The 71534-nt window shown below is 42.4% G+C and overlaps 6 protein-coding genes across 6 annotated transcripts in view; 4 read left to right on the top strand and 2 right to left on the bottom strand.

Annotated features, from left to right (window-relative positions):
• Window positions 1-10790, top strand: part of pcdh7a (protocadherin 7a) — a 37775-nt gene extending 26985 nt beyond the window's left edge. The window contains exons 4-5 of the mRNA XM_054604150.1: window positions 7632-7833; window positions 9952-10790. Of these exons, the coding sequence (XP_054460125.1) occupies window positions 7632-7833; window positions 9952-10490 (741 nt within the window). The 3' untranslated portion in view covers window positions 10491-10790. The remainder of the gene's footprint in view (window positions 1-7631; window positions 7834-9951) is intronic.
• A 13680-nt stretch (window positions 10791-24470) lies between these two features.
• crmp1 (collapsin response mediator protein 1) lies at window positions 24471-33949 on the bottom strand. Its single transcript, XM_054604203.1, is given in 15 exon segments — window positions 24471-24502; window positions 24505-24561; window positions 24745-24910; window positions 26053-26232; window positions 27295-27465; window positions 27662-27803; window positions 29309-29465; window positions 29585-29705; window positions 30410-30478; window positions 31233-31313; window positions 31421-31482; window positions 31948-32112; window positions 32208-32392; window positions 32526-32614; window positions 33596-33949. Coding segments are annotated over 15 exon segments (2031 nt in total).
• A 2155-nt stretch (window positions 33950-36104) lies between these two features.
• On the top strand, window positions 36105-44624 carry wfs1a (Wolfram syndrome 1a (wolframin)). The gene is made up of 11 exons (XM_054604303.1): window positions 36105-36642; window positions 38807-38886; window positions 40136-40280; window positions 40365-40538; window positions 40801-40878; window positions 41004-41170; window positions 41255-41392; window positions 41530-41775; window positions 42116-42394; window positions 42611-42774; window positions 43439-44624. Exons 1-11 carry the CDS (start codon window positions 36105-36107, stop codon window positions 44622-44624), a joined length of 3195 nt encoding a protein of 1064 aa, XP_054460278.1.
• Window positions 44625-49199: 4575 nt separating this feature from the next.
• Window positions 49200-54901, bottom strand: ppp2r2ca (protein phosphatase 2, regulatory subunit B, gamma a). The gene is made up of 9 exons (XM_054604650.1): window positions 54838-54901; window positions 54032-54129; window positions 53727-53910; window positions 52863-52975; window positions 52511-52688; window positions 50963-51127; window positions 50676-50845; window positions 49775-49866; window positions 49200-49497 (listed from the first exon to the last, which is right to left on the bottom strand). The coding sequence occupies exons 1-9, from the start codon at window positions 54899-54901 to the stop codon at window positions 49200-49202; spliced, it is 1362 nt and encodes a 453-aa protein (XP_054460625.1).
• A 3629-nt stretch (window positions 54902-58530) lies between these two features.
• On the top strand, window positions 58531-68908 carry pde5aa (phosphodiesterase 5A, cGMP-specific, a). The gene is made up of 19 exons (XM_054605143.1): window positions 58531-59046; window positions 60609-60692; window positions 60819-60899; window positions 61042-61131; window positions 61524-61676; window positions 61778-61845; window positions 61939-62087; window positions 62196-62371; window positions 62471-62521; window positions 62908-63054; window positions 63828-63956; window positions 65542-65636; window positions 66588-66675; window positions 67323-67423; window positions 67527-67604; window positions 67692-67755; window positions 67849-67923; window positions 68468-68551; window positions 68735-68908. The coding sequence occupies exons 1-19, from the start codon at window positions 58531-58533 to the stop codon at window positions 68906-68908; spliced, it is 2403 nt and encodes an 800-aa protein (XP_054461118.1).
• A 1162-nt stretch (window positions 68909-70070) lies between these two features.
• LOC129096185 (histone PARylation factor 1) overlaps window positions 70071-71534 on the top strand; it is a 5658-nt gene continuing 4194 nt past the window's right edge. Inside the window, exon 1 of the mRNA XM_054604878.1 lies at window positions 70071-70166. Within this exon, the coding sequence (XP_054460853.1) occupies window positions 70128-70166 (39 nt within the window). The 5' untranslated portion in view covers window positions 70071-70127. The remainder of the gene's footprint in view (window positions 70167-71534) is intronic.

Raw genomic sequence — 71534 nt, 5'->3', positions numbered from 1 at the left:
ATTTAGACGAGTTCTATATTTAAATAACCGGTGTAAATATATCATCCTCCAAATGAATTGTTAACACATCTGTCCTGTTCGCACGGCCCCCGCGAGATGCTTCCTGTCAGGATATTTCACTGTCTCCCCCTCCCTCAACACACACACACACACACACACACACACTGTGTTGCCTTTGATGCATAACTTAACAGTCGACATCAAAAGGTTTCACAAGATTTCTCCCGGCAAACGCTTCAGAGATTTTCGAGCACATGTGACCAGAGAGCGGAGACTTTTGACCAGCCGACTCAATCGCTTTGTCAAAGTTTTTTGTTTTAATAGTTCGCCTCATTGGCACAGAAGAAGAGGGAGAGGAGAAAACCAAAGTGCTGGGGTGAGATTTTTATTATATAAAAAAAAAAAGATATTCATGTGATTTTTCACCACCAAAGTTCATACTTTCAGGTGATTGTGAAGAAAAAAAAAAAGGAAATTTGTTAAAATGATAATAGAACACATCCGGAGTGTATATGAAAATCTAAATGGTAACAGAAAACAATAATAAAGAGGTGGCAAGGAAGAACACGTTGAAACATGTCACCAGCAGAGCCAGGTTGCATATTTACTTTGAATTCACACATTAAACAGCAGTGTGTATCGATACATGCGGTTAGTGTCGCCAGAAAAAAAAACATCTTTACAGTTTGATCTGCAGCGTTCCTGCTTTAAAAAGCTTTCAAATAAAAAAGCTTTGAATAGAAAAAAAGAGTCAATTCATAACTCAATTCATAACATCTCAAAAATATATGAATTATAATAAACTTGCAGTCACTGAGTTCACTCACTTATACCGACACCCTGCTTTGCTCTCAGAGTTTGAACACACACACACACACACAGTCTCACACACACACACACACACACACACACGTTTGCTGGCTGCATTAGCGCACCACTCTAAACGGAGGCAAAACAAGAGAGCGGAGGCAAAGGTCATTTCCACTGATCAGCATTCCAGATATGATGTCTGAGGCCTATACCCATGTGGTGTCAACAGTCGCATATTAGTTTTCATTATGTGTCGTGGAAGCAGAGTGCAATATCACCTTACGTATTCTGTTCTAGCTGCCATGTGCAGAAGACTGACATTTTATCAGCTCAATTATTTTTAAGTAGTAAATAAGCGATCGCATTACGAGAGACCGGATGAGGTGGCATACTTTGATGACATGAAATAGACTATTGATCTTGTATTGAATGTCAGCTATGTGCCTGTCCAGTACAGACAGCTATATTACACATATTGAGCATTTATTCACGTATTTAATTGTGTTTTTGTAGAGTAATTATTTCATTGAACCTCCCCTAATTATTCAATTGGTCATCCTGCCCACTGGAGCTGCTAAGCCACTTAAAGAATTCCATAAATCTGGCCCTTTAATTGAGACTTTCGGTTTCCTACGAGGGTCACGCACAATCCTGTTTCTGGCATGAAAATAATCACATTCAGGAATATGGATACTTGGCATTAAATACCACGCGTCCGCAGGCTGAAATCACCAGTGACGGCCGGCTGGCGGGAATATTAGCACGCTGAGCTACACCCCTCCGTCAACGTTAGGAAAACTCAGCCGTCTGGAGGGAGTGATTACAAATTGGATGCCAGGTGTCCACTTGATTGACATTTGGATCATGAAACTGTCCGACTTCTGCCTCGTTTCAACACGAGAAAAAAACAAAAAAACAGCAAAACCTCTTTTCTACCTCCAGTCCCGGCCACAGTAACTCACGCTAACATGCAGCAACTTGGAGGCAAGCGGAAAAAAACAAAATCTATCACGACGGCCAACAGAACGGCTTTCGTAACTGATGAACATTAGTGAAATATGAGAAGATATCATCCCTCATTAAAACGTATGAATTCCCTCTGTCACAGTCTGATACATTTTTAATAAAGAAAAGCAAGCAGGCAAGAAAAAAAAACCACATACACGTAATTAGAATCAATCTTAGAGCTGTTTACTCCAAATGTAATTATTGAACAGCCCCCAACAACTCATTTCTCTACATCCACTCAAATATCAAATTTCAATTGAGGAGCAAAAAGCTATCATACACTGTCGGTGGATATCGATCCTGAATAAAAAATGTTGGGTTCAGCCTTAAATAAGTCATTTTGGTGCAGAAAGTGAATTATGAGTTCAGTGTGCTGGATGTTGACTGTAGAGCAAAGACTGTAGCTCTGGATTCTACATGACATCCTCGCTCTGCAACGTTACATGCAAAAATAATTGTTACACGCTAAAGAGGAACTAATGTATATGTAACAAACTTATACATAAAAAAAAAAAATGTCTCTACTCCATACATAGATGATGTGAAAAACAAATTGGGCCAAAAGGGAAACGGGGTTTAGTCCTACAACCATATTTGTAGTTTTGGTTTATGCATAAGCCGCATCCTGTCAATTCATTATGCAGACCAGAGCGTAGCAGGGCATAGAAGAACACAAACACACAAACACACACACACACACACACACACACACACACACGTCCCAACACGCTTGCACACACTCACAAACGAGTCCGACGTGCAGATGTCGCACATACGCTCGTGAAAAACGCACACGTGTTGAATACGCGGACACATGTAACGGGAAGAGAGGGAGACTGTTAATTAACCAGAGCTCGTTAATTCTCTTTGAACCGACAGCGAGGAGGTTTACACACTAATTACCTTGATGACTGAGCCAACCTGCGCACGCATATATGCACCACCTCACACTGCAACCACACACACACACACATGTACTCTCACAGGCTGACATAACACATCTTGCAGGCTTTGAAAGTCTCGCACCACCATAAAACACTAGGTGTGAAGTCTCACTCATAAGCATATGCACACACACACACACACACACACACACACACACACACACACACACACACACACATGTGTTTGCTGCAAACACACTCTGCCCCTGAAATGAAAGCTATATTAGGAGCTTTCTTTTTTTTTTTCACGGTTCCTTCAGAGCTGCAACATTCAGATAGTAAAGTTTGTTCTGAGTTCAGACCCATCATGCATCGGTTTGATTCATACCTTCCTGCCAGAAATAACTTCACAGGGACCCCATACTGTATGAGGAACGCTGATGCACATGTACAGTACAGCTGCGTTACGTGCGCGCACACATAAAGGCACTCAACACGCCCACTCAGACACGCTCCCCGCTCCGTGCAAATGAGTGAAGCTCCCATGTCAGTATTGAACTGTAATGGCCCGTGTCAGATTAAGAGGAAGGTTTTTTATGTCCTCCCGTCAAACTCAATTAATATTCCATCGGGCATGAATTCATAGGCAACGCTGGACCTCAGCCAATTCATCTGCATCCGTCTGTGTTCGAACGTGTGTGTGTGTGCTCACATGTGTGAATGTGTGTCAACGTTCAGATATTTAACTATCAGGTTTTATTCCGATAGCTCTCGATAAATAACAGAAAGCATGCACACACACACACACACACAAACATGCTTTGTGATTCAGGTTGGAAAAACATCAAGAGATGCTTTTTTTTTTTTTAAAGAAGAAATGAGCTGGTAAAGCAGACAGGAAATAAAAAGAGATCAGTTTAAGGTATGAGCAAAGAGGACAGAAGCTTTAAAAAGAGCTTATTGATAGGAAATGTTAAGATGGGGGGAGTAGTAGAGGTATAAGGAAAGACGGGAATAAATGTTCAGAAATGAAGAAAGAAGTAAGGACAACAATGGTGAGTGGCCAGAGGGAAGAGAAGAGACGTTTTGTCAATGAGCAGAAGACTATGAGATGGACGGAGGAAGAGAGAAAGGGAGGGGGAGAAAAAGGGGGTTAGGGAGTTATGGGTCAATAAAGCCTGCTGTGGGGAAGAGGAGAGGGACTCATAACGAGGTCAAGGACACATCATCGATCGCCACATCATAAAGCTGACGGGCAAGAGAAGGGAGGGTTGGGGCAGGGGGGAGGAAGTGAGAGGGAGGGACAGAGTAAAGAGGGAGAGTTACAGCCGTGAAAAGCAGAGTTGACTTCAGGATCGGCCGAAGGAAGGATGGGAAGGGAGAAAAAAGAAAATAGAATTATCAGGATGAAGGAATGAAAGGGGGCAGCTCTGGACAGAAAGAGGGTTAGAGGGAAATTGAATTAGATGAAATCATGGCTGAACAGATGAATTCTGCAATAGAACAACACACACACACACATATAACAACCAGCAGCAGGCCTCCAACAGGAGTCACTCGCCCCTTTTGTCTGTCAATCAGGTTCGCTCCTGTGGCGCATTTCTGCACAAATATAGTTAGGCATCCATTGTTAAATCAAATAAATACTCAGCGTTGTTTGAAAAATCCAGACAACATTTCAATCTGTTTGATACTAATACTAAGCCTTGGCTGTGCTTTGTACTAAGTGGAAAATGAGCTAACGTTAGCATGCTAACACGCTAACCTTGACAGTGAACATGGTAAACAATATACATGCTAAACACAGTGGCCTAAGAAGTACTCTGATTTTTTATTTCAGTAAAAAAATCAATACCACAGTTTAAAAATACTACCACTAATATTAGCAGTATAAGTATTAGCCACAAAATATACTTAAAGTAACCTAAGTAAAAGGACTATGTGTTATATTGAATTATATTATATTATTGATTATAATATTGATGCATAATGTGTTCATCATTTACAGTAATGTAATAATTTATCAGTTGATATATATTTTGTGTTAATAATTTAAATGAATTAGTAAAAATAACTAGTAACAGCAGTACTTGAGTTATTGTTCTGAATTACATTCCAGCCCTGGCTTAGCATCGCTAAATGCCTCGCCTGGAATTCAGAAGTTGGAGTAGAGATTGGCATCACATCCGAGTTGATTGTGTTCCTGTACAACAAGTAGGAAAACTGAAGGGAGTTTGCTTCTGCCAAGTTTAACCATTGTTAGCTATTGTTAGCAGTACAAGTTGGTAAGAAAACATGGCATACAAACACCGTAGCAACATGTCCACAGATAGAAGTTGGGCTGTAATAACTGCATTAATGAGACACAAATAATCCGTAAGTGCTAATACGTACGACAACCTTTTTACTGTTGATGCGCAGAGGATTTTGGGGTTGGGGTTGGTGAGTTTGTCGGACTTTCCCTGTCAGAAATCGGACACTATGAGGGGTTTCAAATTTAGGGCTTGGGGGGCTCAGAAATTCAGAATTCCAGGTTCAAATGGAACATCAGCATTGATCTTGTGTAACAACACCTATGACTGAACGTATTTTCAGAATACACATCAACCCAAAAAGTTTCTCAAAGATTGATGCATGGCTCTGTGACTCCACCATCTGGGGCTAATCCAAACTCTACAGTAATCTCATTTTCTTCCTGTTTCATATTGTTCCTCGGAACAGAAGGGCCGGAGAGGAATCATCTTTTTATTTCATTTTAAAGCATCGTTATCATGGAATAGTTATTCTGTCATCATAAAAAAAATAAAACATTCCGCCTGGTGATGTCACTAGTGGAAAAAAACAAAGCTTATTACAATGAGATCTTACAATGAACTTCTTTCTCATCGCAAGAAAACAAATGATGATCCTCACCCGTTCCCTCTCTAGCCCTCCCTTCTTGTTCGCCCACATTCTCTCTCTCCGTGCCATGGACCCTCGGTCTAAATGAGTGGAAAAGGAGGTTGGACTGCTTCATCTGAACTAATGCTCTAAAAATACATTGCTCTCTCTCCGCGGAGAGTTAAGATGAAGCCACTGAGATTCCAAGAACTGCTGCTTCTCCATTAGAAGCTAATAGCCCCTCCTCAGTCTTGCTTCGTGCTCACAATCTCTGCCGTGTCAGTCGTTTTTTTCTCAACCCCCTTTTTCACCAAAGCGAAATGGTGGAAGAAACGTGTGCTCCCTTGCTTAATTAATTCTGCTGTTCATTAGGTGAAACTTTCCATTTTACTTTGTGTGTTTGGAAGGGAAAAAAAGAATCGGTTCAGTTTGGGCTTTTTATGCCAGCCGTCCATCCGTTTCCCTCCAGATTATCCCGAGGCGACGTTCCCAGCTGAAGTTCTTTTTTTCTCCGCCCTAATCAACGTCTTCCCTCTGTTCTCCTCTCTTCGCTATACGCCGCATGTTTCAAAGCACATCTAAATTGAAAGGGGTTGTAATTTTGCGAGCAGATAAATGAGCATGAGAGGAGATAGGAGGGGTTGTTGTATAGAAATGAGCTTCCTGGTGCAGAGTGATCCCTCCAGGCCAGACAGAGTCATTTTACTCCTTCTGATATTCTCTCAGCATGGACCTATTACGCTCTTTTTTTTTCTTTCTCCTCCAATGTGAAAACAGGTCTGCTAACTAGACCGGGGTGATTTGTGTGTTGAAATCGCAGCAGGTTCGATGCTCAGTTTGAGAGAATGATGTGATTCGTTACTGAGTCGCCTCCACTTCCACCGGAGGAGTGGGTGATTTGTGTCCGTGGTGGTAGATTGCCTGTTGGTTTGTGTTCACAGTGATGGGTGCTGCCTGCTCTTCAAATCGTCTGGGTTACACCAAAGCTTTCACGAATAGAAATAAAAAAAATTAATAAATGTTACTATTCAGATCCCAATTAAGTTCAACATTGAGGGTGCTAAAGGGTTAACAAAAAAATGATTAACTGAAAACAGTCTAAAAATCAACACAGAACAAAGGATCATTGTGATGATGTTCTATATTTTGTTAACAAATCCAATGAAAAAATCTCTCAGTAGATTCCAACTTTCTTATCCAGTCTGTGGCACCCAGCCACAAAGCCCATTTGTTCCTTCTGAAGATGGAAATCTATAAAAAAAAAGGTCATAAAAACAATAATATAGTCATTGCATTTGAAACAAAGTTGAAATCATAAACCTAAAACAGATGGTCAATTCATTTTTTAGCACAATTAACTCCAACAGGAGTAACTATTTTCCGCTGCGGATGAATACACATTGGTTCACCTTGTGAATATTTATGAACACTAGCGCCCTGTACACACAGCAGGACGGTGCAGCTGGGATCAACTTCAAATAAACCACAGAGCCCGATGTCATTCGCTATAAAAGAACACGTCGCCTTTTGCAAAGGTGCGTTTGATTAAAAACAACGGAGCTACTTCAGGGTTCAGATTCACAGACAGGACGTGTTATTGAGATCAATGCATTGGAGGTGTGTTTTTGCTTTTCAACGGGATTTGTAGACAATCATAAAAATATCGAATCCAACATCCTTCACTTCATAGTGTTATTTGAGAGTGGGCTCTATATCACCCAGATGCTACTACTGGGCTCCAGTCCAGATGAACAATAAGTGTCTCCAGACCGGCCAGAGGTTTGTAAACATCCGCTATGTCCAGCTGCAATAATCTAAACCAACGGAAAACTTTGAAAGACCGACCCGATTGGTCGAAGGCTATTACCCTGCATTGTCACAGACTAAGCTCATAATCAAGGCGAACACGATTCAGATAATCTCAATATGTCTTTGGCGGACCCCCCTTACCCCCCACCACCCCCGCCTAATCCCCAGATTTAGAATCCCGGATTAGGAATCCACGATGATTAATCCCATATCCTGTGTGTTCTTCTCCCCCCCCCGCAGGGAACCCTTCGCCGGGTGACCTTCTCCGTAGTCAGCCAGCCCCAGGACGGCGGCTGCTACGACAGCGGCCTGGAGGACTCGGAGACGCCGAGCAGCAAGAGCTCGTCGGGGCCTCGGCTCGGAGCGCTGCCGCTGCCGGAGGAGGGCTACGAGAGGACCACACCGGAGGGCAGCGTGGGGGAGGAGGAGCATGTGGAGAACGGTCAGAACAAACGCACGCACACAAAAGAGTCGCACAGCAAACAGACAGAGGTTCATTCATCAAAGTCACTCCGAAAATTGGAGTCACGAGGCTACCAGATACTTTCATACGTTGTATTGTGTGAGAACGCACACAGACACAGTTTGAAACCTTGACACGCTGCCAAGGTCTCAGGAGCCTCTCCTCTCCTCACGTGAAGGGAATTAGTTTTATAGAATAAAGCAATTGTCCTGCTGCACATGTGCACACAAATGTTTTTGTGAGAAAGTGTGTTTGTGAAAAAAGCTTTTTTTTCCCCCGATAAGATGAATTTGCTCGTCGGTGGCCTTGCCTTCAGTCGGCAGCCCAAATGTTCCCTTTTCAATAACAGAATTGTGTTTTTACCTTTTTTCTCTACGGGGTCTTTGTCAAGGATGGAGATGAGCACAAAACAAGTTTTTTGGGGGGTTTTTTATTCCGTTTTTTTCCTCCTCTTTTCTCTGTGAACGCTCACGCCAGAGCTGGAACAAGTGAAGGAACACGCCAAGGTCACCGTGACCTTGTGCGACTGCGGGGTTAAATGCTGCTTTCTCACCGACGTGCGGCGTCTTGAGAATATTGTGGAGTTTTAATAACTTTCCTTCACGGTCAGACGGAGAGAGGGATTGAACAGAGAATTCATTGTGTTGGTTATAATTATACTGTATAATGATGTGCTTGTTTGGTTTCACACGGATTTACTGATGCCGCCGCTGCTGAGCGAAGGCAACAAACCTGGAATTAGTTTCCACAACACAACAGAAATATTTTATTTCTGGTGTTTGATTCTAACAAAGCAGAATTTAGAAAAACAAACAGTTTTGTTGTCCGTTGCTCGTTCGTTGCGATGGAATACATTACTCTACTTTTAACTATCTGTAACATGACGCCTGCTAAGCCACATACACCTCATCTATCATCATCATTACAAGTCCTGCAACATGATGTCAGTATTGATTCATAAATGACTGGTTTACATAGATAATAAGCATAACCTTTGACACACACAGGACATCAGCATCTAACCTTTTGAAAACCAAACCTCATGGGACGTGACAGGGCCGATATGTAACTTGATCTTTCCCTTTGCATGGAAGGAAATTCAGATTTGTCACTAAGATTGCTTATAATCTTCTATTTGGATTGTTTTGACCTTTGACCTTTTTATGTAATGCTGAGCACAGCTGGAATCGGAACATACTATTTAAGTCAGCAATTTCCATTTTGCTTTAACAGCATTTTCTTGACTCCTTTTTCATTTTTTCTTCCTCCTGTTCTCTTTCCGTCTGCTTTTTTAAATTTATTTAAAAGGGAAGACACCCCAGGTCAAGAGGATGAGTTTTATAAATAATAGATATCACCATGTAACTTCCCCAGTTGATTGCTTAAATTAAGGCAATTCTTTTTTGTATTACAAGTTTTCTCAAATTGTAAATTTAGATATGGTTTCAAAGTTTCAAATATGGGTTGATTTCCATACTTTTCACAGAACAGTAATCTGAACATTGGAAGATAAAGCCAGGTTTAGAACGATTGTTTCATTTTGTTGACATATTGGAGTCAAAGGTTTTGACAGAATATTGGATATCTCTTTGTATCACTCTATAAATCTGGAAATACTGTCAACAGCCATAAAAAAAAAATCAATTTTTCCATGTCTTTAGGAATAAAGTGTTCTATAAATCAGGCAGAATGATATATAAACAAACCCCTGGACAGAAACTGTGACAGTTTGGTGTACGTTAGTTAGAGGAGATTTCTGGCTCAGAGTCTGAGGAAAAAAACTAAAGATATGTTTTGTAAAATGGCGTACATTTTGAAGACACTACGGGTGAATAGTGTGAAAAACATGAACTAATGATAGTTTTCTGAAACGTCATGTTTAAATAGGCAAATTAAGAGAAATCTAAAGACACAAACAAGACAAAGTAGTAAAAGGAACACCTAAATGTGTATTTTGGATGTTTTCTTTCCATTAACCTGGAAGAAGAAGGTGTTTTTGTCGGGAGTGTCCTAGTGGCCTGGTGGTTTATACCGTTTGCTACCTTTGCTTCGTGTCATCCCTTCAATCCCTCTTTTTTGTGTCTTTCCTGTGTCCAGATGCCAGACAGCTGCCAGATGTCGCTCTGACAGGGAAGTGCACCAGGGAGTGTGACGAGTTCGGCCACTCAGACACCTGTTGGATGCCCGTCCGCCCTTCGCCTCGCCAGCGCCAGCGCCACGGCAGCGACCCCCCGCGGCTCTCCACCTTCGCCCCCGGGGACGACAACAACAACCTCCGCGGAAACGACCACGAAAGCGACAGCGAGAGCGCCGGCAGCGCGGGGAGCTCGGAGCCTGGGATGGGCGTGGGCGGAGAAGGTCAGAGGCTACCCTTGGCCAACGGCGATCCCCTCGGCACCCTGGGGGGCGGAGACCGCAACAGGAACATGGGCGACCACAACCGCAACCTCCTGAACCGCAAGATGACCTCGGCGTCCTACGACACGTTCAGCAGCGCGGGCTTCGGGAGGCGCCAGCAAGAGGAGGAAGGAGGAGAGGGCCAGAACCCGACCGAGGTCATACCGCTGACGCGCACGGGAGGCGACTACAAGACCACGTCCTGCCTCACGCTGTCCCGCCGAGAGGTCTACCTGTGACCGCCTTGCGATTGAAACAATCACTCCCTTTTCTGAAAATAAAATAAAAAAAGACAGGGAGGGTTTAGACTTTACTGTCATGAGTTTGGACGGCCTTTTTAACCCGCGAAGATGTGAAAATGTCGGAAAAAATATGTTTTTCCAAAAGGCTGTGTATCAAATTGGATTTTGGATTCTGACTACTATTTATAGGCACCTAAACTAAGGAAGCGTTGAATCAACTCTTCGGAGAGCTCTGACCAGGAGTACCTTCTAAAAAATATGTTTTAACTACTACTGAAAGTTGCCCAGAGGCGATGATCTTATTACATCCTTGTGGGGGAGGACGACTTCATCTCTTCTTCTTTTTACCTGAATCCAGTGCATGCCTGACCCTCTAACACAGAGGGGGTCCGTGTGAAGAAGAAAGAGACTGAGTGAATCCTGATGCTATAAATTCCTCAGTGCATGTGGAAAAACCTTCACCGAGGCTCCAGCAGGCAAGATTTGAACTCAACTGGCGAAAACCATCTTGCTGAAAAAAAACACAGAGGTCTTATCCAGTCCAAAATAGATAAAGGAGAAGTAACGGGTCTTTGTTTTTTGTTACATGGATCTAATTCCAACCAACTGAACGTTCTAATGCCTAAACACAACGCTGGGGATATTAACCAATCAAACTGCTGATCCCTGCGAGTACTGAGAATATTGTCACTGTACAGTTACACGGTAGAGGAAAAAAAAAGTGCTGATCTCTAAAATCAGGTATCTTTAAGAAAACATTCGAAACAAACTGCAACGACGTGAAAATACTTTTTTTCTTTTCTTTTTTGCAGTAATCAAATGTAACCACTGGAAAACACAAGGTGCTCATAGAGCGTCCGTAGTGCCACAGATTTCCGGCGTGTGTGAAAATACGTGTGTTATCATTTTTGCCTCCACACCCAGTCTGTATGTAAATATATATCGTACGTGTGTGATAAGACGGCAAGGTTTTTATTCTCTCTCTGCTGCTGTCCACCGTTTCCACGGGAGACGGAGGACGCCTGCAGCCTCCTAACAGTGTTCACTTATCACAAATGTTCTTTCAAACACACATGCACACACATATACACACAAGCTCACGCATGCACGCACTTACACACACACACGCGTACACCTGAGCATGTAAACACAAAATCGTACAGTTGCATTTACAGAATGTGAACATGCATTGGGGCCACAGTTTATGACATGATCCGGTGGCTGTGTATCATAAATTATATAATAACTTGCATTAACTTTCGTACATAAAACATTAGGCACACAAACACACACACACAAACACACACACGCAAACACACACACAGTATTAAAACATACGTAGAGACACAAACCCATTTTAAGATGTGCGCAGCTCATACGCACTATGTGTGTATGTTGTCTTAATCATACTTTTTTAACATATTGCCTCTCATTGAACTAGCTGTAGCATTTTGCCTGCTCCCCCCCTCACCCCCTCCCTCCTCCAGACAGTATTTAAACATGAAATGTATTTAAATAATTACTCATCTCTCTGACTGACGTGTGTGGCGACATTAAAAGGGAATTTCAGACATGTTATCTACTGTATGTAACGATAGACAATGCGTGAATATGAGATATTCTGCATACTGTAAGTAGGACTCATAGAAAAACCAAATTTCTGTAAGGAAAAAAAAAAAGGACTCTGCATGAACGAAAGAAAATGCTGACTTTGTTTCTCTCTTTTTTAAACCGCGCGCCTTTTTTGGATACCACGCCTATTTGGATACATCGGTATTACACGTGTGTGTGTGTGTGTGTGTGTGTGTGTGTGTGTGGGTGCTCGCTCACGTGGGGGGAAATGGAGATAATGATGGCGGCGAGGGAGTGAGCTTCAGTGGATTAAACTGTTCCCAGTCGATCCGCGGAGCCAGTTTTGGGGGGTAACCTTTCTCTCAGTTTTCATGGACAAAGAAATACCACAATGCAGCAGGAGCTTCAGAGATCCGCCGCACTCCCTTTTCACCACACAGTGCCGACCCGAACACGCCCACGCCGCTGAGCCTAAACTGCACAGATAACAGAACCTGTCCTTCCCAGCAGCTACCGCACGACTCCTGACACACACACACACACACACACACACACACACACACCCACCCACACACACTCTCTTTGCTTCGCCGGGACCGTGGATTGAGGCCGGCGCATCTTAATTCCCATCATCAGTGTGTGGTTCTGTGGTGCGATAGGGATAATAGGGTTAGGTCGTCCCTGTGGTCTTAATGAGTTCCCTTTCTCCTCTCCTCTCCTTTCCTTGATCGGCGCTGATCTCATTAACGTCTGGATCGGTGAATGTAACACCGCTGGAAATTGCCAGTAAAGTGTGTCTTCTTCGTTTTTTTTTCTGGTTTGTTTCGGAGCCGATGAGGCGAAGGAGAGGCGCTCGTTAAGGACGCGATGCGGTTAAAGCTCGTGGAATCCTTGTAGAGTGTGGAGTTAGTCAGACTGGAGAGCAACACTCAGGTAAGATGTGTCCCTACACTGTTCACTCAACGTGTGGAAAGTAGTGAGTCCTGTTCATTACTTTTACAGTCCTGAGAAATGGGTGTGCTCCACGTTGTACATGTGTATATACCTTCAACTTGACAACGACCGACTCCCTTTAGCTGGTTTCAGGCCACTGTTGTACTTACTCCCTAAGCCTTCATTACCCCCAAATCCCCGACACGGCTGTTTACTGAGCTCTGCTCTTGATGGACTGTGAGGATGTAACAAACTCAATGCACGGAGTTAATCTGTTCGTGGACGGTTCGCTTTGGAGAAAAAAAAAAGGGATTGGTGAAAACAATCATCCTCTGGGGGCTGCTACACTGAAAGAAGGAAGGACACATGCTCTTTCTCTGGGAGAGAGAGTTTGGACGAGTGTGTCAACTAAACGTCCAGTTTGTGAGTTTTGGAAAGAGACTCTTGACGCAGCCCTGCCTCGTCAAAGTGGCAGATATCTCTTCAAACTGCCTGTTTTATGGCAGTTCTATTACGGCACCTTTCAAACCCTCCCATCACAGGTTTGAGGGAACTTGAGCTGTACATGAATCGGTGTGGGTGTGTATCTTTCTTTTTATACTGCACGTTTAAACATGAATATCTTTCAGTCTACCGCAAAACAGAGAGGGGAGACGGACAGAAAAGAACGTGACGTCTGAGAACAATCACCCACTAATCGAGACATTTTTAAAAAACGGACACTTCAGCGCACATCATGTACCCGTCATCCCCCTCGTGCTGTTAACTCTTATAGCCATGTACAGATAAAACTACACTGTAGAACAGACAACTGGAAACCATAACAGACAATGGCATGCCTAAGGTCTTCAAATCTGCACTTGAGAAAAAAAACGAGACAAAAAAAACAACTGTTATTTTTATTTTCCTCTTCTTTGTTTTTCTTTTCTTATGGGACTGGCTCTGTTTTTTGCTGCTCCCTTCCTGTAATTACATAATGAACTAATTGCATTTGCTATGACGGGGAAGAGGAGGAGCTGTGGACGAATGGTTTGGTATGAAGATGAATCATGTAAAAGTTTGACTTTGACATTAAAAACTTCAAACACTCATGTTTGTTGACTTTTGTGAAATTGTTTCACACAGTAAGAACGAGATAAACAACAGATAAAGAAAAGTAACTAAGAGATCAACAATAGGAAGTACAGATAACAGCTCCAAACTGAATATTTCCTCAAGAATATCACTTTAAGATGACCAGCTGTTAGTAGCGACTCCACACAAATGGGGGAAAAAATTAATTGCTACCATTTTGTAATAAGATACCGTTTACAAAGGGTTTATAAGCTCTTGTAGATCCACTGTATTCATGTATGAAGATGTTGGTTTCCATAGTAGCCATTTCGTTGTAGTGACAATTTTTTTTTTAAACTGGACGCCACTGTATAAAATTACCTGATTGTGACCTTTAAGATAATCACAGTCTCATGAAACTTCACAATATTGACAAAACGGGGGTTTCTGAACAATTATCAAAACTGGCAATCCAATCGCCCAAAATGCAATTTTTGCAGATATCTTAAGACGTCAAAGGTTTTTGATACTAAATCACAGCATGGATTCCTCAAGGTCTTGGTGTCGTAAGTGGTATTTTGGATGGATTTTTTAATCAATTCTTGAGTTGTAAAAAAGAAATTAGCACCAAATCTGTGAAGCAAATGGTATCAACCCAAAAATTACTGCAACATCTAATGAGACATACATTTACTCAAATTAATCTTCAGGTTCCCAGCTTTAAAAAAAAAATACAAAAGGGTTAATGATTGACATTTAAAATTGCAAGTGACTGATGGATCATAAAAAAGTGAAAAACAATTTACCCTTTTTTCATGTCTTGTTAATATTTACAACCTAAATGTGGCCTTATAAAAGAAAATGGTACCAAACTGGTTGAAAAACAATCTCGACTCAATCTCTACTTGCTCGTATTTCCCAGAGACTTTTATTGCAGATGTTCAAACTCGAACTTCCATGAAAACTGAACAAATTTCATCTGCTAATGAAGACAATGCGATACAGTGGAAAGCTCCAGAACAAGCGACTTAGTGGACATTCTGTTGAGATTGTATCGACATCTTCTGTTGAGATTGTATCGACATCTTCTGTTTCCAAGGTCAAGAATGAACTGTGAAGTTCAATGTTTAAACAGTTTTCATGCTCAAAGAACAGAAGCAAAACCCTTCCATTTAACAGAATGATATCTCAATACTATTTTTATTTTAATGTGTAATGTCAATTTGCACCTGGCTGACACGCATGCTGACTACAATATATTTCTAGAATATCTCTATAATGGGGCACAATCCATCATCTTTATCTTTGAAAGGTGAATCCCGCTGCGGGGAAACTTTTAAAATGTAGAGGGCAATTTGGACTTATCAGAAAAATGCTTCAGAGGTGTTAACTGCTGCAAAGATTAGTGTGAAGGACTCAAAATGTCAAGAAAAAAATTCCTCTTGTCCAGTGTGCAACACTGACACCATGTGGTCACGGATCGGTACTACTGTAGTTTTCTGGCAGTGAACATGATCCTTCTCTAACATGTTATGAGCTGTTCTCCTTTTGTTTCCAAGTTAATTTTGGTCAAAGTGAAGGATAGAATAAGAAAAGCAGAAGGACAAGAAATCAGTTTCTAAATATACTTCATATCTTCAACCAGGACTGAAGAGCTATAAATACGTTTCATTGCATGTTCAGTCCAACTCCATTTGTTCTGAGCTGACAGCTGCCACTTTAATTTATAGCAATCTGGAAAATAATCATTGACAATTTGAAGGTTCTTTATGTTCTAAAATTACTGTCATATCAGATGGATGATACATTTGCTGAAGGTGTCATTTAGATGTGTTAATCTGAGAGAAAGTAAAGTCCAAGGACATTGTTTCCTCTGTCTGTCTGTTCAGATGGGTTGCAGGGGACTTGGGGGGGGGGGGGGGTCTTGCTGAGGTGTGGCACCTGCACTGAGTACCTGAGTTTAAAAGCCCCTCCTCCAGCAGCACACAGAGTATCCCCTCTCAGCTTTCTTTGTTCTTTGTTTTCTTGTGTTTATTGAATAATTCAAAGTTCGGTCGATTCAGTTTTGTTTTTTGTTGCTTCCCTTGAGCGAGTATTGAAGTCGAGACTGAACTGATTAATCATAACCAAGACCAGAGTGTCTCAAGACCGAGACCAGACCAAGACCTGATCTACATTCCCATAAAAAACCCACCGAAACAAATTAAGATTCCTCTGTATATATATATATATATATATATATATATATATATATATATATATATATACACACACATACAGAATGTATGTGTGAAAAATCTTTTGATAAAATAACAAAAAGACAGAGAGTTAATCTTATTTCTGGGAATTTTCCTTTTTTCAGTCTGTGTATCACTACTGTGATGATGTTAACAAAATTAAATGTGAATGCAGTTGACCTGTCTGGACAAAAAATCCAGAGTCGTCATACATAAAAACCAAACATATTTAAATGTTCAATTACCTATTATCTTCAACCAAATGTTTAATATTTGAACAGGCCAGGAGAGTCGGTCTGCACTTTGTTCTAGTCCACATAGTCATCACTTAATGCAGATCCACTGTTGCCCACTAATTAGATCTTTTAAACAATTCCAACTTAATATTACATCGCAGGTTGAATGAATTCTGTTGTTTGAGGAATGCTTGTGAATAGTGGGGGGGTTTTTTAGGCTGATGGGGTTTAGTTGATATGCCAATTCATGGCTTCCAAGGCCATATCATTTTGTCTCCTCATTATCTGCAATTAGTATAACCACTTGAATTAAAATGCCAGTATGTGTCACGTCCAATGAAAGTGTTTTCCACTAAAAGAATGATGAATTACTGACCACAGTTTTAGGTGTTCGGGAAAGAACAGGCCAGACATTACCATCCCCGAGGGGCCGACTGTTCTGCAGCCTGCAATAAAGTAACAAAAACACACATAAAAGACAAATCATTAAACCACACAATAAATGTTATTAGCAACCTTCGGAGGCATCAAAAGCATCAGGTATCATATCAATCAACCTCTAGTCGTAATTCATCTCTTATAAGTGCCGCCCGTAAAAAGGCTTTGTAAATAAATCACCCCGTTTCACCGGATAAATGGACAAGGAATTGTCTGCACTGCAAAAAAGGATGTCCGTTACTTTGAACTCTTAATTAAATCCCGGGGAAAGACCCAGTGGATGTGCATTTTATGGATTTCATAAAGATAGAGAGGAAAATGTTGCGAGGGAGGCGCCTGGAGAGGTAAACCGCAGAATGTCAACCTCCTCGCACTCTGTCCAGTATATCAAATGGTCTTTGGAGTTGTCAGATGCTTTCAGGGGCTTAAGCAAACTCCTTTTTCTGAGAGAAAGTGAGCTGAAGTGAATCACCTTTATGTGAAAAAAGAGAGAGAGAGAGAGAGAGAAAAAAAGGACTCATGGCTTCAAAGTGAAAAGATATAATCGTGTAATACGTTGAAATGTTTTCTGATGTCCAGTCAGTTAACATTTATAGCAGGGTGCTGCAAGCCTCTCAACACCAAAGAAACATCCAGCGTCAGTACGGCTGAGCGTAAAGCCTCGCGGATGTGATAAATTGTGTCGGCGCTGATGTTCCTCTGTTGAAGAAAGCCTCACAGCAGAGCTGGAGACCTTCTCCCTCCTGATACGCAGGGAGAGGCTGATTTGATTCTTCACCTGTTTCTCCGTAGGCTGTCCTTTATGTCTCTTCATCTTTTCATGGTCACATCAGCTCCAGCTCATCAAAGCTGGGCCATCAGTACTTTTGGTAAAATAGCAGGAGATGACTTATATACAGCATGGTGGTAAATGAAGACATGGGATGAGAGACGATGTGTGAATCAGCCGGCAACCAGAAACTGAGTTATCCACATATTGGTAAATCTTTATGAGGTGAGAAACGGTGCTCACTGTGAACAATTCTGTCTCAAAAATTAGCTTTTAGATTGCTTTTTTTCCACCATTAATTTCCAAATAAATAAAATATATTTATTTGGCTGCGGCCTGTTGGAGACTAAACAGGGAAACTTGATTTTACTGTGATGTATTAAATCTTTATGGGCCTTATTAAGGGTAGGTTATGCTGCTTCTCCTTTTTATTGGGTTTCAGCTGTTGGTTATGTTTATGCAGTTCTGCAAGAGCCAAGCTAATCAATGATGGCAACAGTGTAGTGTTGCAATGTGTTTATTGTTGTGGAGTAGAAAAGGTGGTAAAGATCTCAACATATACCGTACATTTGTTAAAAAATCTTCTTATTGTGGTTCTTACATTACATTCTCAGTCTACACATGTATAAGCTGTCTTTCTGAAGGAGTTTCAAAATAAAGAAATAATAGGAACAATCAATTGACTATAATTCTTAACATTTCAAGCAATAAATAATACCCATGTTCAATCTGAAATTTGGGGACATCTAAAAACTTGATGTTCACTAGAAGTAGCTTCCAAACTATTACATTTCCAGACACACAAAGTCTTACAAAGATGAGGGTGACAGGCCAGTTAAGTATAAAGGTGTCATCGTTCAATGTGAATTTAGAATGTTTACTTAATAAAAATGAGAAACTAGAATTCCAATTAGAAGGACTTTGTCTATTTGTCTTTTGTCTTTCCAGCTCTGTGTCATATATTTGTTTATTCAATTCATGTTGTTTTCTAGCTGTGGTGTCTCTGTCCTCATAGATAACCCTGATACATGGTCCCCTGAAAGTAATAAAGACCTGTATAGATGTGTGTGTGTGTGTGTGTGTGTGTGTGTGTGTGTGTGTGTGTGTGTGTGTGTGTGTGTGTGTGTGTGTGTGTGTGTGTGTGTGTGTGTGTGTGTGTGTGTGTGTGTGTGTGTGTGTGTGTGTAGCTGATTACCTGCAGGCTCTGATGTGTGATCTGCTGTTTCAAGTGATTGCAGAGGTTAGTCTCATCTGCTGATTGGCAGATAGTTGAAAGCGTCTGGCTTCTGAAAGACCAGAGAGTAATATCCCTCTGTGGCTCCGCTCGCTTGTTGTTTTTTCTCAATGACTGCGCAGCTACTCAGCTGTTGTCTGGTTACTAATTGAGGACGTTTCTGGCTTGTTTGTGTGGATAAGTGATTGCTTCATGCTGCAGTTGTGACAGTAGTGATTCGTGGGTAGGTATTAGGCAGCTCAAGGCTATAATTGTGTAACTTTTAACAATCATTTTAATTCAGGGGTGAGAACTGTTTATTTTCTGAAAGGGTGGGGTTTCTCTGGGATTTCTGTTACCATTATTCACCTCTGATGATAGAAAACTGCTCATTTTAAACCTTGATGAAAACACATCATCCCTGAGACGGTTTGGTCAGGTTCACCTACGTCGAAGCAGAGACGTCAGTAAATGTAGTAGACGTGTCATGCATCAACCAAAAAGCCTGCGTCATGAACAGGCTTGACCTTTCTACAAAGCTCAACGTGGACACCAGCTGGACTAAAAGGAGTGTTACAGCCTGGATATCATGCAGAGTGTGGTAGAGGTCCCCTAGCTGAAAAGTATTTGTTGCCTAAGCTATAAGAAATACTTTTAAATGTACCAGGGAAAGCGAGTTAATAAAGTATTTGAGTTGGGCAGTTCATCTATATAGAATGAAAGACATTTTGATAAAGAACCTAAACAACAGTACATGAATCCGCAGTGCAACACTTAGAAGATAATATAATATTAGTACTAACAGCACTATCATATATAAGAGCTAATTTTAACCAACATAAGTCTTGCCTTGTGTTTAAGATAGAATTATTATGCATTAAACATTGTTTTTCATCCCTAAAATGAACCAGAAATCTACTGTTGATGCTAAAAATGTAATGTAATGTTTCCTGATATCCTTATTCTTAGTTTCTTACTCACAATGTGGCTGTGTTCAGAAGAGAAAACTACCATTATTATTGTAAAGTAGCTGGATGCGACTCAGATATGTGCAGCAGTGACCCCGAGGGACCTTCAGTGGGAGAAGAACAGCACAGCTGGCTCGGTAATTTGCCGCCATGCAGTGGATCCTCTGTTATTTCCCAAACACCAACCTGTTCCTCTCGAGGGACGGAAGTCTCTGGACTGCTATGACACCTGCTCAGACTTCTGTACATCGTAAACACAAACATACTCATGCTGTTTTCCATTTCTTTGTGATTTTTACGACCCCACAACAGAAAAAAACGTGCAGAATTTCAGTCTCGCAAGCTCAATATTACTTCTCTTTGGTTTGCTCCCGGAGCAGATGGCAGCGACAGAATGTTGGTCTCTGTGAAGGTGATGCTGTCTGGAATCGGTTCATCTGGAGAAGAAGCCAGCTTTTCCACATATACAGTCTGCATGTCATGAATAGAAGCTGGTAAGCTTCAATGGGAAGATCACATAGCTGCAGAAATGTCAAGGTGCTGTGTGTACTCTTTAACATTTTTCCATGTTTGCAGAACTCCCTGCTGCACACGACACAGAAAATCTTTGTGATCTATGTATTATTTATGATCATGTAGAATGGGAGAGATGCTCCGCTCTTTGTAAAAGCAAGAGCCTTCACTGCATCTCAGGATGGCTGGGGACGATGTATAATGTATAAAGCATTACAGGTGGGATAGAAGTTACACATCTTATCATTCACACTGACATGAACATAACAAGTAAACAGTTTATGAAAGAGAGCGTTTGGGTGTAATACTTGTCATAATATTTATGCAACAGCCTCATGAGGAGTGTACATTTTAAAAGAAAAAAAACTATTTTGAACAAACTCGTCTACCGAGGAGTTCTCCTTTGAGAAAACACTTCAAAAACCAAGTGCTGCCAATCTCTGCCAGATGAAACGTGAAAATGAAGTGCAGTAAATTAGCCGTTATTTTCAGGGACCATAATAAAGCGAAACATTCCTCTGGGGCCACAGATGGGTGTGGATATACTACAGATGCAGCATAATTAATTGTACACAGTGTTGTGAGACATTGCAGCTGACATCCACAGTATATAAAAAATCTGTGATGTAATGTTGTTATAAAGGCTCCACTAATGATACTTAGAAACCATTTGCCCGTGGGATTTTTGATACAGTATGAGTGAAAGTTATGTTATAATTAAACACATCTTGTCTTGGACTAAACTTTTAAATAGCGAGCCTTGCTGTTCATATCTCCAGCAGGTGTTCACTCAACATGCAGCTGCTCTGCTATTATTCGCGTCTCTTAAGGGAGCTGCAATAACCTAAACTTCCAGTTCGGCTCTAACTTCTCATAATACTTTATATTAAACACAGAGTACACTATAGCCTACTAATAAGCATTGCTATGAACTAAAAAAAATAGTCTTAAACATATTTCCCCTCCTGTATGAGTAAAACAATCCTCTTATTTAGCCTTTAATTGCAGTACAATCTATCAACTGTGTGTAATCAAGTTAATGTGAAAAAGTGATTTGTCATTTTTTCCATTTCAACTTGGCCGATCAGCTTTATATCATAAAGCATAACAGCCTAATATTTCTACTAGCAGGTAGCAGTGACACTTCCTCTCCTGTCCTTGTGCTGTTCATTTATTTCCCCAACAACAGACACAAATGAATTCCGCTCAATTCATTTTCAATTCAATTTGTCAGAATGAATTTCTGAAACGAGGCTATAACGGGAAACAGAACAAAACTCATCACCACAAAGCTTTTATCATGTCATGACAGAGCTGATTATTTGAAGATCACTTAAGTTGTCAGAACATCAGTTTAATTACTCTGTTATTGCATTTATTCTATTTAACAATTTCTCTGTCCTCTCCTTTATTTTATCATTTTCCTTTCCCTCTCCCCTAAATTCCTTGCCACAAAGCTTTTATAATGTCATTAGCGTTGATATTCAATCCTGATCCATGAAAAATTGTAATTTCATATACAGTGTTATATTTGCTCCTGATAACATATTTCCTTTTGTTGTCATTTGTCTGCTCCTTCCCTCCATTTCAACTTTGAACTATCCCAGTTTTTTCTCATTTTAATATGTGTTTGGTGATATTTTCTTTGTTTTATTCCCATGTACATGTGTAAATCAAACCCACTCTGATATGAATTGACACCTTCAGGGAGCCTGCAACTGAACTGGAATCAAACGTGTATGGTTTTGATAAAAGAATCACTCTTTAATACTTGTTGTCATCACAAACTTTTCAATTCTTTAACACATTTTACCTTCCATGGGATTTATCAGACGCAATTCATGGTTGCCATTCATCCTGTTGTCCGTCATGATTCTGTTGGATTTTTCTGTTGCCGTTTTCAGTTCTGTTGGTCTGACTTTGTTGGAGACTTATGTTGTGTCTTGGTAGCATTTTGTTTTGTGGCTAAACACTCAGCTACACTGTTATGTCCCTCTGTTTTTATACTTATATATAATTTGACTTTCCTGTCCTTGCTCTGTGTGTTCCTCATGTGTTCCTGTAGCACGTCTTCCCTTATGTTCACCTCTTTAGTGTCTCCCCTTTTTGTCCTCCCAGTCCTTGTTTTCTTGTCATCCAATCACAGTGCTTCCCTCTCTCTTCCAGCTCCCTGCCCTCTCCAGCTGTGCCTCATTGGGTGATAAGCTCTTTGTGTTTTTAAACCTGTCTCATCTTTAAGTTCTTTGTCAGTCTGTTTATGGTCAGTCCGTCGGTGTTGAAGCTGACGCTTTGCTCCTTGTGTTCTGATTGTCGTAGTTTCCCTGTTTCTACATTGTATTCCTGGTTGGAAATTAGTTAATTCTTTGGTTCCTGCCTGTTGCTGTCTTTGCATTCGTGTCCACCTACCTGGTTCAAAAGTGACATGGTCACAATGACTCCCAAAAATCATTGAATACACTTCTACCATAATGAAGGGATTAATAAGAATAAATCCACACAATATTCATAAGCCTTAAGGTTTTCTTTTCAAGGCTGCAAAATGTCAACATTCCCTTTTTCTCTGACTATAAAATGAACACAAAATGAACATAACACATGCTCTTTATTGGAGTGGAATTACTTAAATTAATTTTAAACAGAGTATTATGTGATTGGGTCTCACTTGGACGTGTTTGTGTTGAACTCGTATCGTCCTACCTGAAAAGTTTGCAAACTCAACCTGACAGAAATGATTGGAGAAATTCATCAGACAAAGTCACTCATGTTCAGTCAGTATTAAACTCTCAGGAATGATTGTTTAACCATCACCTTGACAACAGTCAAGTCTTTATTGATCATTATTAGTGGTTCCATTGGAGACACCAGACAACAGCAAAGGAAACAGAGCGGCATAGAAACACTTAAACGTACCAAGAAAACATCCAGAATCAATCAAATATAAATGAAAAACAGCTCACAAAGATTGTCAGTAAAGTTTTAAAGCGCGCGGTGGGGGGGGGCTTAAGCCCTTTTACAGCAGTGAGTTGGACATGTCATTACAACGAAGATCTAGCTCTAGCATGAGTGATGAGCGGCAGAAAACTATCACACACATCGTATCGTCTTTACCTAGAAATGAATGTTGCAGTGCACAGATGTTTTCATATTTGTCTCAGCTGCTCAACTAGAGATTATTGACACATTTGCATAAAGTATCTGATGGTGGAGAGGAAGATGCATTCATTTATTGAAGTTCACAGTATTATTGTTAGAAAGAATGAACCCACTCGTAACAGCTGTCTAACTCCGCCCACAGTGAATGTCACTATGTGTTCAAAGCAAACCTTTACCAGGAGAGGAATATATCAAATGTGCCTCGAGTGATATTGCAAGCGTTCCACCGTCGCAACAACTAAACCACAAGTGGTGCGACATTTAAAGACGAGTCCATGCAACGTGTATGACGGAGCCGCGTGAGCCACATTGAGACAAATATTGCTAAGATGTTGAATAAAAACCTCTTCGGGAGAAATCTGTTATTTGTTCTTCAGCTGTGAAAAGGAGCACCGTGTGTGAGTGATCCCACGCAGTAGGACGTGGGATGCGAGGAAGAGTAAGGAGGAAGTCATGCTCACGGGGAAGGAGATAAACAACATGACATAACAATGGGTTCACGTTTGGGTGCTTGAAGAGGGGGTCCAACACCAGATCTGTGTGTGTGTGTGTGTGTTTGTGTGTGTGTACCCCGATCGAGAGTTACTCCTATTTTGGAATGACATAGTTGATTGTAAATCCTACTATTTGTTTATTGGAAGTATTAATGTGCTTCTCTGTGACCACGTCTCAAGGCAAACTGATAAAAATCATAAAGGTCTAAAAAAAAAGAGCACGTCACTGTTGTAGTAAAAAACCCAGAGGTGTTCACACACACACACACACACACACACACACACACACACACACACACACACACACACACACACACACACACACACACACACACACACACACACACAGAGAGAGAGAGATGAAACCCCTCAACCACTCTTAGTGCACAGTCGAGTGTTCAACCAAGGCTGGTGATGTTGGAGCGGCCACCGGGGGAGCTACGATACGGTGGCCAGAGCGACGAGGGATGGAGTCATCACTCTGTGCTCCTGGGAAATAAAGGCAAAATTAAAATGTATTTACTTAAAATATAATTAATTCAGAACCTTTGCAGTATACATAACATGCCCCATAATGCATCTGGATATTTATGCTCCATTTAACACATTAAAAGCCTCAAAGGAATTGGATTTAATTTGTATAACTGATGGGAGATACATTATTTCTGTTACCTGATAGGCTGAAGTTGGACTGGTGGAGATTGCGTATGGGTGGTGGTTGGTGAGAGGTGGGTGAGGTTCTGGCTGATGGAGAAGGAGTGATGTATTTGGGCATAGGAACGACATCATACACAGGGCCGTCATACAAGCCACGAGGAACGCCCTGCTTGCTCTTTGCCTAGATAGAAAACACACGCACACACACACACACACACACACACACACACACACACACACACACACACACACACACACACACACACACACACACACACACACACACACACACACACACACACACACACAAGTCATTCATCAGTCTGACCAGACCTAGAGCTACAATCTCGCCTCACTTTTCCAGTTTTCATGCACAAGTCTGTTGGCTTTTTGAAGATGTCATTTCTTTCTGGGTGTCTTTGATACTTTTTTACCTCGTTCATTTCCTGAAAAGAATTCTAGAAATGTTTATATGCTTCAGTTTTCTAATTTGTTGATTGTTAACTCTTTTTCAAATATTTGCTAAATGGCATACATTTTCAGAACAGTAATCTGAACGTTGGATGAGGCCAGGTTCGAAATGAATGTTTTATTTTATTGACATATTAAAGTCGAAGGTTTTGAGAGGGAATATTGGATAGCTCTTTTATATCACTTCATAAATCAGAAAATACTGTCAACAGCCATAAAAAAATCAATTTAGCCACTTTTAGTAATAAAATGCTCCATCAATCAGGCTGTGAATGACATAGTATGAACAAACCCTTTTGTGAAAACCTTCAGAATATAGATAGGAATGAAACTGGAAGGTTTGGTGTATGTTAGTGCTACTCAAGTGGAGATTTCTGAGTCTGAGAAAAAACTAATTTAGAGAAAAAGGCCTTTGAAGATATGTATTGTAAAATTACAGACAAGGTAAAAAAACTCATAGATATAATTGACTACTTACATTGATTTTCTGAAATGTGATGTTTAAATTTGAAAATGAGGCATTATCTGATGCTAACCTTTAGTGAATTTAAGAGAAATCTACAGACACAAAAAGACAAAGTAGAAAAATAAACACCTAAATGTGTCATTATGGAAGAGAGCATGACATTTTCTGTCTCTAGGGTCTCCTCTCAAACTGAGAATTATTTAGCAGCATTTTTTAATATATATATATATATTGTTTCAAGTATTTGTGTAGGCAGTAGAGCAATGGTACAACTATAGAGAACTGGATGTTATCGGCATATTTAATCCTTTAATGCAAAATATTTTCAACTGTCACATTTGTAATCCTGCTGTAGAAATGTCTTTAGAACAATTTGTTTACTGTACCTGGTTCCTGAATTTGACGCGCTGGTATGCGTAGTCAGGGAAGTGTTTGCGGGGGATAAAGCGACCGGCGCCCTGCTGGGCCTGCAGCTTCCCGTCCTCGTAAACCACGCGACCTTGACTCAACACCAGCGCCGGACCCCCACGACACTCCAGACCCTCAAAGATGTTGTATTCTGAAGTCTGTGTGGAGAGCGATAACGCATACAAGACCGAGAATGAGGGGGAAAAAAGGGGATTAAGCAGATGAACAAGCGAGAACTCTTTCACCATTCATACACTGTCTCAGCCCTCTGTGCTATTTCAGCAAGTATTGTATCAGAGGGCTTAATACATGCAGTAAAATGCAGCGGTTGAGAAAATGGGGGATGAATAAGTGAGAAGCTCCAGGCATATAGGAGGAGCGACAGTGTGAACACAGGGGGGAAGGGTGGGGAGGAGATGTTAGCACAGGATGGGTGAGGGGTGAGGGGGGATTATAACCTAAAGCCGGCACCAGTCTGGATTAAGGCCTTCCAGAGTGGCAGAGCAGACAGAATACATTAACCGCTGTCTAACATCGTCACTGTGCTGTGTCACATTATTCAAGGCACGTTTTCACCTCCGAGGCAAATCTGATGGATTTAAATATCTTCAAATTTAAAGAATAGGTTCATGTAAATTGCAGAAATAAAGAAAAAAAAATACTTCGGTTTATAAGTCTAGGTCGTGATGCCACCCCAATGCAAAGGGAGTAACTTGATTTTCCCTTTTCACAATTGAAACAGTGTCCCCATAAAACCACAGTCGTCACTGTGAAACGCTTTCACTGGAACTTCTTTTTATAACACAGATTTCAATGTCATTGTCAAAAACACAGCCAAAAACCATCCAATTAGATTTTTTTTTCTCGGTAATTGAAGCAAACCGACTCATTAAAGATAAATCCTTTATCTTACTTTCTTTAAACATGCTGTATATTTTTAATAACCCTTGGTTTTGTATCAAATGTGTTGCATGTATTGTATTATTATGATACTACCACCCCTATGCAATACGGCATCATATTGCTCACAGTGATGCCAGGCTTCATAGTGAATTTTAGGTTTTTCTTCAGCTCCTGTGATCTGCCTCTTGGTTTTTATCCTATTTCACACTCCACATATCTCCCATATGAACCCTTTTCTCCCGCCTCCTCAGTTTCACTACCCTATTTCTCCATTCATTCATATCAATCAATCTATTCTTCCTTTCTGTTGCTCTCACCGACTGCTGTTGTTTGGCAGTGATTGTTTTGCAGCTGTCGGGGTCCCAGATAACGACGTCCGCGTCCGAGCCCACCGCTATCCGGCCTTTGCGCGGGTACAGGTTGAAGATTTTTGCAGCATTAGTGGATGTGACCGCCACAAACTGGTTCTCATCCATTCTCCCCATGCCCTGCGGGGAAGAGAGGTGGATTTTTGGAGGGGGTTACACACCTCACAGTCACAGCTGATTTACACACACACACACACACACACACACACACACACACACACACACACACACACACACACACACACACACACACACACACACACACACACACACACACACACACACACACACACACACATATGTCCTCATTGCTCACCACGCCCTTGTCCCAGACGAATGCCATCCTCTCCTCCACTCCGTTGGTTCCCTCTGGGATCAGGGTGAAGTCTTCTCTACCGATTGCTTTCTGGGAAGTACTGTAGGCGCAGTGAGCGCTGCCCACCACCTGCAGGTCCCCGCTGAATAAAAGCAACAGAACTATATGAAATAATACACATAAACATCCAACATCCAACTCCAGCGATATCAACACGTCAAATGTTAGATTTTTCACTGCATACTGTTCAATCTTTGTGATTAGGTGGTCAGCTCAGGACAATATTTCCCATTCAAGTAATCGTGATGAACCTAAAGACTAACTTTCCTATTCCTACTTTTAGCCACCAGGCGTTCTCCTTGAGCACATAACCTAAAGTCATGTGGTGGCCTGGGGCAAAAAAATCAACCATCTGAACCAGTCTGAATGATATAACGCAGCTGCAGGACAAGTCATTAAAGCCTAACTACAAAAACATACACAGCATTACCAAATAGCCATCAATACATTTATATACAAGTTGCTGATTAACACCTATGATTAGCATTGTGTGTTATCTGACGATTTTCAGTAATTTGTTAATTACAGCGAATACTTCATCAAAGTGAGCTGTAGGATCATCGCCTCGATGCCACGAGAGTGCTTATTACGGAAACAACGGGCCTCGCTGAAATGTGAGGAAAACTATTATTTCTTTGTTCCTAAATTATGTTTTATAGCCTAAAAATACACCCTGTCTCTTCAGCAGAAGCTCAAAAGACAACAGCAGTATCCAGCACTGGTGTGACAGCACACACCCACTCGGAGAAGCTGGAGTTGCAGACAAAAAGGGGTGGAGAAGCAAAGAGGAGAAGTAAAGGGGAGGAGGATGAGGAGGCAGGCAGGCAGTTGGTAGCCAAGGCAACAGATGATGAAGGATTCTAGTTCCTGTGCTATTTATGGAATCGAGGACAGTCAAAAGTGTACAGCGGGATGCTCTGTGCATTTAGTGTGTGTGGAGTGAGAAGTGAAGTGGGTTTGGTCCTGTGCTCTTCATCCCTCTCTATGATAAACTGAACTTTGATGATGTTTGCCTTTTCGCATTGGTAATAGTATGCATTATGCTATTATACTGCCTACATAAATGTATGAATAAAGTTAACTGCAGATAAAGTGGCCTTCAAATAATTATGTCGTCCTTTATGCGTCCCTCCCACCACCTTCTCTGTGGCCCTCTTCTCCTCACCTTCTCTCCATCTGTTTCTCTTTTTCTCTGACGTTGTGCATTGACTACCAGCTGTTTGTGGCATGAATATCAAACTAATATCCAAGGGCAAAACAGCGAGAGTTAGATCCTTGCAGGTGTCCCCTTCGGTGTCATCCAGGCTACAGCTAAATGAAACAATTTGTCTGCCCTAACTCTGTATTAAAGGGACAGTTCACCCCAAAATCAAATACCACAGCATAGCATAAATAGCTTAAAACTTTTTTTTGGTTGGGTTGAGCCGTCCCTTTAGTTAGACATTTTTTCTTTACTTTTCCCAGTGTTGAAACATGAAATATAAGGTAGGCTACATACTTTTTCAGGCTTCTCAGAGAATTATCATTCCATTGTGTAAAAAAAAGGTGCTTTAGGTTAAAAGTTTGCCAAAGAGTTTTAAGACGTACCTCGCCAGCAGTGTGTTCAAGTGGTCTGAGGTTGTGGGGTCGGGACTCAAAGGTGGAGAAGTCACATAAGAAGCCGCTTTGGCCCAGTTCTTGCTCCAGTAGTGAGAGCCGTCAGTGACCAGGCTGGCAGTAATTGGCTCGCCAAAAACAACAGAACCTGGATGGGGGTAGGTAGCAGGACAGTGAAGGTCAGGATGTGAAAAGAGGACGTACAAAAACAATAGAAGAGTCGTTCAAATAGACACTTTTGGAGCGAGAAGATAAAAAGAAGCGAACCTTTCCTGCGGGCCTGGGCGATTGTGTCCGCTGCACTCTTGCTCATCACCTTGGTGATGTACACTGGACAGTTCACGCGGTTGCCAAGAGTGATGGCACGGAACACCGCCTCAGCCTCCAGCTGCAGGGACAGGAAGTAAAGAAAACATTAAATCCGTGGGATGGATGGATGGATGGATGGATGGATGGATGGATGGATGGATGGATGGATGGTTGGTTGGATGAAGGGAGGGTTGGATGGATGGATGGGTTGATGGACAGATTGGTTGGTTGGTTGGTTGGATGGATGGATGGATGGATGGATGGATGGATGGATGGATGGATGGATGGATGGATGGTTGGATGTTTGGATGGATGGATGGATGGATGGATGGATGGATGGATGGATGGATGGATGGATGGATGGATGGATGGATTAGTTGGATGGATGGAGGGAGGGATGGATGGATGCATGGGTTGATGGACAGATTGGTTGGTTGGTTGGTTGGTTGGTTGGTTGGTTGGTTGGTTGGTTGGTTGGTTGGTTGGTTGGTTGGTTGGATGGATGGATGGATTAGTTGGATGGATGGAGGGAGGGATGAAGGGATGGATGGATGGATGTAGGGAGGGATGGATGGATGAAGGGATGGATGGATGATAGATGATAGGTTGGATGGGTGGATGGATGGATGGATGGATGGATGGATGGGTTGATGGACAGATTGGTTGGATGGATGGATGGATGGATGGATGGATGGAGGGATGAAAGGATGGATGGATGGATGGATGGATGGATGGATGGATGGATGGATGGATGGATAGTGGGGTGTACAGAAATGTGATCACCTCTTCGGGACGACTCAGCGGATGGCCTTCAGGTCCGGTGATTCCCATCCCGAGGATTTTTTTCTGCTCCTGAAACATAGATGTTTATCTTTATACCCGTTACAAACACTGCCAGCATTAAACACAGCACTTGTGAAATCCTGTTTTCGCAACAAGACTCCCGTTTCAGTGCCTTTGCGGCATCTCATGGCTGAAAAATCAAAATGTTGTGGTCTGTCATTTTATCAAAGAAAAGTTGTAAATCCTAGAATGCCAACGCACTGTGTGGGAGGTTTTTGTCGGCTGCTCTTGTTGTGCATCTGACAGCGCTGTCTGGGGAGCAGAAAAATTGGGACGACACACAGACACCCACCCCCTTACTGTTTTCCTTTTCAAAAATATTCTTAGTTTTATTGTTTGCTCCCAAGAGGGTTGGTGCTTCTAGAGGATCCGTATCAACCACTTCCATAGTTAGGTGAACAAGTATGTCGTTATCATTCATCGGCACTCCCATTATCGTTCATTACCCTCATTCATCTCCACATGCGTCACGGTTTTTCACTTTAATTGTCCCCTTAATCAGGACCATCATCTCCATGACCATGACTCCCACTTTTCATCACCGCCGTCAGCGTTATCTGCACCTTCGCTCTCACCGTATTAATCACCATTACATCATCATCATTAGTGTAATAATGGTCAACTGCTATGGGGACCTATAAAGAACCTGTCATTCTCGGCAGCAGCTGCAGGATTAATCCTCCCTCTCTCCGTGAGAGCCGGGAAGAATGTCTCTCAACTGATGTAGTTAGTAAGAGGTAAAACTACAGGAGGTGGAGCTCACCTGAGCAATCAGGTCTCCGTTTTCAGCGTGAACTAACACCACGGCACCCAGCTGCTTCAGGAAGGAGAGAGCCTCGTAGAGCTGAAGGAGGGATGAGGCCGAATAACAAAGAGGGGATTAACAGTGAAAGGAAAGAGCAGTAAGTCATGGATTTACACGAGTGCGGTAGTAGTGATTGTGACACATACCTGAGAGTCTGACAGCTGGTACACGTCCTTGTAAGCCATGTAAACCTGGAAGGAGTTGATGCCTAACAACAGTGGGGACGATGACAAGGAGGTAACGCAGAAAAGACACATTGTGTGATGTAACCAACAAAAAAAAAAGTATCTTGAAATGCAGAAAATAAAGACGAGATGAACTTCATTACAACTCTCAAGTTTCTTTTTGAGGGAAATGGGACACACAGGCAGCTGCCTTGGCTCGGTTACTGCGTTAGTTTGTAGCTGCCCCAAAGGCAAAGTGATTTTTTACTTAAAACAGATTACAAGCGGAATTTGCACACGACCACCACGACAGCACCGTGGACAACAATGGCTTTGCTCTGTGCCTTCGCTGTAAGAGGATTCAACACTCGGCCAAATTGTTTCTAAATCTGTCCCTGTTGTTCTCGTGAAATGGCTTCCAAACAAGACTGAACGTGGAACTGAAACAAGAACCACAGCAGAGCCGTGAAACGCCGGGAGTGAAAAAAAAAAAAAAAAAATGGACGTACCTTTCTCCTGCACCAGCAGCTCCAACTCATCTTTGACCATGTCGTTCCACTGGGGGATGTCTACGTGCAGCGAGTAGTCGCAACACGCCTTCTTATCCGCGGCCTCCTGCCAGCACTCAAACGCCTCCAGCAGGCTCTGCCCAGGCTCGGGGGTCACATGGTCAACTAGAGAGGCGTTGGAGGGGGTCAAAGGTTAAGATGGAAAGAGTGCAACTGATATTTAATGGTTTGGATTATATAACGTGGCCTCCCACACTCACTGATCATGGTGGTGCCCCCGGCGAGCGCGGCCTTGGTGCCCTGGAGGAAATCATCAGCAGGCTGTGTGCCCAGGTAAGGCTTCATGAAGCAGGTGTTGACATCTATCCCCCCCGGTATCACCATGCGGCCGTTAGCCTCGATCACCTTGACGCCCCCCGGCACATCCAGATTCTCCCCCACCTGCCTGTGAGACACAAATGGATGGGGGAAAGGGAGGTGACATGCAGGTAGAGGAGGAGGGAATAAGGAAATGTAATCATTATCAACTGTAAAAGTACTTGCAATATATTGACATCATCGGCTCGTTCTATACGCACTTGATGAGGCCGTCCTCGATGTAGACATCTGCATAGAGGGACTGGTCATCGTTGACCACCCGCCCTCCTTTGATCAACAGCCTTTCACTCTGCGGGGAGAGGGAGAGAGGGAGAGGGGGAGAAAGGAAGGGACAGGAGAGGTTTAAGTCAATCCTGACATTTTTATATATTGCACAATCAGTTATGCAATCCTCGACCTCACAGCGGTATTATGTCACGGTGCAGCAGTGGACCAGGGTGGAAGGAGACACGTAGCCACACGAGTTCTGTGCCTGGGTGGGGTCTCGCAAAAGCTAATATTAGTACCTCCCTCTTTAATTTGCTTTAATTGCATATACGATCATTTAATAAATACAATCAAAGCACGGTGTTAAACAATTCATTTCTGCCATGCCTCCACACCCTAACCCTAACCCTGCCTGCATAGCAACATCTTTAAGAGGATGTTATGTAACCATGGTAACCATTGCTCATCTGCTTATAAAGGAAGAATGTGAAGGCAGCAGTGATGTGTTATTTATCTCCACCATGGGATGTAATGCTTGGACTCTGTAGTGATGAAGAGGAGGCTTTATGAGGATGCACAAACAGGCTCACACCTTTTGTGTTGTTTAATTGCATGACGCAGAGAAAGACGTTGTATAGCACACACACACACACACACACACACACACACACACACACACACACACACACACACACACACACACACACGCAAACTGAGAGAGTGTGACGCTGTGTGTCGCTGTCCGGTTCAGCACCACAGACACAGAGCAGCTTCATTGTTTCCGACGCGCATTTGCATCTTTTTGGAGATTTTTTTATTTTTTTATTTATTTATTTATTTTTATTAAAAGCTACGTTGACGCAAAAATAAAAATGGCCAAACTGCAATGCAGCACGAGAGTTCATCATTTATGCAGACTGAGGCTTTGGTCTCAGAATAACAACTCCTGAGGGGGACACTTGATACCTTTTGAATAAAAAAAAAATAAAAAAAAACATTTCATAATCATAAATCATATTAATCACATAATGCCACAATGATCAGCATTGACTAAAAATCCTACCTCTCCATTCGGGCTTTCCTTCCCAGATGAGAATCTAACAACCACACCGGGGCGGTCGCCCTCCGTCTCCCCGGGTGAGTCGGTCAGTGACCCCTCCCGGCCCTCGCTGGACGTCTTCCCGACGGGGTCCCCGGCGTCCAGCACCCTCTCTCGGCTCCCGCTTCTCGGGGTGCGGCTCCCCTTCCTCCCCACCGCGTAGTTATCGAAGTCTATGGTCTTGCTCTCGAACGCCCCCTCCACGGAGCTGAACATGCCGAAGGATTTCCTCTGGTTCGGCCCGGTGGTGGTGATCGGCCCCGCCAGGTACACCGGCAGCTCATCCTCCCGGTTCCATTGCCTCCTGCAGTCCGACATTGTGGCATCCGCAGCAGACGGAGACTCGCTTGGAGATGGAGACTGGAGGTGCGCTTGTTTTAACGGGGTCACCGACAGCCCCGCCCCTCAAACGCGCACCGATGCTGTGAAGTGTGAAAAGAAGCAGCAGCTCTCTCCTTAAGGATGCACATACGTATAGAAACAAGGGGGAGGATGCAGGGCTGCAGTTTAGGGAGTGGTGGAGTATGAACTAGTAGTTTGGATGTGAAGCATCAGCCCCTCTCTCTCTCTCTCTCTCTCTCTCTCTCTCTCATCTTGCTGTGGGGGGTCTGTGCGCGAGCAGGTCACATCATCATCATCATCATCATCATCAGCGGATTACAGCAGCATGTGTCATCCTTTATTTAACCCACATCTGGAGGCAGAGACACTTGTGTTAAAGGGACATGTGCTTTCAGAGTTACCTACATACGGGGACTTGAGCAGGGGGGGGGGGGCTTGAATGAGGCTCCCCGGTGCTTTTATCTCCACTGGGGGGTTTGTTCATGGGAGAAGAAACGACTGTCCTTCTCACGCGCCAGCCCCCCTGTGGATTCTGGGAAATGGGTGAAGAGAGAGCAAGAGAGAGAAACTGGGAGCTGTCTTCTTTTTCAGCACTCGCACAGGTGGACAGCTCCCAAAGGAACAATGCACCAGAACAGCTGAATGCATTACAGTCACTGTAGCACTACGTAGTATACATCTATACACCAACATATAGGGGAGCAGGCCTCATTATTATTGTGTAATACTTAACTAATGCATGATTAACAAGATTAAAATGCACGACTTAATATAGATTATTATTATTATTATTATTATTATTATTATTATTATTACATTACATTACAACAATAATAGTTAAAAAAGTTAAAATAGTTGGGGGGGTTTTCTGTCTGTAAATATAATATTTCAGTTATTGTTGTTTTTTCTACTGTATTTTTTTTTTTTATTGCTTATTTATAATACTTGTTTTATTTTATTTTATTTTCATTTTTTCATTTTTTATTTTTTATCTTGTCTTTCTTCTACTATGTGTCTTGTGTGCACTTTACTCTACGCTGTTGTAAGCCTGCAAATTTCCCCGCTGCGGGACTAATAAAGGATTATCTTATCTTATCTTATCTAATCTTATCTTATTACATTACAGTCATTTAGCAGACGCTTTTATCCAAAGCGACTCACAATAAGTGTATTCAACATAGGTATTCAAGTGTTTGGTTGTCTAGGAATGATTTATTATCAATGATTAGTCACTTATTGAAGCATCTAGCTATTTTAATCAAACAGTGTACCCCTGATTATAAAGGGTAACCACTGAATTCCTCCACATCGCAGTGTCTGTCCCTCTTGTTGTCGACTGGTGCCATATGGGAGAGAGTCAGCCTCGATTAAGAGCAGGCCTGAAAAAAATATAGCTTTTGACCTAGAACCCCCATAATCTACTTAAATACTGCAGTTGAATTAACACCCATCCCCCTTAAAAGCTACAATTAGAGACACGGTTGATAGAGCTGAGAGATCATCTAAAGAGACGGCCCTCACAAGTGCATGAGGCGAGAGAGCGCAGAATAGCCCTCACGTACGTTGGCCGGCCGGTCAGACGGGCGTTTAGTTCTCCCTATCACCAGCCAGGCTGTCCCTTGAGGGCGGGGCCTTGAAGTTGTGCTGTTGCTATAGAGCAGACACATGAGAGTCTGGCCTCGGTCAGTGTGCGCGTCTCCGGTGTCGCGGAGCTGTGCAGAGCGCACGGAGTTCAGCATGGACGACAGACACAGCTATTGAATTCGGGAGGACTATTTGCTTTGTATCCTGGAGACATCTGCTCATCTAGTTACCAAGTAAGAGTTCCTTCTTTTTTGTTTTAGTCAGAGCTGTCTTGGTTTAGCGTTTAGAGAATTTACTGATTTAATGTCTGTGTAGTTTCCTTTCAAAGTTCCAAAGTTTCAAACTTCTAACATGTGCCTCTCTTTGTTTTGTTTGTTTCCAAACTCTTTGTCCTTTCAAAGGGAAGGTGTCATATTGTAGGTGCAAAATATCCAGAGGATAAGGGTCCTCAAAGTCCTCTGACAGGGAGATCAGAGTTCACGATTATTTCTGATGCAGTGTTTGGTTGTCTAGGAATAATTTATGCTCTTTTATTATTCCAGAAACTATGGAGAAGGATTTCCCATCAACTCCAACTGCTGTCAACACCCAGGGGTCATGCCCTGTTGTGGATGGACCCTCTCTTCCCCCTCCCACACAGACTCCTCCTTCCTCCCCATCCCTAACAGAACCCGGAGAATCATCTTATTCCTCTGAAACATCCTCTAAACCGATGGATTGCCCTCCATCTGTAAAGGGGTCAAAGCCCTCAACCCCTGCTGTGCCATCTAAACCCGTTTCCACTCCGTCCTCTCCTCCTCTGGGCAAAACTCCACTTGTTTCTTCTCCCACCCTCCCAACCCCTCAAGTCCCCAAAATGTCAGGCGTCTCCAAGCTCACATCTGCCTCCTTTACGTCGGCTAGCCCGGCCTGTAACGCCCTGACAGATCCCCCTACTTCTTCTTCTTCCTCCATCTCTTCCACTGAGGCTCCTGCAGCTTCTTCCGTCGCCCCCGTGAAACGCACCTTTGCCTCCTTGGCCAAGAAGGTGATATTTCAAGAGAGACTTCGGAAAGCCGAGGACAATGCCAATGATGAAGAGGAAGGTAATGCATTTGTTTGTGAGTTGTAATTGTGCTGAGACCCGTTGCTTTCTTGTAGCAACGTGCTATCTTCCATTCAAGATCCAATAGTTTATTAACATTTTAATGAAACAACCACCCAAACACACATCAACAATACAAAACAGCATCATCAGCATAGACATTTCAAAAAATCTCAGTCGAGGCAAATAAAACAAAAGCATACACATGTTTAAATACTCCATCAGAGCAAAAGACACCAGCTAGAGGACACAGTTAAGTTTACTTCAAGGACTGAACTGATGGTAAGGAGTTAAAGGTGAGTCCTTTTCAGAAAGGAGTAGTTCTGCCCTCAATGCTACCCAACCTTTGACCTTCCATTTAAGAGAAGAAGAAATGGTGGTCTGCAGGTATTTGAAGCTTTCTACTATCTCAACAGCCTGGTCATGGATGACGAAGGGCTGAAGCTCATCTGTGTTTTCGCAGTAGTCCACATCCATCTCCTTGGTTTTGGAGATATTTAAGGTTAAGTTGATAAAAAAAATGGTTAAAATTAAATAATGGTATTCCTTTGAATTATCCAATGGTTTAATTTAATTCAACATACAACATTTTAATCCCTACGTAGAGCGCTGGTTGTGCTCAGTGCCTGTTTTATGTGTGAAGAAATCCTGCAGAGAAGAGGAGCAAGGTCTTTGCATATTCATTACCTTCTCCTCTTTACTGTCACTGGCAGCTAAAGGGTAGTGAACATGCAGACAAGTCATTTTGAAGAGACTTGCCTTTCCTTTTGCCACACATGCAACACATGCTTTGCAGAACCTTTTTTAGTCATGCAAGCTGCAAGACTATTTGGAATGCCCAGCCCAGTATCATGGCAGGTCGTGATATAGTAATGAAATAAAACCTATTGCTTTTGTGTTTTTTACATGTTGCTCATGGCGAAAACAATACCAAGCGAGTGTCCCAAAGTCTTATTGTGTTTTTGTTGCCTAAACCAAAGGCTCTTGACGGTTTATCTAAACCAAATTAATTTTGGTGCCTAAACCTAACTGTAGGAAGCTATTTAAGGCCCAACCATATTGTTTTTACTAAAACCTAAATTTAGTTTCGTAAGGTAATGTCGTCCCGAAAAAGAAGTCGTCAGAGTGAAAACCAATACATTGCATTCTGTGACTATTTCACAAACTGCCATGAGACTGTGTTGGAATGTCAATGGCAGCCTGATGGTTGGTCGATCACCACTCTGGTTTCAACTGAAATAAATCTCAATAACTAAAGTTAGATTTAATCCAATGCCATGAAATTATGTTCATGGTCCCCAGAGGATGAATTCTACCAACTTTGGTGATTGAATCCAGTATTTAGTCCAGTATTTTGGTTTAAGACTAAATACATGAATTAAGAATAACAGTCCCTTCAGTCGTAGCTGTTTGTATAGAGCTAACTAGCAAATGTTAGCATGGTACCATGCTAAACTAAGATGGTGAACATTGTAAACATTATACATGCTAAGAACAATGTTAGCCATTGTGCTGTAAAGGTGGGCATTTTAACATTTAAATTGCCCACATGCCCAAATGCCCACATGGGGGCATTAAGTGACCATTGATTTTATACGTTTTACAAATCCTGAAATAGCCATTGGTTTTATATGAAACTGATATTATTAAATACTCATTTAAAACGTTGTAATCTTTCACCATGATTATATTTCAGAGCTGCAGAAAGTGAAACCAACCAGCTGGTTGCACCAGTGATATATTTTGCGGAGAATAAGACACTTGACATTTAAAATAGGGCCACAGGCTGGGAAGCTGAACTCCTTTGCTTAAAGGACACTCGGGAGACAGTACGACGTGTGAAACTCAATGCAATCGACAAGTAATGATGTGACACAGTAGCTGCCTGGGCACGGTGTTGACAGAGCTTTCGGGGCTTGTCTCAAGCTATCTGCCAAGACAGACAGATGTACAGACTCTTACACCTACTCCACCTCTGACTTCTTGTTATTCTCATATCACAAGATATATGTCAGGTGTGATTTGTTCATGGCTGTATGTGTGGAAATCCCACTGCTCTTTCAATAACATTACAGCTATACACGTATAGGGGCGAGGGTATTATGTTATCCATTGATTCAGGGAGTGGTTTTTGATTGATCAAGATCTCCTACTGTTTCCCCCAGATGAAGAACCAGAAGAAGACTTGACCCTAGAGCAGATAGAGGAGAAGGCCCAAGCCGATGATGCCAGAGCCCAGACCCGGGTGAGTTAAAGTAGCAGTGTGTAGGATTCGGCGGCACCTAGTGGCGAGATTGCAGATTGCAACCAACTGAAACTTCTTCTGGTTGACTATTGTGTAGGAGAATAAAGGTGGCCGACTCAAAAAACGCGAATGTACTTATGTAGGTGGCCAGCTCTATGAAGAGGACCAGCTCCATACGTAAATATAAACGGCTCATTCTTAGCTAATGAAATCACAATGGTTTTTGGTTTCAGGTGATTGTACACTAAAGAAAACTTTTAATTTCTGCCTATAGATCCCAGCTAAATGCTACACACTGTTCCATTTACCCACATGCACACAGACTGGCACTTGACATTGTTTTCAGCCCTGCTGGTTGACTCTGTCTGGTTGTGAGCATGTGTCTATTTTTGGACACTGGGAAGATGATCCCAGGCTTTCGGTATGATACGCCGAAATAATGGCAGGCATACAAATCATTAGGAACACTATTACAGTGTGTTGCAGCACTGTGCTGAATTTGTAAGAATAATAATGAAATATTTACACTCTTTACACTCTTTGTTCTCTGATAATGAGTACAAATGTAAATAGAGGTGCTGGCAGAAGGAAAAAGGGGGGTGGGGGGGCAGAGTTGGAAGATGAGCCACCAGCTCTGAAAGGGTAAACTCCTTGTAAGTGGTGTGTAATGTGGCTCTAGCCGTCCCATGCTAATAAGTCATGTATTTGCGAATACCAAGTACCTAAATAACCACAGCGACTGTGTGTAAGAGAACATGTCGGAACATGGGACCGCACAGTGGTTGGATGTACATTCTTTGAGCAATGGATCAGAGGCTCCAATAATGTCTCATATGCTATGTGTTTATTGTATCTAACATAGACACAGACAGCAGCCACCTCGAATGAGGACACATCTAGTCTACACTACAAATAGACGCATTTAATGATAAATGTGAGAGACGAACGTTATGACATGACAGTTAAGATTAGAAAGCAGTTATTTGATATGCCACTGGGGCCTCTGCTGTGCCTGGTAGTCAGCCGGGACAGAGAAACTGATGGCCACAGGGACCGGGAATGATGGGAGTTGTAGTCATCTGTCGTCCATGTTGTTCCATGAACTTGGAGCTACTTTCTTGAAAGATATAGTCTCTATAAAACCAGTGTCTTGAGGATTTTTCAATCTAATGGGGGACATTGTCCAATTATATTTATTTTGACAACGCCCAAGCAAGCTGAATTAATCTCCCCTCTTCTTCTGTTTCAGCTGGGTCAGCACCATTTGAGTCTTGCTGAGGAGAAAGACACAGAGCTAAATAATCGTCTGGCTGTTAACTGGCTGATTAAAGCAGCTAAACAGGGAAGAAAAGGTGCAGCGATCGCACTGCAGCGCTGTTGGAACCAGAAAAAAGGTTAAAGTTACGGAATGCAGAACACTTTGTTTGCTTGTGTTGGTCGTTCCTTAACTGTTCCTCGCCTGTGCTCTCCTCCGCTAGGAATCACCCCAGAGAATGAGGCCGACGTGCGAAAGTTGTCAACAGAGAGCAGGTTTGAGCTGGCGGTGCGCAAAGCGGCCATGATGATGTACTGGAAACTCAACCCGGACAGGAAGAAGAAGGTGGCTGTGGCTGAGATGCTGGAGAATGTCAGCCAGTGCAGTCCAGTCCAAGGTAGGATGCAGGCACACAATCACAAGGACACATTTTTTTAATTGTGACAACTTTATTGCTGGATTGTACTACAAAAAAAACTGTACTACAGACTGCACAAAATGCTGTGGCATGTTGTTATAATGATGGCGGCTGTTAAATCATTCCCCTTTGTCATTCCAGTATTGGCAGCTGCCACAGTGGAGAATATCAGGTTGCATGCTGGAGGCCTGCAGGGAAATGTTTCTTACTCACTGATGTTATGGTCGTTCCTCGCCAACAGGTGGCACTGCAAGCCGGATTCCTGGTCCAACCTCAGGCCAGACCCAGAAAGTACTGGAGAGCATGGTCAGCAATGAGTGTGAGTATGCAGACAGAGAGAGAGAGAGAGAGAGAGAGAGAGAGAGAGAGAGAGAGAGAGAGAGAGAAAGAAAGAGACACAGACATGTGTCTTCCTCTATAACTGTGTTTTTTGTGTCCTCTCAGCCACACAGTTAGTAGACCTGGACGACTTTGTTGAGATGACTAAAAAGTATGCACAAGGTATTTCTCCACAAACTGGCAGCCAGGTCACAGCCAAGACTGAAAGTCCGACACAGGTAAAAGACCCAATCAGCAAAAATAGAAATAATCGGCATCAAAAGGACCCAGACGTCATTTATTTTTTTTCAATTGCAACTATTCACACAAGTGTGTGTGTGTATGTTTATGTGTGTTATCGCAATTGTGTTTTAAAGCACAAGGCTGAGCTTGTGCCGTCGGGATACAAGAATGCCTTCAAACGCTCTTGGAGTTTTGGCCGAAGTGGAATGATGCTGGACACGAAGCAGAACGGGGCCATGAAAAAAGCCATGGACATGAAGTCACGCTTAATGGTGACCAGATCCCTATCACCATCCATTCTATATTCCTTGGATTATCCTCAATTAATTATCTGTCAAATATTTGTACAGTTATTCAGCTCTCTGTTCATTTCTGCGGTCTCCCTTCATATCCATCTCTCTTTTCTCAGGTGCTGCAGTACCCGCTGCACGCCATCATCGAGATGAAGGAGCACCTGGTGGACTGGGCGTCGAGGGCCGGCGTCCAGTGGCTGAGCACGGTCATCCCCACGCAGCACGTCAACGCGCTCATTTTCTTCTTCATCATCAGCAACCTGACCGTCGACCTGTTTGCCTTCGTCATCCCCTTGCTCGTCTTCTACCTCTCCTTCGTCTCCATGATCATCTGCACGCTGCGTGTCCTCCAGAGCAGCAAGGTGATGGCGGTCGGCGATTGAGCCCAATTTTAGTTTTTGATGCAAAAGCTATGTTTACGACACATTTCTCTGATCTGTCAAGACAGTTGGAAGTTTTCCATTTATCTATCCCTTTTTTCCACAAATTAACTCATTTAGTCAAGTTACATAATCATAAGGCACAAACATTTTTACATGAAATCTCACCTGTAGGAATGCAGTGGAGAGGCCAGTGGAGGCGGACCTTAACAGTGCCAATGTCTCAAAATTGTCACTAAATGTTTTATGGATGTTTAAAATCTTATTTTTTAACTCCAAGCAATGTCCTTCTTCCTTTTTAACCTAACATCTTTCTTCACAGACTTGGGAGAACTTCAGCGCCCTGACATCTCTGCTGACCCGTTTTGAACCTGGCCTGGACCTGGAGCAGGCAGAGACCAACTTCGGGTGGAACAACCTGGAGCCGTACCTCTACTTCATCCTGTCCGTCTTCTTCGTCATATTTTCCTTCCCTGTAGCCGACAAGGGCTGGATCCCCTGTTCGGAGCTCTCCACCGTGGCCATCTTCTTCACTGCTGTCAGCTACAAGAGCCTCAGCCCCACCGCCATGACCTACGCACGCCGAGCCATGGCCATAGAGGTCGGGATCACAGTTTTGCATTCTGTTGCCTATTTAACTAACTACAAATCACACAGCACATTTAATATGGTTATCCCCATAATCTTACACAGCATTAAGCACGTTTAAAGAAATGTTTGGGAGAAATTTTATGTATTTGATGGGCTAAAACATGCATCTGAAAGACATGAATTAGCAAAAACAGTTTACATATGTCATTTCTTTTTTTGAATCCAGGTTGCATCATCTCTGTGTTGCCTGACCCAGTTCCTGCCAGAGAACATGATAGTGGTTCGTTGTCTGGGACGCACATTCGCCATGCTGCCACTGGGAGAGTCGGTGGTGTTGAAGCTCAGCCTCCCCTGCCTGCTCTATGTCTACCTGTTCTATCTGTTCTTCAGGTGAGCAGGAGCATTTAGGGCGACTGGATGTGTTTGTTAAACACCAGTTCAGACACCTGATTGTGTCAGTTCAATCAGGAGAGACCATTCAAATGAGGAAAAGATAATTGTTTATTATTAACAGATGATATGTGATGATAGAGTCTTGACGGAGTCGTTGGCGCTTGGACTCTACGGGGAGATTTGTTATCTAGGGGGGTCTGCCCTAAGCAGCAGCAAGATAAATCCCCCCCCGTGGAGTCCAGACACCGGTGGTGGTGGTGGTGGTGGTGGTGGTGATGAGGCTGATAGAATGAGTTGGTGAATCTGATGAAGATTGGGGCGGAGATGGGGAGGTGGAGGGGCGCGTAGCAGCAGCATTAACGTACAGTCGTATTTAAAGAGAGACAGCAGCAAGATGATAGGCTCACCATGTAATTGTGTCGCTGTGCTATTGGATAGAGGAGACCGGCTGATTTAAACAGCTGATATCATGATTGGCACCCCCGAACAATGACAGCGAGGAAATCATGAGTGAGCATGCGTGACAGATGTAGACTAAGCATACGATAGTATTGTCTTACGCTAGAGCTTCATTAAGCTTTAAAGTCCACCCCAGCTTTTAGTTGCAGAATTTATGTCCACTAAATAATTTATTTTCTCTCCCGTCTGTTTCCCCCTTCAGCATGGCCAGGATGCGTGGTTTCAAGGGGACTTACTGCTTCCTGATTCCATACCTGGTGTGCTTCATGTGGTGTGAGTTCTCCGTGGTGCTCCTCCAGTGCTCCTCGGCTGTGGGTCTTATGCGCACCTGCGTGGCCTACTTCCTCTTCCTGTTCGCCCTGCCCGTTCTGACTTTCGGCCTCGCCGCCATGCTCTTCATACAGCTCTTCAAGTGGTTCCTGGAGCTGGAGCTGACGAAGGTGATCGTGACCTTGGTAGTGTGTGCGATCCCCGTCACCCTGCGGCTGTGGACGCGGTTCAGCATGTCCATTCTGGATGTCTTCAGCTCGCTGACCCAACGCGGCCCGGTCAAACTCATCTTACTCTGCATCTCCATGGTGATCCTGTTCTTCTCTTTCTACGTGTACCACGCAGAGGGGCAGAAAGCGTACAACTCCACCATGACTTGGAGACAATACAGCCAGGCGTGCGGGCCCCCCGCCTGGGAAACCAAAGGCATGGCCCAGACACAGCTGTTCTGCAGCCACCTGCACGGACACAGAGTGACCTGGGTTGGCCGCTTCAAGCACATCCGTGTGGCCGAGACGGACAACGGGGCACAGTCGGTCATCAACATGTTGCCGGTGTTCATGGGAGACTGGCTGCGCTGTCTGTACGGAGAAACGTATCCCAAATGTGAGCCAAAAAACGCCACGGTTGCAAACCTTACAGCTGCCAATATGGCAGCAGGTTCGGCATCGGAGACCGTTACGCTGCCCATACTGCTCCGAATGCAAGAGGAGGAGGAGATGTGTGAGATAAAGGCTATGGCCAAACACTCCTGCCACATCAAGCGCTTTGACAGCCACCGCTTTGAGGTGACCGTGGGGATGTTCCGGGACGGAGGCGTGGAGGACCCAGCCGGGGATATAATCCTAATGGCCAGCCATGAGTTCAGGCAAGTGCTGCTGAACCTAAATCCTGGCGATATGGTGGAGTTCAGCACCACGCTGGATGGCCGTCTAGGAGCCAGAGCTCCGGCCTTCGAGTTGAATGCGATCCACTGCCTGGACTGTGCTTCCTCACTGCTGACTGGGGGCAGGCAGGTGAAGATTGAGAGGGACTGGAGACACACCACAATGAGAGCTCTGAAGTTTGCTTTTGATTTTTTCTTTTCTCCCTTCCTGTCAGCAAAAATCACGGCTTGAAACTGAAGCTGAAGCAATAATGACTCACTGGGATCTCTTCAGGAAGCCCTGGCTGCCTTTTTATTGTGATGTGTTCATGTAACTAATGTGACTTGATGATAATGTTTACAATTTGATCCAACATGGATCTAGTGCTAACATTTATGTATTGACCTTTCAAGTAGGTGACAGCGTCTAGGTGATGTTTTTTTTTTATATTTGAAGTGCTTCCTGTCAGTGCATGAGTTTACAAAGATTTTACCGTTTCAGTTCATGTACTTTAAAAGCAGTTCAAAAATTGGTCAGATACCAGCTTTGCCTTTGGAATCATTGTCACAATGACTTTGAGTTTATTTTTTTCTAGCTAAGAGACGTAAAATAATCTTCTATTTGTATCCGGGGTCGTACTTACATAAAGTTCAAGTTTTAATATCCAGTTTTGTTTTAAGAAGTGGACAGAAGCATGTTATTTGATGGTGCCAGATTATAAACAGGAAAACTAATGTTAAAAAATGAAATATTATCAAGTAAAAGTTATCTTGGATAGAGCAATTGCTGCTTTATTATAAGGAATTTCATGCATATATTGGGAGTATGTTTGCATGTACAGTTTGTGTTTACATTAGTGCATTTTTAAATATGCATCTACCTATTTATTTATTTATTTATAGAGGTTGTGTGACAGAATATATGTTTCTGGATCTGTTAGCCAAGATTTCTATAGCTTTGTGGTCTTAAAACACTCTGGTCTTAACCTTATTTGTGATTATTGATCCGATGGGTCCGGTGCCTTGAGCTACAATGCCCATAAAATGAGATTTAGCTAGCCAACATAAAACAGCAATCCAGTTTTGAACTGACAGTGAGGATGTTAATAAGCCCACAAGCCTGTCAAAGTGTTCAGCCCGTAGTCTCAATTTCATGGTTTGTATTACACACTCACACAATGAATTGCCCATGAAAAGATGGCCAATGATGCAGCAACTTCGTTTAATGTTTGCTTTGGTGGGCACGCTGAAGGGAAGGGAGGCACAGAAAACCAGAACCAGGACTGAGCGGAGCAGACTGTGAGACCTGCTGCAGTAAAATGAGAGGGACTCTGGTGCTCGGTAACACTACCACTTTTGTCCACAGTGACCCCCCCAAAAAAAAAATAATGATTAGTTTCTAATAATTTAATATACATTAACACGACTGAGGGGAAACAAACTGAAAACTGAATTAGTGTATTAATGCCTAGAGTAAATTTCTTGGTGTTATCTCCGACTGTAGATATACCAACAAAAGAGTGAACAGCATCCATTCCGTAGAAATAGAGTGCCAGCGGTGTGAACATTTGCAAAGATTTGTTTTGCTTCAGAATACAGAGTGCCTTCACATTGCCGTGATGCTGTGAGAATTTAGATTATAAAGACAAAACAAACCTCACAGTTTTTATCTTAGTTTTCAGTCACTGTATAGAAAATTTTCCACTTTTCCATTTTTTTAATGGATTAAGAATATTCTCCTACTTCTTGAGCAAATTATTAAATCAAATTATCTGAAAAAAGTTTTTTTCTTTAAGATACATAGTTATCACAGGGCAGAATATAACACTTTGCATACAAAGCCATATATGTGAACAGCATTCAACATTAACCTCTTTCCTTGGAATGAAATCATTGATGTTGAGCCTGTATACTGTGAATTTGAGTGCCTTCATTTTTTTGTGATGATGTTTATGAGAGCATGCATTGACTATTAAAGTACTTGTCTTTTAAACTAAACCCCATTTTTGACTCTTTTATTCTGATTTATAGTCTGAAAGTCATTCACTGATGAGAAATATAGACACACAGACATAAAGGATCCAACACATTTTTTTGTCAGATTATTTTATTAATGCACATTCCTTTCATTCAGCTCATTTGAGTTATGTTTTTTTTTTGTATCGTTAAATTTGTCTTTCTTTTTTTAAAGTAAGATAGATATACACGCTAGTAGCATTGAGTAATGGCAACATGCTGCTGCTGCTGTGCTCCTGAACACGAATCCTCTCGATGGTGGCATGTGGCGGTGGTTATGATGCGATTACAACTGACCTGCTCTAAACTACAGCTCGCCATTGGACGACATAACCCTGGCAACAAATACGATGCTTCAGGTGGCCTGTCACTATGGAAACCACTTTCTTGTGGCTTGTCAGTGTGGATTTAGTTGAGTTGTACACTTTGTTACACCAATCATGTCTGCATTTTACAACAATGGCAGATAGTGAAGACAAAAAAAAACAGACGCTAGCCCGCAGGCTGTAACGTAAATGACTGTAAACCGTGATGAAAAGTGAGAAGAGAGAGTGCAACACACACGTTAACAATTGTCTTCTTTTGTTCGGGATATAAAGGGACAGTTCACCCACAAAATTAATAATACATATTTTTCCTCTTACCTATAATGCTATATATCAATCTAGATTGTTTTGGTGTGAGTTGCGTAGTTTAGGAGATATAGTCTGTAGAGATGTCTACCTTCTCTTCGATGTAACGGGACATATGACACTCGGCTTGTGGTGCTCAAAGTTTCCAAAAAATACATTTGAAAATGTAACAGTAATGTCTCTTTTTAGAACTCATGACCCGGCTACTCAAGATAATGTACAGACCTTGTTATGACCAGTTTAATGTAGGAACAATTTTCTTTAAGCCATAGTTCCTTCACGAAAATGTTTTTCCAATAAGAGAAATTACTGTTGAGTGGACATTACTACGGCCGATATCTCCAACAACGCACACAAAAACAATGTAGATTGAAAAAAAAAAAAACACTAAAGGCTTTTTTTTATTTTGGGGTGATCTGTCCCTTTAAGGTTTACACAGTGAAACTTTTGTTGATCCATCAGACAAAATGCTTGCACAGATTCTTTTTTTTTTTTTTTTTTTTAAAGTGCAGCCTCCTCCTCTGCCCTGATTCTGTTACTCCACCTGCTCCGGTTTCACATCCAGACCACGTCTGATTATCCCATCAGGGCCAAGGTCACTTGAACACAAATCACTTCACTGTAAACAATCGAATCTCGACCAAGTCTCAGAATTCAGCCCAACACAGGCATCAACCTTACTGCTGCTGTACATCCTGGGCTTTTTAACTCCAGAGTAGCATGTGGCACTGTGAGGTATACGGTATGATGACATTACAAACCTGTGATATGATGAATCCACTTAACTATTGTTTCAATGTTAAATACATTTAAGCAATGTACATAATGAGCTATTGCACTGATGATAACCTCTGACCTTCAGATACACTGGACACACACTCACTCATCAACACTCTGATCGGCTGAACCAGGGGCCTCGTTTCATGTGCTTGGAATCCATCTTTTATCTTTTTCTTGATTGTAAGATAGTTCTTCAACATGTATTGCAGAATGAACACTGCTCATCTTCAATTAGCATAACACTTTACATAAATGAAACAATTCTCTGTATTAGATTTGATCACCAATCAGCCTCAATTTGAACGTATGAAAGAAGTTAACACGCTGTCGCTTTCATTTTCAATAATTTACTACGTAGGTATGTAGACTTCAGACAAGGTAATTACATCAATTAAAACCCAATAAGGGCCCAATATAAGCAACAAATCTGTAAGTGTTGGTTTGTGCACAACTCAGCCCTCGCTCGCCACAGCTAGCAATACCTATCTATGTCTTGCTACAAGAAAAAGACCCTACATCAAGTCCTCAACTGAAATAGAATGCAATCCGCAATATATCTGATCTGCAGTGTACTCTTCTTTTATTCTTTAGCTCTCTTAAAAAATAAGTAAAAGACATAACACATAATATTTTACAGCTAACGGTAAAAAGAGTGTATACCTGTAGAAGAAGAGCTCATGTTTTAAAGCAAGAATACTGCTGCACTCTGTTTTCATTAGTGTATTATTGCAAAGTGAACTGGGCAGAGAAAACGGGGCATTTATACGAGAAATCTCCAAGAGCACTGCTCTGAAGGAGAGGTTCAACCGCTGTTGGCGACCCGATAGAGAAAGGTTCTGGATGTTGTTGTGGAGAGCTGTACAATAACACCGCTCCTTTTCTGCAATAGTGAAAAACAATCTTATATTTAGGTGCACTGTCTGGCAAAGTCATTGGGACCTTTATGTTTTGTCTACCCAACGCCTATATTTCATTTTTGTGCCAAAAAGGTACCAGAGCGCACCAGTGAGGAGTGCAACATTATGTGGTCAAACAGCACTGAGTCATTGTGGATGCAGAGGTGTCCCTGCACCTCTTTTACCACCCCATAAGGTGGAGCAGTTACACAAACATCTTCAAAAAGTGGGAGTAGTGTGGGACCAAAAAACATGCCCTGATGAGTACAGGAGGCGTCAGTTCATCTCGGTGTTGAGCAAAAACATGATTACACACCCTCCGTAGGGGTTTGAATATATTAACAGTCTTGTGATTTTATCATTACTCCAATCTTTTATCAACACAAACGGTCAGTATGTGGTGAAACAGCTTGGTTCTTGACTAAATCTTCTCATAACGGCCGTCCAATCCGCGTGCCGTCTCTAAAACAATCAAATATATTTGTGTCGCTGTTCGTTTCTTCGTCACTGTAACTGCGTTTCCGGGTTGACGCGATCCTGGAAGATGTACAGGTTGTTGGTGGCCGCTATGGCAATGATATTCTCAGACGGGTGCCAAGCCATGTGCAGGATTTTCTTAGTGAAGTCCAGGCTGTCGACGCCCACGTCCCCACGCCGCCGCTTTCCGCCGTTGTACACGCGCCGGGTCCGCAGCACGGCCCGGGGCTTGCTGCTCTCCCGCCAGGCCTCCAGGGTTACGCCTCGGCCCGTCTCCCTGTCGAACATCCGGAAGAAGCTGTTGTACGCCCCTGTCATGATCACGCTGAGGAGAGGAGAGAGATTGACATGATGAGAAGTGTTGTATTGAACGCATGATGAAAGAGAAGAAAAGCTCGGTTCACAGAGGGGCGAGGGAGTGGATGGGAAGAAGACAAAACTGAAGGCAAAAGGGATTGATTAGACGTCGGCAAAGCTTGTCTCTGGGATTGATTTAGATGTCGGATAATGGCCGAGGACAGAGCATTCAGGGGATCACTCCCCCTGCGCTGCTTCCAAATGAAATGAAATATACTGTAGTCTGTCTATCCTTGTCTCCTTACCTGTCTGAGCTGTTCCAGACGCACTCAAACTTGTCAAAGATGCAGTCGTTTTCATAGAGGGAACACAGCTTACTCCTCAGGTATTCATGGACCTGTGGATCAAGCACACAGTCAACCTTAGAGTCTGGGGTGGATCACAGAATGTATATAAGAAATTGACTCAGTCATCGTGACGTCATCCATTGGTTTGTGGACCACAATTATGACATTTTGGCCATCGACATTTTGTTTTTTTAGAAACAAGATGTACAACCGTACGCTGACTAAGACATTTTTAGGTGACCCAAATGTTACAATAAAACTTTCCTCAAGTGGAAACACACTGTAAAAGGGTTCAAGATGTAAGACGGAAAAAAAGGACAACTCCCATACCAGACAACGCTGTGGTAACGACCTGTCAATCACAAGGTAGCCCCGCCCTAAAGCATACTCTGCTTTTTGGTCTATTTCACTCTAATTGGACCATCATTTACTAAATGAACATCATGCTGTATTGAAGAAGTATTGAAACTAATGATTGAGACCATAAACTCATGTTTACAATGTTTACTGAGTTAATAAATCTATTGAGAAGTAGTGTCACTTTCTCATAGACTTCTAGCTTCTTTTTGCAACCTGAGGAGTCGCCCCCTGATGGCCATTAGTAAGAATGCAAGTTTGAGGCACTTCGGGGATATCGAGAATTATACCCAGGGTTCTAATTGATACACCATATCCAAAGTGCAACATCTACGACAGACTGCATGTTTTTCTAATTCTGGCTAGATGTCTTATTCATCATTAACACTACAATCACAGGTTACAAGAGCTTAAATAACCTCCATTCAATCAGCAGAGGTCATACAGATTGTAACAGAGGCATGGAAGGGACACAGATCAGGGAATAGATGTGCTAGCTTACCTGGTACGTCTCCACGGGGCCCTTGTCCATGTTCAGGTCCCACACCTTGGCGGTGAGGTAGTCTCTGGTCAGCAGGTAACGCCCACTGTGGCTGAACTTGACGTCGGACACAGAGGAAATGATCTCTGAGAAGAAGGACCGGCTCCCTGGATCCTCAGGTTCCTCAAACACTGACCAACGACAGAGTGATTGATTATTCACAAATATGACATTTTGTATCGCGAGAGCAACATGCCTTTGCAAAATGTCACGAACAAGCTCTCTCTTTCTTCCACAGCGTTACTCACGTTTGGTGTGTCGGTCACAGAGCGCCGAGGCTCTCATGTCACAGAGGCGCAGGGTGCCCTTGCTGCTGCTGTACACAAACAGGTGGCAGTGGTGAGGGTGGAACTCCGCCGCTGTTATCACCTCCGTCAGATCCTCCATGTTGGCTGGTTTGATGTCCACGATGTCTGAGAAAAAGGGCCTGTTAGGGATTAAACACCACTGAGGTGGCAGCAAATCCTTGGGAGATGCAAAGGCATTCCAGGATAGATAAAGTATGCAGTATACAGTATGATATATGTTGTAATATATTTTGGGCAGGGAAGAGTGATGAGGCATAGATTGAGGCAAATCAGGACATTCACTCAACATCCTATTCAGTTGCTTTTCAGTTTTTTACAAACGTTTAATTTTTCGGTTCCAACTTGTCTGCTCTCCCCTCAATACATGATCAAGAACCGAAAAACGCTCCACAACCAACCCCCAAATATGCATGCTCACTCTGCTCCCCTCTCTGTTCTATTTGTGGCTGTCCTGTGTGGTTCAGAAGAAAGTGTACTGCCGAGTGAATTATTTAAACTCTTCTTCCATAGATGCCTCTAGGATTTTCTAGGTCAGCTTCCATTTGAATGTGCTGAAATCCCCCCCCCCCCTCTCCTGTCCAACACGCTACAGCCTGAGCATGTGTACAGATTGTAAAGCCCTCTGAGGCAAATTTGTAATTTGTGATTCTGGGCTATACAAAATAAACTGAATTGAATTGAATTGAGCTGAATACACATACACAGCGCTTTAATGAAATACATGAATCCAAACATAGATAACGTTTGCATGAAAAATAGATTCCAGATGAATTGCGATGAGAATGTAAAGTACAGTTCAACTGAATGTATATTTCAAGAGGCGGAATTGTGTGTGTGAGCATCAGAGGGCAAGTATATTCGTTTTTGCATGTGGTGCATATCAGCACTATTAATTCATGTGATGGAGTCAAACACGCTAACATACATAGGATTCACTGTGCTCTTGTTCTAACAGTATACTTTAATATATCGATTCAATGACACATTTTTATTTTGCTCCAATCAAAATGTGATTAAACATCCTTAAAAATGTATAAGCATTAATTTAAGGTGTGGAAAGCTATCAAAATGAATGTCGACCCAAAATGTTACTTAATTTTATGACATTGTTTTAACTTCATCTGTAGCAAAGGGCTCAATCTCTTCCACTTTTCTTAATTTGTTCCTTACGCCTATTACAGAAATAGATTTTTGCTTTAAAATCATTCCATTATAATTTCACACTGCTGCTGCAGAATTGATAATGATGACACGCACTAATGATTTTAGAACAGTACTTCCATTCTGGGAATTTCATACCCTGTGAAATCTGAGTCACCTCCTCTGGTTAAAGATCCTCTTACACATTTAAAAAAAAAAAAAAATCTGCTCTATAGCGAGCTACAGAGTTATTAAAAGCGAAGAGTCATGAGCAGGAACACAGTGGAATTAAATAAATAAATAACTGTGCACGACATAGACTAAATGAATCGCTGTTAGGAAGGATACTGAAGCTGCGGTCCGTGATGCCCAGGTGCCACATGTTGATGCGGAGGTCGTCAGCAGACAGGTAGGTCTCCCCGTCGCTGTTGACTGAGATGGAGTTAACGTGGTAGGTGTGCCCGTTGGAGAACACTCTCCTGGGACGAACCTCCACCATCAGATCTGTGGGTTTCAGCACCGGCACCTTGGATACAGAGATAGAGAGGCGAGGACGGACAAGAGGGACGGGGTCAGAGGACATGAGAGTCAGGGGTCATATGAGGGCACGTCAACCTGATACGTGACTGACCGACATAAAGGTGAGTGTAAGCAGGCTTGCGTATTTTGTGTGTGTGTGTGTGTGTGTGTGTGTGTGTACCTGCAGAGAGGTGATGGTAGAGGTGTCCTTGATCCGCCCCTCCTCATCTTTCAGGTTGTATCCCTCTGGTCTCTTGTCTCTCTCACTCACCTTCCACAATTTAATGGTCTTATCTGTGACGGGCAGAGAGATTTAAACGTCACAGGAAGTTGAGAGAAAAGCTGACGATAAATGCCTCAGTCAGTGGAGAGGAGATCTGATAATGATTTCTTCTTCATGTGGCCAGATTCTCGAGATATCCAGATTAGAGATGCACCAATACGGGTATAGGATTATCGGTCCGATACTGGCTCAAATAGATGGATCGGGTATTCGTGACAATGGGTCGATCTGGTGTCGGGAATTCAGTACATTTATGTCTATGTATTTGTTAATTTTTAAGAAGTTAGGAAAAGCAACGTTTAAATCAAGCCTGATGTTGCCTTGCACATAAAAGATCCAAGTCTCCTTCACATAATGAGACATTCAGTTGATTAAAAAAACACCAGAATCAGATCGATACTCGGTATTGGCCGATAACCAAAGCCCAAATAATGCTATCAGGACTGAGAAAGTCTGATATGCGCATCTCTAATCCAGATGAGTTTTTCCAAGCATATTAAATCTCAAAACAGGAATATTATACACAGATTAGATTCTGTGTTTTCATACTGGAAGGTCGGTGCCACTAATGTTCACAAATGTGACTCCAATGACTGGCTTGATGTTATATTATCTCACCTATGTAATGGAAGATGAAGCCAGTCATGTCATTGCTAATATCAGTCAAGTTTCATTGATAATCATGGGTGATATCTCACAGTACACAGGGCAACAAGCTTCATCCTAACTGGGACGTAGAGATGGTGTCACTGGTTTACTCACCATTGGTGGAGAGGAGGAAATGTGCCGCGTTCTGCTGTGGCAGCCATCTGATCTTGTTGATCTTCTCTTCGATCTCCAGACTCTTCAGGTAGTCAAAGTCCGGTTCGTGGCTCTGGAAAGTGCTGTAGACATTGTACTCCCCCGAGTCCCCCGTCTCCCCCACCTCCTCTGACTCCCCTTTGGACTGTCCAGGGGCAAATAAGGAGGAAAACACAGCTTTGAAATAACATTTATGTGTAAAGAAATGAGTTGGAGTAACTATTCATTCATGCATATCCTGGGTATAAATTGCATGTCAAACCGACCTCAGTCTCTCTCTGGAAGATGACCACGCGGCCACCTTTATCCCCCGTGGCCAGCAGGTCCCCTGTCTGGTTAAACTCCACCGTAGAGATGACATCAGCTGCAGGATCACAAGAAAATATGAGGCGATTAAGCAGAATAATGGTTAGAATAAAAGAGGTAGGAGTGAAGGAGAGATGCGCCGAAAGATGGGTGGCTGAAAACTCACCTCTTCAAGAAGTACTACCTTGAGCTTTCCACTTAGCACTTATTGTATTCCTATTAGTTTGTTGCACTTATTGTATTCGTATTAGTTTGTCTCTGCACTGTGCTTTTGCTCTGGTTTATGCTCTTAGATGCTTGTTTAAGAAAGGAGATGCTTGAATACCTATGTTGAATACATTTATTGTAAGTCGCTTTGGATAAAAGCGTCTGCTAAATGACTGTACTGTAATGTACTGTAGTGTAAAGAAAGGAAATTAAAAAGATACTGGATCAATACAAAGTATCCTAATCAATAAAGCCAGAATAACTCTTATTCATGATGCTTGGGCCGGATGTGGATTCATTCTCAACGTGACAAGAAAGGAGCACTGAATGTTATTTCTGCTACCAAACCCTTAATATCTAATCTTCAATGACAAAATTGTATCTAAAATTACTTTAACTGGACCAAAAAATGAAGTGAGTCATGGAGTGATTACTGTCAACATCCATTCGCTCTCAGCGCAGGGACGATGCACCCATTAAGCTTAAAATGAATCCACTCAATCAGGCCCGCGTGCTATCTGACACCACAGAGACGGCAGAGGCAAGCCGTCTGTTCTACCTTCAGTGACGTAGTCTCGCAGGAAGGTGTGGTTGATTTTGGGGCTCTCAGCGTCCTCGCCCATCTGAAGCCGAGGGAGGGTGACCCGCCGGCGCGCCCGTCCTGAGGGGAAGGGTCCGATCCGTGCTCTCTCTCCCCACCCAGGCTGCGCCCATGCTGCTGGGGCCTAGCGGAGCGGCCTGGAGCAAGGCATCCTGGGGGAGAAAACCAGCCAGCCGGAAGGAGAAGAGAGGCGTGAAGATGGAGACAGTGATTGTAGAGAGGGAGGAGAAAGAGAGAGGGGGGGGGGTTTAATGGAGAAGGAAAAGGGGGTGAGGGGGAAAAGAAGATGCGGGGAGGACAGAAAGGAGGAGAGTGGTGGAGGTGGGTGATGTGAAAGGCTGGTGATGATGTTGGGAAAGAAAAGAGGAGGGCTGTCGTTAGGCTGGTGCTCACGATACACACACACACACACACACACACACACACACACACACACACACACACACACACACACACACACACACACACACACACAGCACGCCAAACGGTGTGACCTTTGTGAGACGTCCGACACACTCATTAGCAAAAACACACGTGTGCAGACGCATAAGGCCTCGTCGACCGAATCCCGCCGCTGTGGAGTGGAGGAAAGACAACAGACAGCTCCAGCAGAGAGAGAGAGAGAGAGAGAGAGAGAACACAAACCCCTCTGTATGCACACACAGAAACCACAAAATAAAGGTAATGGTAATATCTACATTCAGCCAACGTAGCGCCGGCAGTCCTAGTAAATGCTCACAGGGTGTGGTGGTCCTCTCTATGCCTACTTAAAAGACACACACACACACACACACACACACACACACACACACACACACACACACACACACACCTCTCAAATAGATAGTCCTTGACGGAGATCAGAGGAGAACGCGATGTCTTCCCTGTGCTGCAGGAAGGGGGACAGGCCTCAGCACACCTACCAGTGTGCTGCTGCTGCTGCTGCTGCTGCTGCTGCTGCTGCTGTGCTGTGCTATTCCCCCACTGGAGTGTGTGTGCGTCCTCTGCTGCAGACAGCCCCGAACAGGCCTCGATCCGGTTCCGTGTTACTGTCCGGGGGAAGAGGAGAAGGGGAGAGAGAAGAGAGAGAGAGAGAGCAAGGGTGGCGGTGAGAGGAGGAGAGGCAAAGGAGGAGAAAAGAGAGAGAGAGAGAGGGAGAACGAGAAGGATGGAGGATGGAGGGGTCGCTGCCTGCTGATGCTGTGGAACTGATTCCCGTGCAGCATCCACCTTGTCATGGCAGCCTCCTCCTGGAGCGGCCAATCACGACGCGGCTGTCGCCCCGGGGATCCACCCACTGCAGTGGGTGAAGGAGGGAGGAGCGGCCAGCAGAGGGAGCCGTTTGAATGAAATATGCAATGCAATGCTTTCTCCCCAGAGACCAGTGGTACCAGTGAGAGGCTGTCTTCTTCACTAACAGACCTTTATGAATAATAAGCCATCTCCATGTCACAGCACTGTTTGGCATTCCTTCAACAATAAGCACTGCTCTGACTCTTTCTTTCATGTTCCTTATCATGTTGCTCTTAAGAGACGACCAGCAAGACTGCCACTCAAAAATCAAACATCATTCGTAATCTCTTTTTAGAAACTTTACATAACAGTCATTACGGTGTTCTATTCTTTTAACACTGCTCATATTTTGTGTGCATGTTTGGATCACTTTAAAGGGGGCAGTTCACCCCAAGAATAAAAAATACATATTGTTCCTCTAACCTGTAGCACTATTTCTCAACGTGACTGTGTTGGTGTGAGTTGCCTTCTCTCTAATATAATAGGACTCTATGGCTTGTGATGCTCTTTGCCAAAAGAATACATTTGGGAAAAACTAAACAGCAATGTCTCTTTGCAGAAATCATGAACCTGTTACTCAAGATTAATCCACAGTCCGGAACTATGGTTGAAAGAAAACAGTTCCTACATGGAACTTGTCACAATAAGGTCTGTATATCATTGAGAAGGCCAATCTCTACGGCTGATATCTCCAAAACTATAGGCAACTCACACCAAAACAATCTGGATTCATAAATAGCACTACAGGTTAGAGGAAAAATATGTATTTTGAATATTCGGGTGAACTGTCTCTTTTAAAAATATATATTTAAAATGCAGGGAAGGCCTTAAATGTATTTCTAGATCATTGATGCAGAGTGCAATACACATTACACAGCACTTTGCAAAAGACAATTCATTCATAACTCTACCTACACTTTCATATATAACTTATATAGGCTATGTATTTTCTTAAGACACACATAATAACATTGTAGTGAACTAGAAAGACTTTTAAAACCAAAAAATACTTTTTCTTTTTCTTTAAAAGGTCTGATAGGAAATTCTAATTGCTAAATTGCACTTGGCAAACTATTAGGGAATAACTTTTGAGCTGTGATTCATGAAGGAGAAAAGCGCGCGTGGTTTGGCCCGATCCATTGATTCTTTAATGGAGTTTAAATCAGTCTCCTTTAATGAATAAACCTGTGGCACCAGATCAGCTAAGTAGTAAAGGTCATGGGGATTAACTTGACGCAATCGTCACGGGATCTCCCGGAGTCATCCCTGCGCTCTCCTCCTCCTCCTCCTCCTCCTCTCCTCCTCCTCCTCCTCTCTGGCAGGTAGCCTCAGTCCGCCTCACCAGACTGCTTTTTCAGGTGCTTTCTCCTAGATGATTAATCCACACGAGAGATAAACTGAATCTAAACGATCTTTTTTCGCTCTACTTGAGCGAAGGCATGCCCTGCCAAACCTCCGAAACACCGAAGTCCCTGGAGCCCGACGGAGCGACGCCCGGGGCGGCGACATCTCCTCCTGCTGCCGCCGGGGTGGAGAGGTCCCACCGCGGGGAAACGGTGCCCGAGCCGCCGGCGGTGAAGGGAATGGGCTGGTTCTACACCCCGCAGTGGAGCCCTCGCTCCAGGACGCGCGGCAGGACGTTTGGAGACGGACTGAAAGGCGAGCAGGTGGAGGCATGGCTGGACGATCACTCCGACTTCACCAGGGCCTACTTTTTACGCAGAGCTTCCGCGTAAGATATAATACTTTTTTTTTTTTTTTTTTTTTTTTTTTTTTTTTTAAATAACTCTTCCAACTGAGCTTAGCTGCATCTCTTCATATATTTATTTATTTATTTATTCTTCATGATTGCAATAAAACAGTTTTGACACAACTCTGGGCTAAACTGCGTGTTGATGTAAATAAAGCAGAAGTAATTGCTTTAGAAACCGTATTGCAGTAAGACAATGTTTTCAACTTTCCTTTATTTTTTGGTGTTTTTCTAGCCAATCAAGTTCGTTACACATACAAGGAATTTTGCTTGGTGATTGGTGCTTGACAATAAACAAAGTGCGACAGTAAAAAAAACATATTTTAAATATAGAAAATATGAAAATGTACAATAAAATATAAGTATAACCAAACAAAAATCAAACAAACAAATAAAAAGTATGTCCAAAACAACATGTGATTAACGTGTCAAGTGTGGTAGAGTTGACGCTGATCCGTCTTGTCTGTGACTTCAGGGTCAGTGGTCAACAGTCCCCTCTGCCCAGGTTTCCCAGGAGCAGCTTGGACCACGGCGAGCTGCTCCGGGTGGCTCCTCATCGCAGATCTTCCTCTCCACTGCCCAGCTCACACTTGAACATGTCATCCCTGATGGACAGGCTCAAACCCCTGGCCTCCAACCCCGAGTGGGTGGATCGCTTCATTCCAGATTTGCTGGGCGGTCACTCCCCTTGCTCTCACCTCTCTCAACGTTCTTCTCGCTTCTCTTTCTCCCCCTGCCGTCCCCTTTCTCCCGTTTTCTCCCCTGACTTGCCCCATTCCCCTCACCCGCTGGGTCCCGCTGCGGCATGTGGCCACGGGGACTGTTGCCCGTGGTCGACGGAGCTCCTGAGAGGAGGCCTCAGTTGGATGGGCTCCGTCGCAGAGCTCTGCCAGGGGGCTGCCCTGCATGCCGGGGAGCTGCTGACAGCCGAGTGTTGCTCCGTCTCCCTGGTAAAGAAAGACCGTGGTGGAGGGAGCACCTTGGAGGAGGTGGTAGCTCCGACGTCGCCGGGTCACTTGAGCGAGGTCAACCTCTGCAGCCATGCACACCTGGGGCTGGTGAAGGGTACCATGGGATGTGTGCTGGCTACGGGGTTACCAGTGAACCTGAGGGACGCATCAGAGGTAAACCCTTCAAGCTGACAAGTTAGTTGTCATGACTCTGCATTTTGGAGTAAGATCTGCTTAAAAACAGACAAGTTTATAAAAAATGACCAAGTTTGTTCAAGAGCACAGGTATCTTATAATCTTATAATGAGGACTTAATGAGTTACCCATTGCCTGATAACCGTTTTTTAGACGATGACGTGGTTATTTCGTGGAGTGTTGGCGGGGTGTGTGAGGGAATCCCAGATGACGCACCAGCTCTTAATCCTTTTAGAGCAGGGGTGTCAAACTCAAATACACAGTGGGCCGAAATAAAGAAATTGAGTCAAGGGCCAGATGGGTTCAACGTTTATTGAAAACTTATTGAAAGAACCTTAGTGCACATATTGAACCTGGAACTAACAAGGCCTATAGAGTATTGCCTATAAAACAACATTAATTATGAAATAAATGAAATAAAAATTATAAATAATACATAAATAAATAAAAATAAAAGTAATAAAATCAGTTTCATTAATTGCTTATGGCTCTATCTGCAGTTTTTCCAGAGTAATTTCAAGTGAAAACATTTTCTACAGGCAAACAGCCAAAAATAATTTACTTCAAAGAAAAATCAAATGTCCTGTAGTAGCAAGAGAAAAAAAATGCAAAAATGAAACTACATTAAAAACTGAAAATGTCTGTTCTTATGTTGTATTCTTTCATTACAGCCACACTGTCTCCGCACAGAAGACACACAGCTTTGGCCTTTACATCCGCGAACATATACTGTGCCTCCCGCCTGTCTTGAAAACTCCTGTTTTCAAATTCCACCTTTCGTTTAGCCATTTTTTGGGGAGAGGGATAGTTGAAAGTTGACACAAGTGGTATGTAATACAGACTGTGAGGCCCGCGATTGACGTGCCGACACACGGACAGTGCATTGTGGGATTTGTAGTATTTTGGTGGTGCGTGCGATATACCGGCGGGCCAGCTCTAATAGTAAATAGATTTTATCATGCGGGCCAAAGATAATTCATTCACGGGCCGGATGTGGCCCGCGGGCCTTGAGTTTGACACGTGTTTTAGAGGCTCCTTCCACCGACTTAACTCTGATTAGTGAGACTGTGTTGTTCGGTATTACGCTATGCTGTCACTTGCACACACCCACACACATACACACACCCACACTAAGACGGCACAGCTCACTTAAGGGCTTACAGGTGATGCCACCCGCCAGCACTCCTTGTCCTCTCATCAATGTGATTAGCAGCCGGTGCCAACGCATCGCAGAGTTGGCAGGTGGCGTAGGTGTGCGTGGTTAGTTCCTAATAACCCGTAGGTCAGCAAGGTTACTGGGAAACATGGATATTCCTGGCCTGATCTGTCTAAAGACGATAACTAATATTGACCAGGTAGTTTTAGGATGCTGGAGTATGGATAGAGTAAAGTCTGGATAGGTGTTAAAGTCCTTTGCTGCCAAATTACATAAACATCCTAATGCACACAATGATGCCATATCATGTTTTACACGCAAAAATGTGTTGCAATAAAGTCTGTAGTGTTATGTATTTATGTGTGTCCATTGTTCATGTCTTCAGGACCCCAGATTCATGTTAGATGATGGTGAAACGTCACAAATCAGGACAGTTTTGAGTGTTCCCATCAAGAACCACGGTGGAGAGGTAACATTTGTAACAATTTTTTTTTCTTTTGCACATGCCTTAATGCTTCATCAGTGCAATGTATTATAGAGGTTATAACGCAGATTATGTAACAATTGATCATGCCTTCTTTTTGTGTGTGGACAGGTGGTAGGTGTAGTTGTAATGATTAACAAGAGAAATGACGGCGATGGATCAGTTCCTGTTTTTACCGACATGGATGAAAAGGTGAGGCACGAGAGGTTTGGGCCTGTTATTACAGAGCAGCACATGTTAGAGCTGTTGTCTATGTATGTATGTTACTTGCTACATTTTGTTTAGAAGTGACTATCTGTCTTGAGTTAAGTTTGAATTGAATTTTACTGGCCAGGTGCTGTCAAATCATATGGATGTGTTGGGGATGCTCCTGGATAATGTCCAGCTGTATGAAAGCTCAAGACAGGAGGCCAAACGAAGTCAGGTAAGCAGAGAACCATGTGTAATCTAAATCTATCTATTTCTACGTATGTATGTATGTATGTATGTATGTATGTATGTATGTATGTATGTATGTATGTATGTATGTATGTATGTATGTATGTATGTATGTATGTATGTGTGTGTGTATGTATGTATGTATGTATATATGTATGTATGTATGTATGTGTGTGTGTATGTATGTATCTACAATGTAGAAAAAAAGAATACCATTGAATGAGAAGGTATGTATGTATGTATGTATGTATGTATGTATGTATGTATGTATGTATGTATGTATGTATGTATTTTTGTATGTATGTATGTATGTTTGTTTGTATGTATGTTTGTTTATTTGTTTGTATATATTTCTATATAAACACACTGTGTTTGTAGGCCTTGATAGAGATGGCACAGGTATTGTCAAAGGAGCACCATTCCTTTGAAGTTCTGCTGACTAAGATGGCTGCCACCATCATGCCCTTCACGTGCGCTCAGTTCTGCACCATCTTCATCCCCAGCAAGAAAACATCAGTTGCTGAAGATCAGGTGCCATATCCTGTTTGAGTCCTTTTTGTTTGTTTAGATAATCAAGTCCTATCTTCCCTAATGCAAGTTTTCTTCTCTTCCTCTGGTGTTTTTTCCCTCAGGGTTCATTCTCTAGGGTGATCCACATGGAGTGCGAGGAGCTCGGATCAAGCTGCCAGATCTACAGAAGGTTCTGCCTGCTGCATGATTCATTAGGACAGAGAATGTATTGCCTGCTTATCATCGTCAGACATAGTGGAACTTGTTCCGTGTCATTTTTCAGGGAGCGTGACCTAAGCAACATAGACCCAACACATGCCTTCCGAACTCTGGTTTCCATGGAAACACTCAATATGTCGGAGAGTTCTGAGGAATCAACGCAGAGTGTGATCTGCTGCCCTGTCAGAAATGAGAGGTCTGAAAACGTCATTGGTGAGTCTCTTGCAAGAATGGCGAAGGTCATGATGCATTTCAGATGTACAAAGTAATTCACACAACTTTGTTCTTACACTGTCCTCTATCCCCTCCCCCGTAACGTAGCGGTGTGCCAGCTGACGAACAAGAGGAGCAGAGACTCGGACGAGGTGGAAGCCTTTAACAGATATGATGAGCGCCTGCTAGAGGACCTGGCGGTGTACTGCGGCCTGGCCCTGCAGTATGTTCAGGCTGTGCAGATCACCGAGGAGCGGAGGGCCAGTATAGAGGTCACACAGGAGGTGGGTCACCCAGTTAATCCAAATCACAGCTTTAGCTCGCAGCCAAGTGAACCTATCGCAACTTAAAATGATATGCGTGTTCTCTCTTCTTTCCCAAAGGTTCTTGCCTACCACATCACGGCGGCAGAGCAGGAGATCCAAGCCCTGCAGGTGATCCTTAACGTTATTTTGGTAGAAACGAATACTTTCAGTTTGGTCTTGCCTCGCTTGCCCCTCTGCACTTCACCATTGTAATATCATACATGTAAATAATATTGACAAGAAAGAGGACAATTTCACCTATCTTATTACCTTTTCTATACATACAACATTCCTCTAAGCCTCCTTTTTTCACCATCTTTCCTGATTCAATTTCCCTATTTTTAAGTAGTCCTGGAATCAACTGGTCAGTTAACTGAAGGTCAGATTTTGACAACTAATGCTGGATGATTAGTGTATATGATGGCTCACCCATGTTAAACATAAAACATGATTTTACCTGCACAATGTAATAAAAAAAAAAGAGATCTTTTTTATGTTATGTTGTATGTTTTCAGGAGACCACGATTCCTCCTGTTGAATCACTGCAACTCCTAGACTTCCATTTCTCTGATTTTGGTCTGCCTGAAGACCTGACCTCCCAGGCCACCATTCGCATGTTCCTGGACCTCAACTTGGTGCAGGAGTTTAACATTGATTACAAGGTAACTGACCTGCTGATAATTATGCTTCACGGCAGAGAGTAGCGCCACCAGTGTTCCACCACGAATACCGCCTGAATATGGAAAAAGAAATTGATTCAAATGAGTTTATTGAAGGGAATTTGAGATTAAACAATATGAACGTCATGGTTTTATATTCAAGCAGCTCCCAAATGACTTAACTTTAAATACCTCTGCATGGACACACTGAGAGCACCAAATGAGCCTCTATGAAGATGAAAAGCATATTGAGCGAGCATATTTGTTGTCCAAATTTCTGAGGATTTGTGTTTATAACCTTTTCTCTTTTAGAGTTATGTAGTTGTGACATATGCTGAAGGTTGAGGGTTCGATGCTGGCTCATCGGCAGTGCTACTCTCAAAATGTCTCTTGTGAACTTAGTTGATTTTGATGTTTATCATTTACTATCGTTGCTTGCCTTTTACAATATGGTCAAAGATAGCAAATCTATCCCACAATCTTGAGGCCTTAGGTTCATTCCCACCCATGGGAAACACTAGTCTTGGAGTACTATCAATACCACTGAGCTTCCAGTAGTAGTATATAGCATGTCTGTAGAAATTAATACAATTTCCCCTGTAGGTGGCACTAAAAGATTTGAAAAATTGCTGTTGTAGCAGCCTGCAGCTGACAGAAGCTGCGGTGCACAGCTCTCACTTTTTGCAGCTTTTCTTCATAAAAAACGCACATTCCAGTCCTAACTGACCCCCCCTTTGGTTATTGACCACCTCTTGTAAATGTCTATTTCCTCCCAGAGTCTCTGCCAGTGGGTCCTGACTGTGAGACGTGGTTACAGGAACAACGTGCCTTATCACAACTGGAACCACGCGCTGAGCACTGCTCAAAGCATGTTCGCTATGCTCATGGCCACGGACCAACTCCAGGTTAGTGCACGCCTGCATCTACGTGTGGTTTTTTTGGGCAAACATGCACGTACAATTACCCATCACTACCAAAACTCTAATGTAAAAATGAAAATGTAACTTTTTTTTTGCCAAACTAGCATATTTGCTAAATCATTACTTATTATTCATGTCCAATATCAGTATCAATATCAATGTATGAGCAATATAAACACTTTATATTTCCTACCTCATATTTGCAATAATGTATATCCAACCACTTAATCTGATTAAATTGTAGTTTTAGCTTTTGTTGTTTTTTACTATTATTTATAGCTTATTTATTATACCTTTACTGTTTAATTATTTATTGCAATATTTTTTTGTATTGTTTTCTAGTGATGTCTATTTTTGCACTCTCCACTTTGCTGCGGTAATCCTGCAAATGTTCCCACTGTGAGACCAATAAAGGATTATCTTATTTTATCTCATCTAAACGTGTGAAAAAAGGAAAATCTGTGCATCTCTTAATTTTGGTGACTACCGTTTATGTGAAGCCGTCACGTATTGATGTTTGATTCACGTGGCATCTACAGCGCGTCGTCGTCTTTTTTCTTTTTTTTTTTTTTTAAGTACAGCTAAGTTCTTAAGTTTGTGGAGGAGTCATTCAAGGCCTGCAGGGTTTCTCCAGTACAGGGCACTCTTAACTAATCGAAAGAGGATTCATTTTAGACCTCCCCAAAACCTCTTAACTGCTTTCCATGGGGATCGATCACACACCCGCGTAAATCTCTGCTTAAGTGACTTCTGCCACTCACTTATTTCAGTCTCGCTCTCTCTTTCCTTTTCTCTGCCTGCGTCTCGCTATAACATGATTAATTGTGACTGGGAAACTCTAGTTCATCCTCTTTGATGTGTCAGCGTTCTGAACATTGGAAGTTCTAGTGAGTTCCAGTAGTAGTTAAGGAGTTGGAATGCCAATAATTGTAACTGTAGTGTTTGATTTCCAGGTATTCATGCATATTATATTGATTTCTGGCTTTAAACCCATATATTTACGAGTTTGGTCAGCTGTTTGGGCTCTTTTGGTCAATCAATCAGATGTGATCAGGCCACGTTTTGTTTATCTTCAGTACATTTTAATGGTCTTAAGGATCAATATTTCATTTCAACCATACAACTGCATCCATTTGTTTTAAGTTTGAGTTTGAGCCTTTTATAAACATTTTATGCTATTTTTTGTGTTAACTTTGCACTAGCACATGAATAACACATCAACCATCATTTATGCCAAACAACTTGAAATTAACACAATTATATTTTATCCAATCTCCATGTTTTATGTTGTTCCTCTCCAAAATTGTTTAACTCTACAAACTACAGAATATCTGTAAAAACAATTGTTGTCCTTGATTCAGGAGCCTCAAGGTTACATACAAAACAAATGTTCAAAGGCGCCTTCTCTCTTTTACTGGTTCGCTTTCAATGGGAAAACTGCAAACATGTACAAGATGAAACTGGCTTTCATGTAGAGAAGCAGGGAAATAACGTTTCTCACTGTTTCTCTCTCTCCCTCTCTCTCACACACACTCTCTCTCTCCCTCTATGTCTTTCTGCTTTATTTCAGACTATTTTTTCCCGTCTGGAGATCTTAGCACTGATGATAGCAACTCTGAGTCACGATCTCGACCACAGAGGAGTCAGTAACTCTTACATTGAAAGGTAAACACAGTTTTATACTTATTATGCTTTTAATGGTCAGTCACAGCCATCTTATATTCAGCCAATATAATACAAAATAATAATACAGAAAAAAAAAATAACAAAAAATAATAATAAAATAAAAATGAAGATGAAAATAAAAAATTGTCTAACATTTAAGATATTTTTCAAACAAAATATTCTCCCGCAAGTTCTACTGTGGTGCTGTCTTTTGGAAGGTAACACAGTTTTCTGGTTAAATTTAAGGATGAAGTTCTCTCTGATTTCTTTATATTTTGGACGTGTGAGAAGATACATTTTGTGTCAACTTCTCCTGTTGCACAGCGGATACATATTCACTATTTTTCTTTGTAGCCATTCTCTGTTATGGTAACCTGTTTTAATGGCCAGTCGATGGTTACTTATCTAACTTACCTATCTAGTAAGGGTTTGTCATTTATAGGATGATTTATTTGGGTTAAATATTGAGCTAATTGAAATTCTCTATTCAGTAAATGATAGCATTGTAGTTCATTTACTGGTTGGATTTCTGTTTTCCACTGCTTGAAATATCTTAGTGTATCATCTTTGTCTATTTGTTTTACTTGTAGGTGTTGGGAATTATTTTCATAGCATCACTTTGATATATGAATATGATTTCCTAAATTGTTCCCTTTCAGGTATATTTAATTGGGTTCAGATAGCTTCACTGCTCTAAGTATGCTCTGTGTTGGTGGGAATCTGAGTCTGACTCCACCATGGGGCTCCAAATCTGTTTGTTCTTTATCAAATTTTGATTAAGAGGGGTAAATTGGCCCAGTTCTGCTCTGCACCCGTGGTTTGGACGGTTTCTTTGGACTCTTAGTGTGTTTTTTTTAACTGGGGTCAAGTCCCCATGCTGTTGTTTAATAAATGGGCCCCAAACTTCACCTCCATATAAACTTAAGCCAAATCTCTCTCTCTCTCTCACAGGAGCCAACAGCCTTTGGCTCAGCTGTACGGACACTCGTCTCTTGAAAACCACCACTACAACCTGTGCCTCTTCATCCTAAACAACACAGTAAGACCTCATCCATTCATCTTTTCATTCATTTTGACCCCATCTCTTTTTCTCAACCTATGAGTCAGCTGTTTATGCACACAGCTGTTTATGCACACAGCTGTTTATGCACACAGTTTATGCACACTTGTAAACCATAATGCACTACCGTGTTTTTCTCCAGTATTGCACTTAATTGGTCTTTGTATCTGACTATCTATCTGTCGTTGTCAATCTCTTTGACTTGAGTCATTTTTAAATCAAACTTTGCATGACACACACGCACAAAGATTTTTAGATTTGAAGATATACAGATACACTAAGGAGGAATGAAATTAATTGGATGATGAAATTACATATTATTTTCTTTTTGTTATAGATATTTTTTAATTGTTTGTATGGCATTATAGTACTTGGAATATATTCTCGTTGCTAGACAAAATAAAAAAATGATATGCCATTGAAAAGCTGTAATGTTGCCGGATATTCTCCAAGAGAAATGTTGCCAAATCTCCCTCTAAGAGGTCTTTATTCTTTAAAAAAAAAAGAAATCTGAGTCAATGTGTGGACACAGTCTTTTCTTCTCCTAACAGAAGTGTGTGTTCTCTGTACCTGTGGTCACTGAGTCAATGTCTTACTCACCCGCTGTCTCTCTCGTCCTCTCCCAGGGGAGTCAGATTCTCAGCGGTCTCTCTGCAGAAGACCACAAAGCCGTCCTACACATGGTCAAAAGGGCAATCCTCGCAACCGACCTGACCGTCTACATGGAGTATGTAAAAAAACATAAAACCTCAAAGTAGCTGTAGATCAACAATTGCGTACGTCTTCTTTTCATCCCTGATGCCCCTTCTTTTCTTTTTCTTTTTTTTTAGGAGAAGGAAAGAGTTCTTTTCTCTCGCTAAGAAAAGCAGAGTGAGCTGGAAGAGTGAGAAACAAAGAGATTTACTGAGGTGAGAATCACATAAATGATGATAATGATATCTGTGGTGGAACGGGGCACCGAGGCCATTCTGCTGAGATATTTATTCACCACACAGGTCGATGTTGATGACAGCCAGTGACCTCTCTGCCATCACGAAGCCTTGGCCTGAACAAAAAAGAGTAGGGTTTTTTTTATCTGAATACTTTATTACTTTATCTCTGAGTCATTTTGAATTCAGCACAACCCTTGACCTCTCTCTTTCTCCGAAACAGATTGCCAACCTGGTTACCATGGAGTTCTTTGCACAAGGGGACAAAGAGAAAAAGGAGTTCAAAATCAAGCCCATTGTAAGTCACGCTCGCAGGATTTTTTTCTGATTACATATTTATATTGCACCAAGGCTTCTCAAAATGTTGTTGCATAGAAAGCCCAACAAGAAAAATCCAACTACACTCATAAATCTTATATAATTCTTTTTTTTTAATCTGTGGTAAATGTTATAACTATCAACTATTCTGCATGGTAAAATAGGAATCACGTTCATCCCAAAATGTTTATTTTACCTCCCTGATGTAAGCTTTTTTTCATTTAAAATGTCCTTCAGGTTTGTTTTAGTCCCAGTTTAAAGAACAAATAGAACTTGATGTTGATTTGACCAAAGCAAACCCACCCAGCTGGTAGGTGTAGCAGTTGAGAACATTATGAATAGCCACTGTTTGCAATTCAAACACATTGGCTTTTTTTTGTCTTTTTTTCCATCTTAGTTAAAGGTACTTGAGTCACAATCATATTATTAAATAACACTATGTTTGACTGGAGCAACCACAATTCATCTGTCCTCCTATGAAATAGTCCTTTTTCTAACAGCTAGCTCTACTCTCTTCTCACCAGGACATAATGAACAGGGAGAAAAGCACCCGACTGCCATACATGCAAGTCGAGTACATCAATGACATCTGCTATCCGCTCTACAAGGTGCGTTATTCCTGCAGGTGTTGAACGTGTTGTGGATGCATGCGTGTGGTATACATTTGTGTGTTTGTAGGGGAAAAGAAAACCACACCATTGTCCTCAATGCTGCTCCATATTTCTTAACCACTAGTTTTCAGTCTTCCAGCTCTCCCATCATCACACTCTCCCTGTCTCTGTCTCCCTCAGGCTGTAGCGAGACTATTTGACACCTGCTACCCACTGCTGAGTGGCTGTAAGAAGAACAGAGAAAACTGGATGCATTTTGCTGAAACTGCAAAGGGAGAGGACTGTGAAAATAGTAGTTGTGTGACCCTGGAAACATATAAGGACAAGGAGGAAGAGACGCAGGCAGAGGAATAGAGGACTGGATAGAGGATGAAGATAAAATAGGAATTTCACCCACGTGCACCTGTTTACTCTCCATCCTCTCTTGGACACCAAATATCTGCATAGTGCCCACACATCAGTACTCTGACTACTAAATGTGCTGATGGGATCTACCTCAATCTTAACAAATACAAGTAACGCTGCAGTTGTGTCCCAAGCAACTGGCTAAGAGCATATCCTGTAGCAAGGCCCATGTCAAACCTGTCTGCAGTCTCAAGTCTCACATTTATCCGTTTCATTATTTTTAGAGGACTGAAGGACACAAGCAGAGAAAATAATAATTTCCATTCTATAGCTGCATTTGTGTATCAATGCAATTACTTTATACTGTATGCCCCATCTGTAGAGTCTTTTGCCCTATTCATTATCAAAACTATCCGTGACTGCACAGTATAGTTATGATCCCACAATGCCTACATTATGGCATGTGATCCTGAAAGGTGTTTTTCTCACCCTGTAGGACAAATGGTGTTATAAAGTCTTATACATTAGTCTAAATGAGTCACCTTCTGTGTTTTCTGAATTTCTTGGCATTATATGTTTGATGTTTGCTCTGATATAAATTAGTTGTTTTTTAACAAACCATTGAAATGAAAAAGTAAATGTGTGTAAATGTGGCATTTGTGTCAGAAAGCCAAGAACATAATCACATCACCCAAATTACAGTAGCAGTCAAAAGTTTGGACACACCTTCTCATTCAACTACTTTGAAGAATCTAAAATATAAAACATATTCTGGTTTGTTGAGCATTTGTTTGTTTACCACATAATTCCATATGTGTTCCTTCATAGTTTGGATGTCTTCAATATTAATCTACAATGTAGAAAAAATAAAAAAAATAAAGAAAGAAAAACCATTGAATGAGAAGGTGTGTCCAAACTTTTGACTGGTACTGTATGTGAAAGAGCAAATGCTTCAAACCATCAGTTAACACTACTGTAAAGTCAGATATTCAAAATATGTCTATATTCTCAAATGTATGGATGTAAATGATTAAGTATTATTGAGATTAAGCTGAAAACACACCATGTGCGAATCAACCTCCAATGAATAAACTCAGCGACATGTCGGCTGCAGTTCACAAGCCCAGCCTCCAGGGGGCAGTGATGCGCTTTAACGCGGGCGGCGGCGCAGTGGCTGCTGATTCCGACCCGCAGAAGAAGACGCCGGCGGGGAGACAAGAGGAAGAAAATGACAGGGCGCGCAAAAAGAAAACCCAAATCCAGTCAGGTAATATTACCACGTTTTGACCGCCCTTCTGCTGGGCCGCAGAGATGTCCGTCCACAGGCGGAGGTATCACCAGACAACGAGCTGTGCCCGCGTGTTGTTATAATAATGGCGTCTGAGCTGGAGTCCACCGCTGTGGGCAGAAGTGTTGGGCACGCTGCGTGGAGCAGCAGCGGTCAGACATGGACACCGTCACCACCAGCCCCTCCGAGGGCTCGTTCTCGCTCCTGTACCGCTCCTCTGCCGGTGTTGTGTCGAATGCTGTTACCTCGTCGATATGTGTTTCCCCTCTACCTGAAAACCTATGCCAAAAAGCCAACCCTCACCTGTAACCCTAGTCACCGCTGGGGGGCGCTGTCATTATAACAGGAGGGGGCACTATTCGACCGGGGGACAGATTTCTACATAACACCTGTTAAGAAAAAAAAACATAGAGCACTGACCATTTATAAGGACAGTGAGACCACAATGCAATGCAGTTTTCATTTATTTCATACAACAAAACAATTCTTCCTTTCCTTTATTATTATTATTATTGTTATTATTATTATTATTATTATTATTATTATTATTATTATTATTATTATTATTATTATTATATGCTGCACGGTGGTGTAGTGGTTAGCACTGTCGCCTCACAGCCTTGCAGCAAGAGGGGCCGGGGTTCAATTCCCGGGCTGGACAACCTTCTGTGTGGAGTTTGCATGTTCTCCCCGTGTCAGCGTGGGTTCTCTCCAGGTTCTCCGGCTTCCTCCCACAGTCCAAAGACATGCAGCTTAGGTGCATTGAAGACTCTAGATTGCCCGTAGGTGTGGATGTGAGTGTGAATGGTTGTCTGTCTCTATATGTCAGCCCTGCGACAGACTGGCGACCTGTCCAGGGTGTATCCTGCCTTCACCCATTGACAGCTGAGATAGGCTCCAGCACCCCTGCGACCCTTAACTGGATAAACAGGTTACGGAAAATGGATGGATGGATTATTATATTCGTTATGATGGTCAGGATTTGTTTTAGAAATGTAGAGTTGTGTTGTTTCACATTGCCCGTCCTTTTGGAGGCTGTAGTTTGTGATTCTGCTGTACTGACAGTTGTTAAGATTAAAAGTCTGCTTTTTTAAAATATAAAATTCATAATTTCGAACCACAATCATAAACATCCCTTTGTAACATTACTCACCATCAAAATAACAGAGGAAAAATGTATATGTATACTGGTTTGTAGTGACCCCTTTAATAGCAACCCTTGCATGTACCTGCACTTAAATGCATTACAAACACACCCACACATTTAAACTGAACACAAAATGTATAACCTGTGGGTCTGCTGGTTAACCAAATTGAGTTAAGCTAATACCCTAATCTGGTTAAACT

Source organism: Anoplopoma fimbria, chromosome 9 (genome assembly GCF_027596085.1).
Source record: "Anoplopoma fimbria isolate UVic2021 breed Golden Eagle Sablefish chromosome 9, Afim_UVic_2022, whole genome shotgun sequence".
NCBI classification, from domain to species: Eukaryota; Metazoa; Chordata; class Actinopteri; order Perciformes; family Anoplopomatidae; genus Anoplopoma; species Anoplopoma fimbria.
The sequence above is the reverse complement of the archived record's forward strand: the minus strand, read 5'-3'. Positions and strand labels throughout refer to the sequence as shown.

Coding starts and splice junctions, on each gene's coding strand:
- wfs1a (XM_054604303.1), top strand. CDS start 36,105: ATGGAGAAGGATTTCCCATCAACTCCAACTGCTGTCAACACCCAGGGG. Junction 41,776..42,115: donor GTGTCCTCCAGAGCAGCAAG/GTGATGGCGGTC, acceptor CTTTCTTCACAG/ACTTGGGAGAACTTCAGCGC. Junction 42,395..42,610: donor GCCGAGCCATGGCCATAGAG/GTCGGGATCACA, acceptor TTTTGAATCCAG/GTTGCATCATCTCTGTGTTG.
- ppp2r2ca (XM_054604650.1), bottom strand. CDS start 54,901: ATGGGCGAGGACGCTGAGAGCCCCAAAATCAACCACACCTTCCTGCGA. Junction 52,976..53,726: donor TTTCCTCCTCTCCACCAATG/GTGAGTAAACCA, acceptor TGCCCGTCACAG/ATAAGACCATTAAATTGTGG. Junction 51,128..52,510: donor CATCACGGACCGCAGCTTCA/GTATCCTTCCTA, acceptor CCTTTTTCTCAG/ACATCGTGGACATCAAACCA.
- pde5aa (XM_054605143.1), top strand. CDS start 58,531: ATGGACAGGCTCAAACCCCTGGCCTCCAACCCCGAGTGGGTGGATCGC. Junction 67,756..67,848: donor CTTGGCCTGAACAAAAAAGA/GTAGGGTTTTTT, acceptor TCTCCGAAACAG/ATTGCCAACCTGGTTACCAT. Junction 67,924..68,467: donor AGTTCAAAATCAAGCCCATT/GTAAGTCACGCT, acceptor TCTTCTCACCAG/GACATAATGAACAGGGAGAA.